This window comes from Alosa alosa, chromosome 9 (genome assembly GCF_017589495.1).
Source record: "Alosa alosa isolate M-15738 ecotype Scorff River chromosome 9, AALO_Geno_1.1, whole genome shotgun sequence".
Taxonomy (NCBI): Eukaryota; Metazoa; Chordata; class Actinopteri; order Clupeiformes; family Clupeidae; genus Alosa; species Alosa alosa.
In genome coordinates, this window is record NC_063197.1 from 5645403 (window position 1) to 5717491 (window position 72089).

At 44.5% G+C, this 72089-nt stretch overlaps 1 protein-coding gene across 7 annotated transcripts; it reads right to left on the reverse strand.

The window, feature by feature from the left end:
* Window positions 1-3219: 3219 nt before the first annotated feature.
* atp11b (ATPase phospholipid transporting 11B (putative)) lies at window positions 3220-41014 on the reverse strand. 7 transcript variants are annotated; one of them, XM_048251825.1, is made up of 32 exons: window positions 40652-41014; window positions 35222-35338; window positions 34986-35075; window positions 34275-34355; window positions 32109-32216; window positions 31555-31683; window positions 30561-30664; window positions 30284-30331; window positions 29736-29800; window positions 29541-29622; window positions 29274-29424; window positions 28658-28855; window positions 28153-28311; window positions 27670-27842; window positions 27485-27553; window positions 27329-27402; window positions 26977-27080; window positions 25620-25801; window positions 22233-22436; window positions 19608-19761; window positions 18951-19053; window positions 18357-18502; window positions 18167-18226; window positions 16922-17049; window positions 16650-16788; window positions 15757-15780; window positions 15220-15285; window positions 14950-15053; window positions 14404-14569; window positions 11125-11255; window positions 8779-8936; window positions 4988-5075 (listed from the first exon to the last, which is right to left on the reverse strand). In XM_048251825.1, the coding sequence occupies exons 1-31, from the start codon at window positions 40676-40678 to the stop codon at window positions 8810-8812; spliced, it is 3513 nt and encodes a 1170-aa protein (XP_048107782.1). In that variant the 5' UTR covers window positions 40679-41014; the 3' UTR covers window positions 4988-5075; window positions 8779-8809. The 7 variants fall into 7 exon arrangements, with proteins under 7 accessions (XP_048107784.1, XP_048107782.1, XP_048107781.1 ...); XM_048251829.1 differs by lacking the exon at window positions 4988-5075 and adding an exon at window positions 12258-12343 and having other exon boundaries at window positions 8850-8936; XM_048251827.1 differs by lacking the exon at window positions 11125-11255 and having other exon boundaries at window positions 3220-5075; window positions 40652-41013.
* Between the last annotated feature and the right edge of the window lie 31075 nt (window positions 41015-72089).

A 72089-nucleotide genomic window follows, 5' to 3' on the forward strand; every position in this document is an offset into this window, starting at 1 on the left:
AGTAGCTGAGTGGAATGCGTTTCAATTGGCATATCATGTGCTTCATGTAAATAAATTATTTAATACTTCAAGACTCACCAGTTCCATTACACAAGGCAAAGACAACTCTTCATAATATTCTTGTCCACTTTCCAAATCACAGTGAGTGCAGCTATGTCATAGTGACCTGGATCTCATAGTTTATAACAGTATAGTAGACTAGTGAGAACCGGATAAATTCACAATCTCCTAATCTCGTATTTGTTGCCTCCACGATTTCTTTTTATATGTTTCTTATATTTAAAAGAAGATATCAATCATCATCAACAATGACAAGCCAGCTGGAACCTATTCGTTTTCTCTCCCTCTCGTGCGTGCTTAGATGCGTTCTCAATTAAATGCAGTAGGCTAGCATAAGTTTAAGTTGGATCTTAATGGAGAGGACTCGAAAAGTATTATCTTTATGTAACATGCTGTTGGTGCTTTTTGACAAACGTTCTCTAACAAGAGTGCAAACCAGTTTGCAGTAAAGCTACTAGTGATTGGCTAAATGTTGGTCCTTCCTCTGTCTCTTGGTGCCCTACACACAGTGCGTAACGCGTGTGGGGGTAGTGGCAGTAGGCTACTGAACTGTGCTCTGGCCGCTTGTCTCCGCTATTTTTAATTTTTTTTAGTCGCGGGAAAGCGTCTCTGGGTTGTCTGGTACACGATCAGGAAATTTAGTTTTTGATTCGAGACATGTCAAGTCATCACAAGTCAAAGAGGCAAAGTCCGAGTCAAGTCTTGAGTGAATAGTATTCAAGTCCAAGTCGAGTCGCAAGTCATGCCGAATTTTATCAAGTCAAGTCTGAAGTCATTAAAATCATGACTCGAGTCTGACTCGAGTCCAAGTCATGTGACTCGAGTCCACATGTCTGGTGATGCAGGACTCTCCCCAGGGCCTGCTGATCCATGTGGCTCCATGAGATTGCTGTTCAGGGTAACCTCTGTGGTGGCTTGCCTAGCTGTGATGCAGGACTCTCCCCAGGGCCTGCTGATCCATGTGGCTCCATGAGATTGCTGTTCAGGGTAACCTCTGTGGTGGCTTGCCTAGCTGTGATGCAGGACTCTCCCCAGGGCCTGCTGATCCATGTGGCTCCATGAGATTGCTGTTCAGGGTAACCTCTGTGGTGGCTTGCCTAGCTGTGATACAGGACTCTCCCCCAGGGCCTGCTGATCCATGTGGCTCCATGAGACGGTGTGCTCAGCTGTCTACACAGGACAACGGTCTCCTCTGTGCCCTCTGGATGCCTTCCAGCCACACTGGGACTGGGACGTCTGCTAGGTTTCAGATCTTCTCTCCTATACTTTTGCACCTGCACCAAAAGGGTGAAGTACCACACTTCCTCTGGTCTGTCTTGAATTATTTTCCACTTGTTACTGAAAACATTTTCTTCTGTGTTGCCTTTGACAGATGGTAATTAGATGGTGGCCTGTTAGGGTTGTCCTGACTGGTGTTCAATGACATTCCTGTCTTATGTGGGATTCTATATTTAGGTTGTTCACCTAATTCACCACTGGTCTGAACTTTTAATGGACATTCTTTTGCCATGTCTTCATCTGCCTCAAGTTTGCTACCTTTTCATTATTTGGCGTTTTGAGGACAGCAACCATCAAATTGGGCTAAAAGCCTTTTCCCATGTATAACAAATTCTTGTATGATATCAGTATAGTAAATCATATAACGTATTTCCATAACCATAAATAAATCTCTTATATTCCACTATACTTAGAGGGCTGTCTAATCAAATAATATGTATGGTATCTTCAGTACTAAAAACAAAGGCACACAGCCTCCCAGAATAGCTTGTTACCTTGGTCACCTGGCATGGTTGAAATTTCGGTTAGTATGAACCAATCACTAATTTGCTCATGCTGATAACTCATGTGTGATGATACTGATCTGATTTTCAATGAGCGTTGACCATGAAATGGAAAATCACCCGGATGCACATATAAAATAGTGGTACCATTTGTTGATGTGTAATTGCTTCTGTTCTGGGCAGGCAGTGACCCACAGGCTCAGTTGGATATGTTCAGCCCAAATGTCGCCGTTCTGTCCTCAATCCTCTCGGCCCTGTGGTGCTGCCCAAAACGCTGTGTGAGTTTGGTCCAGTCTGTTCTGGCAGTCAGTGTGGCCTCATCCACCAACAGGATGTCCCCCGAGTCCAGTTCTGTCTGTCTGTGTCTCGTAAAGAGAGTTCCATGCCTGGCATTTGCGTGGCTGTCAAAGCCAACTCTGGATGTTCTGTCGCAACGCAGCATAAGGCAGACTGTCCCACTGCCCGCAGAACAATGGCAGCGGCCTTGCCTTTCCATTTGAATCACGACCTGCACCACCACCTACCACTGTCCTGGGAGAGATGAAAAACTCATGGACTGGGCAATCGAGAGGTAAAAATGTAGGTTTGTACTGTTGCTCTTAACAGTTTTGCCTTGAGACTTGATAGCAGTATAAATCAATAACCTCAAGAGAAAGGCCATGTTTTATGAAGTGTCAGATTTGAATCAAAACACACAGGTGATTTTTCTTATAGGAAATAAACAATTCTATTTTCATTGCACTCTCTATATTCAGCTGAAGCAATGCTCCATTTTTATTTCCCCAGGGGGAAATAACCTATCCTTGGTTAGAGATCTACTGTTTGTACCTTCTGTGTTACTCTAGGGAACTTGGTCACCATGGAAATGTTTACCGCATTGGTTTAGCCTAGGTCTCCCTGAGGTGGTGTCATGTTCAGCTGCTAGCTCCAAAGTGGGGCCCCCATATCGGTCCCTGGAGTGTGGGTTTGAAATTACAGCAATCACAATTGAAAGCAAAGGTAAACTATTGTTAAATAATAGTCTAATACAGATTAGACTTAACATTTTCAAACTATGGAAAGCTGTTAATTCTAAACAAGTTTTTGATTTGAAAGACTAGTGGACCCATGCCACCAACTCTTTGTTGTCAATGCTTTTGTGGACATCTTATTAGAAGGCACCTGTGAACAATACAGATAATACAGATAATCAGTCAAGAGAGATCAGGCATACAACTGCTTAACATTTACCATGTTTCTGTGCAGTGAATACCGCAAAACTACTGCAATATAGTGCAGCAGTGCTGGGTCACTGCCAGGAACACAAGGTTTTGGGGATATTACAAAATAACTGAGACAGTAGAGATAGTTCTGACAAAAAAACTTTGAGAGAGTTGAGTATATTAAAAAAGACATATTTATTCCGTAAATAGAACTGTTTTCATAAACATCAGCAATTCATCACTTTCATTGCCAGGAGCGTACAATAACAGCAACTGATCTTATATCTTTTTTCCTCGACATGGTTGAAACAAACAAGGAAAGTGGCCAGTTGACATTGCAGCTAGACCCAAAGTATTCCCATGTATCAATAGATGATTTTTTTTTTTTATTGCTAATAAGTCATTTAGGGCAAGACCAGATATGTTGCTACATAACAGGTGTACAATAAATATATTAATCATGTAGCACACATGGCCCGACAATGTGACCAAACTGATGACGTTTATGTAAAGTGACAATCTGTGATTGGAGAAAATGATTTGATGCCCTGGACATCACACCTGCAATGCATGTGCAGAATTTTTTTTATGTACCAATTAATGTAAAACAACAAAAGCGTACCTCAGTAGAAAATTATGCTGTCTGTATATAGCACAATACTTATCAGATATGCAAGTCCTTCAGCAGTGGCACTTCAGCTACCTCTCTGAGTGCTCGTGGTCATGCTTAGAACATTGTCAAGGTACTGTTAAGGTGCCACAAAATTCAAGTGTCTTCTGAAGAGAGATTCAGTACAGCTCCCAGGTGTCAGTCATGACTGACTATATCATAATGATCGAGTTCACAAAACCCACCCGAGGATGAGGTTTTTTTCCCCCTCTTAAGAACAGCCAGTACTCGTATACCTCGAGTTTGGCTCATCAAGGGTATTTCCGCATGCATACTGATATCAAAAGAGACGTTACTGTGACGATAGCAAGTTTAAAACGGTTGTCTCAATGACCATCTACTAATCGCCTGGTGCACCAAGATGAAGGATGTGATTGGACCTCAAGGCCTCCACGGCTGATGAGGGAGAAGGCAGGTTAAAATCGAGCTCAGCTAGTTGCTGCCTTCTTGCAATGGGATTAACAGTACACACAAACGCCACAGTCAACATGTGGTTAGTAACCCAAGAGAAACACCAGAACAGAAGCACACAGAAACAGCATGTTAATAGAATGATGACAGATGATGATTAGATGAGAAGAAAATGCATTTGCACAATAGACTGCAAAACAACAAAGAAAACAAAAATCATAAACATAAATGTGCAGGCCACATCATTTCAGGTCCATAGTCAGGTTTGATATGTAGAGTATCGTAGGAAGCTATGAGGGACATTCTTCCATCGGCGTACCAAAGCCATATTTGGGGCACAGTTTCAGGTGGGCTTCTCGTGGGCTGACTCCAAGGAAACTGCCCAACTAGAGTGCTAAATGCGCTCACATTTCATACCTTGAAAAATCAGGTATTTCAAAAACACAGAAGATATGGCTTTTTTAAAAAAAAGAACAGGCTGTCTACAGTACTTTCCTCAGGAAAGATTACAGCCCATCAGTCACTTTGTGGAAGCAGCAGTAACCTAGAGTAGCAACACAAACAATCTCCAGTGACTCTTTCCCTCACACACACACTCTCTCTCTTCTCTAGTTGAGACAAAATCCTTTGGTCTTCTGTGCCATTATGATTCCCTTGCTTTATTTACACAAATCGGTTAGTGAGAGGTGTGTTAATAGTTTTTTGTTTGTTTGTTTTTTTCCCTAGTGGAGGGCCTCACATTCTTCAGGTGTGAGTGAGGCTGGTGAGATAGCTGAAGGGGCCAGCCCTGGTCCGGGCACACTGGGCAGCGCAGCACAGCGCCCGCTGCAGGCTGGCATGGGCAAGCTTACAGGCCTCCCTCCGGGGCACTAGTAATGACTGGCCTCCATGGGCGAGAGGGTCAAGATGCTCCTGTCGTTGGAGAAGTATGGATCCGAGTTGTTCCACGATCTGGAAGCATCAAGGACAAGTGAGGACAGGTGAGGCTCAGGCAGGGGCAGTTGGGATAGGTCTGTGTGTGTGTGTGTGTGTTTTACCTAAAGCTTTGCACAGAACACTGGAAACGCTAAAGTGCTAAAGTGCACCTGCTGCTCAATCCCTGTTGTGTGTGTGTGTGTGTGTGTGAACCAAATACTGACATTGCTGACTGACTGACTTTCCTATCCGGCCTGGACAGACAGAGTGGCATCAAGGCTAACTGGCTGGCATGTCTGGTAAGGGGGTTGGGGTTTCGCACCTGCCTGCAGCCTGAGCCACAGTGATAGCAGCAGTAGCCTGACCTAGTCTCTCTCTACCTCGCTGCCCTACCCATAAGCCATTGCAGCACTGACTGGTTCTCGACCCTAACGATTAGACCTGTGAGAGACCACAAGCATGCAGCGCTCCAGACAAACCAAAAGCAGGTGGTGAATGAGGAGAGATGTTAGTACAGAATGGGGCAACATGAGGAAAGATGTTAGTACAGAATTGGGCAACATGAGTGAGCTGAACACACAGTAGCAAAAGCTTCCTTTGTCACAACATACATGCTACATTCCTGAAGACCACTTCAGTACAATACAGATATAGTATTTCTACAAGTAGTAGTATATGAAATAGAATACATCTGATATACTGTATATTAACTTTTTCTCATAGATTAGATCTAATAACTAACAAAAATAGCTAATGCATTTGAAATATAAGGGGATATACATCTGTAGTATTATAGTATAAAACCTGCATCCAAATATACGTCCTATGTGACAGGCTTTGAGTACATGGGAAGATGTACATAAGTAGAAGGCACATAGCCCGTCGCATACTCTACTGAGAGTGTACATTACTACATGGACCTCCAGGGGGCGTGTGTGAGTGTGAGACTCGCTCGAGCTTCTCTGCAGAGTGATGTCATGCATTCTCTGGCAATGAAAAGACTGTGGAGTGGACGTGGGGATTAGGATGCTCGTCTTTGGGCTTTGCCTCGTGCGTGGCCATATGCACCCGCCTGCCACAGCGACGGGGCAAAATAACGACCATTCAACAACAGCAGCATGCAACAACTCTGTCATCTGTCATGTTTGCCACTACAGACAACCGTTTTAAGAGCTTGGTGCAAAGGGCTAGACTGCAGTGTAGAGAGAGAAAGAGCCAGGGGAAAAAGACAGGAAAAGAAAAGAAAGATCAAACTTTGTATGAGGTGTTTTTTCGTACCAGGAAACCGCAATGATGATTTTACCAAATAGAACATCACCCGAACAGCCAGGACATAGAAGCAAGAGCAAACAACGCAAGCAGTGCAATAAATTTGATTCAAACAACAGATGCAGACTGATCCCATCTGTCCAGCATAGAGCTCGGTGACACAAAGTGCAGTGGTGTGTGAGAGTGCGTGTGTGTGTGTGTGTGTGTGTGTGGTGTCAGTCAGCGGTCGTGGCCCACTCATACATTGGATCCTGGCTCCTCTACCAGTATAGGGAAAGACATACGAGGGGGGGGGGGTTAGAGTGACCAGGAGAATTTTGATGGAAAACACCCACACACAGTCTCTCTCTCTCTCTCTCTCTCTCTCTCTCTCTCTCTCTCTCTCTCTCTCTCTCTCTCTCTCTCTCTCTCTCTCTCTCTCTCTCTCTCTCTCTCTCTCTCTCTCTCTCTCTCTCTCTCTCTCTCTCTCTCTCTCTCTCTCTCTCTCTCTCTCTCTCTCTCTCTCTCTCTCTCTCTCTCTCTCACACACACACACACACACACACACACACAGATTAAACCGCATACAAAACGCCCAAGGCATTTCTCATGCAGAAGGTCAGGCATATTTGTTCATCTTCTTGGTAAGGCTTCAAGTTGCGGGTAAAAAACAAAATAAACAAGCAAAATGTATATAACGGTCATTTCAAAAGAAATCTACAGTTTCCCATGTGTCTAAAAATAGCTCCTCCTCCGGTGCTCTCTGATAATGTGCTCCCCTGGTGGACGCTAGGATTTTGGGGAGCTGAGGGAAATGAATCCCTACAGAACATCATCTTCCAGATTAGGCATCTTTGCTTGGCTGCTGTTGCTACGGGCAACATGCTTCCTCGCCTGTACAGTGGCAGTGCTCTAGCAGTAAGGCTGGAACCGCGTTGTTATGGTTTTGTTCAGTGAGAGTCGTGGCAAGCTCCAGTGAGGGCCTCGTCTCATCTTGTGTAACAGCTAGAGGAGCGCAAACCGTCAGCGGCCATTGGCATTCCAGCAGAGTGGACGGTGCAATCGTAAGAAAAGCAACATTGAAGCCAGAGAGACCGAAGGTGGAAATCAAATGTGCATGCCGTCATCGAGACACAACACTGTGGAAATCAAATGTGCATGCCGTCATCGAGACACAACACTGTGGAAATCAAATGTGCATGCCGTCATCGAGACGCAACACTGTGGAAATCAAATGTGCATGCCGTCATCGAGACGCAACACTGTGGAAATCAAATGTGCATGCCGTCATCGAGACGCAACACTGTGGAAATCAAATGTGCATGCCGTCATCGAGACGCAACACTATGGAACTTTGGCAAAAGACTGGGAAATGCATCCCTACCCGACAAATACACACACATAGAAATACATACAAAACAAACACACAAAGTGGCACACTTGGGAAGGTTGGGCAGACAGGGTGGGGTGGTGGGGTGGGGTGGGGGGGGGGTCATGGTTCCCATCCGAGCGCTGTGCATTTCACCACAATTACATTTGCATGGCTGACACCACACAAGCCTGGTCATTCATAGTGGCCAGTCTGACCAACGTGGGACCATAACATTCTGTGGCACAGAGACCCATTTAGCATCTAACAAAGGCGCAAGACCTGCAGAACAGGACTCTGAGCACAGGACAAAGTGGCTATTAACGATAAAACTCAACAGGCTGAAATACACCAGGCACACAAGAAAGGCAGCAGTAAAAAAGACCTCAGGCTTCGCGAGAAGGTGCAGGGCAGGCAAAGACACATTTGGCAGGACTACAGACAGAGGATTACAGAAACTTTTAAAAGATACTAGTGGTGCATGCATGGCCCCAGCTGGATCCCAGTATGGATGTGGCCGAGCAGACAATATTTTAAAAGCTATTGAGGACATACAAAACCAACACAAGGGACACCACTCAGAAGGCAAGTTAGTAGCACACTGCATCCCCATTCAGCACGGCTCTCCAGCTTTTTAGCCAAACTCCTCAGAGGTTAATTTTATAAAAAAAATAAGGGCTGTGAAATAAGGGCTCCGAAACGGGCCCCGCTTTCTGCTACAGGGTACGCGTGGTGCTGACGGGGGGCTGGGTCCCCGCTCTTAAGGAATGTGTGTGTGGCGTGCGGAGGCGTGCTGAGGGGGAACCCAGTCAACAAACCCAATGTGTGTGAGTGCTGCTCTTTGAGGTTGGGCTGAGAAGTCCTTGACCAAGCAAGTTTTCACCAGAAACTGTGTGTGTGTGTGTGTGTGTGTGTGTGTGTGTGGGGGGGGGGTAGGAGCTTGTAGAGCATATTGGCACAAAAGTAGCTCTGAAACAGCCTCTACTTTATACTACATGTCTATATATCTGCATGTGTGTGTGGACTGGGAGAGGAGCTCAGTCTCCGAGCGTGGGTGCCTCGTCGTGCTCCAGCTTGTAGCCGATGCGGTTGCAGCAGAGGCTAGAGAGAGAGAGGTCGCACCTGCCGGCCCTGGGGGGCGCACAGCGGCCCATCAGCCGCTCCACCAGCCTGCCCAGCCGGACACGGATGCCCGGCCCCTCCTGCCCCTCCGACCCGATGCAGCACAAGGAGTCCAGGCAGCTGACTGAGCCCTGCTGACTCTGCTGGGCCTCAACAAGCTGCAGAGAGAGAGAGAGAGAGAGAGAGAGAGAGAGAGAGAGAGAGAGAGAGAGAGAGAGAGAGAGAGAAAGAGAGAGAGAGAGAGAGAAAGAGAGCGAGAGAGAGGAAGAGATAGAAATGGAAAGAAAGAAAGATGAAGAAAGAGATGGAGAAAGAAAGAGAGAGAGAAAGTTGGAGAAAAAGAAAGGGGGTAAAGAAAGCAATACAAAGGTCAGACGTGTAAATATGGTGGTTACAGATCACATCAAACACCACAAATAGGACATGAACAGAAACTAATCCCACCCAAAGGACCCCACAGGCTTCAAGCTTAAGCCCACTAGTGGAGGTGCTGGTGCTGTTGTACAGCTCATGATGTCAGGACACACAGATGAATAACCGAGGACAGAGCGACATGGAGCGGAGGGGTAAACAATAAATAAAAAAAGAAATAAACCATAACATCAATAAAGGAGGGTTGATGAATGAGGGAGTCTTCTTCAAGGCAAGGTCATCCTTGGCCTTGGTGCAACCGCGCCCCGTAATCAAATTACAGCCATTTATCCCAATGCATGTAGAGTGCTGTCAAAACAGCACTCTCTGGCAGCGGATCTAAAGTCAGATCAGAGCTGCAGCGGAACACCAGCCGCATCCTTCAGACGAGCGCACAACTTGCCCAAAGAATACAAGCAAATATAATCGTCCATTACGCTGAACGGGAAACAAACCCCGATTCTTCGACCTAATCTCTGAGCGCCAAACTCTGTAGTTTTTTCCCCCTGACTGAGCCATTTCTGATGACTGGTGTCGATACTTGCAGTCCCTGAGATATCTTGCAGAGCTAATCAAATCTTCCAACAACTGTGATAGAACTTTGAATAATGCATTAAGGGGGGGGGATCTGGCAGGGGAGGTGCACCCTTGTGCTGGCTAGTTTGGAGTGCAGGGGATGACAAGCCCATGGATGGGCCAGAATCCCCTATGGATCCTCCAATGTAGCTGTATGAATGGACATTCTACATCACACTGGTGATCAGTAAACAACATAATCAAAGCTGGCAGAGAGAAGACACAGCTCTGCAGATTGGATTTTTTTACAGCAGGCAGAGGTCAATGGGCTACATGAAAAATGACAAGCAATTCTCCCACTTGGGCCGGGGAGAAATATTGGGCCAGCAGTGCGATGGGTCGTTAATATATTTCAAAGCAGGTTTCATATATATATACCCTGTCCCTGAAAATCAATAATTCTGAGATGCAGGTGATATAGGTTAAAAGGTAAGACATGATGATGTTTGGATATATGAGAAAAGATGACCGACTAGTTGAGTAAATGGACCCATGTGAGCGGTGTAATTTATATACAAGTCAGCCTTAGCACTCAGCCCAACACAGTCTGCCTACAGACCTCACCAGGAAACAGTGTGCCTAAGCTACAGGAAACCTCAAGACATTTCACACTGATTAGCATGAAAACGCGTGAGACGGACAAAAAACATGATCTTCACAATGGATATTAATGAGTTATTTCTAGCTATAGAGATACAAACTTAACATCAAAGAAATGTCCAATGATCTTATCTTGCATCAGCAACAAAGAGCAGTTTGACACACAAAGCACAGCATAATGGAAAAACACTATGTGGGGAGCAAAACTAAAAAGGAGTTGATAAAAACATTTATTTTTCATAAACAGGCATTTTGCACAGAAAGATTAAACACATAAAAAGGGACATACAAATATGATATGAATATGAAATGTCAGGAGTGCACTGGTTGCATATGATTCACTGAACAAAATAAAATAATGAACAAAATTAATACATGAACAATAATGGTAAATAATGAAAAAATGTAAACACTCTCTGAAGCAGAGGGCCTAGAACATGCAGATTACCGATCTTGAGGACTGAGATTGAGGACAAAGACATCATGAGTGATCATCACGTAAAGCACATGGAGATATGTGTGTACGACAAAAGATATGTGTAACAACAAAGACACAGAACTAAAAGACAAAAAACAAATAAACAAAAATCAATAAACAAACTCCAAAGAAAGTCCATGCCAGCATTCCCACCCACCCACGGTTGGCCCTGCCCCCCACCCCTGCCCGCCAGGTGAAGAGTTCACCCACGTGCCTGGGCACCGCGGGGTCTGGCGAGGAGGGGGCACACCCCACAGACACACACACAGGGCCGGTACTACCTAGGGGAGGATAGGGCGGCACCGAGGGCGGGGGGAGGAGAAGCAGCTAGCAGTTGCCAATTGTCCTCCCCTCTGTTCCTGCTTTGAGCAGAGTCATATTCTGAGCTGACTGAAACCTTATCCTCTTCCATCTGGAAGGACAAAACAATGTGTTAAGTCTCCCAAACGGAACAAAAATTACAGGAGGAGAAAAAAAAACAGAATCGTGTGACGAGCATGAAAACGCCTCCATGTCCAAAATGGAAATATTGAGCGGAAACCATGAAGATGCCATGACATGGCCTCGGAATAAGATCCAGAAAAACCTAATCAGTTTCCGAAAGTGGATTTGTCCAACTTTGTTAGTCTGACAGACTAGACAAGCAAATACAGAACTGACAAATCCAATCATATCTTCGTATTTTGAAGCTGATTGAATGACATGTCACCATTCATATTAGAGAGAAATTTGAAGGAATCATAATATGTAATGGAAGTTCAGACTGCTCCTTCTGTCAATAGCTGGACTCGGGAACGTTTTCTCTGCTCATTGCAAAAAAAATCAACAAGTTTGGTTAAGAGCATGCGGTCCAGACCAGAAACATGATGCACAACAGCACACATGCACAATAGCCTCCATCTGTACAGTGTCCACTGAAAGCCACTCATTCAGAACAATGACCAAAACAAAACACATTACCAGCCTCAAGGAGCTGCCGCATGCCTTACAGTGCCTTTGAATACACTTTCACCTGCAGGCATTAAAACTGGCACAGTCTGTGGTCAAACACCAGAGCACAGCCCAAGTGCCACCCCAATGGGCCATGCAGCAGTCAACGCATCACATGACACTCCCCAGTGGTTATAGCTGACCACCCCACTCAGAGTTTGCATGCAGGGTCAGAGAGGGATCGGGGACCAGAGCTTCCACAGCTTGCATGCAATGTGCAACGAGCATCCAACCACATCACCTCTCTCTTTCTCTCTACCTCTCCCTACATAGTCACACTCACTCCTTCTTTCCCTCTCTCTCTCTCTCTCTCTCTCTCTAGTCGTCTTCTCAGCCTATGGCTTGTTAGTTGGTCCACCACAGCATGCAGACGACACTGGGGCAGTAAGGGTTGAGGGGGTGGGGGCAGGTTCTCCTACTCTACCTAATCTTGCCCAGCTGATTCTTGGCCCTGGAAAGAGGCTGCAGGGCGATGAAGTCGTCACCTATGGCAACGCGGTTGGAGTACATCTAGCAGAGGAGAGGAAGGTGGAACACACAGACAACATCAGTAGAAAGGGAGACAGACACAGGGAGAGAGACACACACACAGAAATACAAACAACACAGAGATTGTGTATGTGGTGCCTGGGCGTGTGTTTGTGTGTGCGCAGTTTGACACAACTATAGAGCTGAGCAATGGAAGCAGAACACAAGAGTGTTGGCAGAGAATGTGAGCAACACAAAGACAAAAGAAAGACCTATAGAGCGAGAAAATGTCTGTGTGTGTGTGTTGTGTGTGTTTGTGTGTGCGCATGAGTCCATAATTAACATCTGTCAAATTTGGTACATCATCTACAGGTGTCTAAGAGTATATTTATCATTTGACATGAGAGCTAGCTGGCTAGCGGCTCTGGTCTTTGTGTGGGTGGTGTTGCATGGCCAGCGTGCCTGAAAGCGCCAGTCTCACACATGGGAGATAACAAACCTCCTCTGGTCAAAACAAAGAAGGAACATCTTTATGACAGGTGGCATTTTCACTATGATGCTCTGGCACCAAGTGACGTGTCACAATGCAACACATGAACTAACAAAGTGACTGCCACTGTGTTCTGTTGCCATGTGGTTCCGTATTTAAAGAACCTATGTGTAGCCAAGTCATGCAAGTAAAATAACATTAACTGTACTAACGTCTAATTCTGATTAATTTCAAACTGAAGTTGTAGATATGACCTTTCCATAACTGCCTGTTTAACGTAAGACTGATACTGAGAATGCATGCTTAAATTCTTAAAAATGCAGGTAAAAAGTTTTTTTGGTCAGTAAATTATCACTACATAGCTCGAAAAATATAATTCTGGCCTCTGTATACATGTGAGAGAGAAAGAAACCAAGCAGCGAGAGTGTAAAAGAGTCTGTGTGATGAAGAGAGACAATACACAATGGGAACAAACACAAAAACAGTATATGCGGCGCCTCACACACACAAAGAGCCACGCAAACCCCCACGGACACTCACAGACAGCCTGTGACCTGCTTGAGTAAGAGGAGCTCACAGAAGGAGCTGACAGAAAACAAAGTGCAGCGCACAACAAAGAAAGAGAGAGAGAGAGAGAGAAAGAGAGAGAGAGAGAGAGAGAGAGAGAGAGAGAGAGAGAGAGAGGAGAGAGTGCGAGTGAGACACGGTGAGAGAGAAAGAAAACGAGTGAGTGCGTTTTCAAGTATCGAGTGTCATCTGCAGTGCCGAGGCTTGCAGGTTCGCTGACACGGCAGCATTTGGCTGTAAAGATCTCCTCCTCGGGAGCGCGGGAGACAGAGGGGCTGAGCCCACTGCTGACCGGTGCAGGGGAACAAACCCAGGCAGTGTGGGCCCAGCCGGCCACTGAAAGCGGACCTGAAAGTGCCCGGTTGGACTTCAGCCCTGAGTCAATGGAACAGACTCACCCACATCCTCGACAAACATACTTATATTAACAACAGTAGGAGGGAGAAAAAACAAGCTGCAAGAAAATAAAAATATATATATGTATCCGTTGGACCACTTAGTGTTTGTGAGGTGGGAAATCATGACTCATTGTGAAACTACTCTGTGTGCGGTGAGTAATTCATCCTGTAGTCGATCTTGAACAGCTCTTTCACTGGCAGCAGTGCTGTATGAATCAATCTGCATCTCCAAACTGCATCTGCTGCAATCTAGCAATCACAGTCTAGCATCTCACTGTTCTGCTATGTGTCCACTTCAGCTCTGACTGTGTAAGGGTCATGTGGAAGGCCTGACTAGTGAGAAGCCATGCAGTTGTTGGCATGAGTGAGTGTGGAGTGTGGTCGCCTGCGTGTTGCATGCATTTCATGTTTCCATGTGCTCTGCCAAAGCGTTTTTTCACACAGTGGTCCCTTCAAGTGGTCATGTTTATCTGCACCAAACATCAAAAATGTGACGTCGTGCATATTATTAGGGCACAGCGGTCTGTGGTCTTCACTTGACCCAGCTGAAGCCAGCGCAGGTGCGCTGAGGGGTTAGGGGGGTTAAGCAGCTGGGCTGTGCCTGTGTGTGTGTGTGTGTGTGTGTGGGGGACTGTGTCCAATCCTACCTGAGACTTCTGGGTGCTGGTGGGCTGTAGGTGCCGATAGAGAACCTTCTTGATGACGTCAGGGAACAAGCAACCAGTCACGATGATGATGATGGCGAACCAGGCGGAGCCACTGGACAGCAGCTGGACAAAGACAAAGTACATGTCCTGCGTGTGGAGGAAGGGCCTGTGGGGAGAAGAGACACGCATACGGCCACACAGCCATGCAAACAAATGCACACGCACGCACACGCGCACACACACACACAATCTGGGTTATGTCTGATCAAAAAGTCTGTGTTCCTCTTGAGTACACTGATTACTCACTTACTCCAGGCCTTCAGGTCAAACCTTTACAATTACACTATGTGTATTTGGATCAGTTCTTTATTGTGCATACGAGGACATCCACATGGGAGTGTAAACCTTGCCTTAAGGCAAGGAGGCTATGCTGTGACATAACATGACATCACATCACTGTAAGACACAGTGGCAATGGAGTTCTTGAGGAGAGACCACCATCATCATAATCATCACTGTGTTTGTGTGCGGAGAGGGCGGCCATACCAGATGATGCCCCCATAAAACAAGGAGAAGATGAAATAGAACGCGATGGAGCCCCAGGTGACAAAGTGGTTCATCCATGTCCAAAAGTGGGTCTCTAGGGCCAGCTGAGGAGAAAAGGGATGAGAGCAACCTTCAGTACGTAACCCTCACGCCAACACATGGAGACGCAATGGGAATAAAAATGCCACAAAATATCTCAGGAATATTCATTCCATTCAAACAACTCAGCAGAATTTGAAGTGCACGGAGTTGAAGTATACGGATTTGAACCTTCAGTGTGACGGTGATGACCATGACTGTAAACACCAATGTTCCAAACGTCCAGTTTCCAAACATCTGAAAAGAGTTAGAGAAAAACTAAATATTTCAGATACTTAACATAGTTTTAACAGCTTCGTCCATCTCGGTCCACACACACACACACACACACCACTATTCAGACTTTCGGCTCTCTATAATGGCCCACCAGATGCTGGCATGTCAGAGGACAGCTGCACACTCACACACGGCCTCCAGGCACTCTGAACAATATCGGGAGGTTGCCAAGCCATTTAGAGCGAGGGCAACACTTCTGTCAGCGCTGGAATCCATTTGCAGTCATGCAAGGCAACGGGGCGCTCCTTGAACTCCCCTGCCACCCGGAAACACTCGGCCTGACAAATGTGTGTGGCATGGCATCAAAAGAATACTGATGGCGCACACTTATGCAGCAGTGGTGAAGCTCAGAACTGAGACAGCTGTGAAACTGGTTAAAGGAAAGAGAAAGAGAGGCATGCAAACAACTATAGGAAACCAATCAACGCTTACCAGTTGTCTGTTAGCTCTCAAAATCTGAAGACATGCACGGCGTGAAAAAGAGAAGGAGGAGAGAAAAACAAAGAAAGGAATAAAAAGGACAGGCAGAAAAAAGACTTCCCAAATTACCAATCCCCCCAAGAAACAATGAAATGGTCCCGCCATCAACAGCACCACCATCACAGCAACAGGCTGGTACAAGAATAGCAGAGACTGAAGGGCCGTGCCTCTGTTGCTCCTCCACATCATTGAAGGTATTTCACTAAAATTGCAACTGGGGGGGATCAATATTGCGCTGTACCCGCTATGTGGTCTCTAAGCAACGCTCAATCAATATTTGCCTTGTTGGGTGAAGGAAGCAAGGGCTGGCGTTGCCAAGGTTTCATGGCCGAGAGTGACCGGGTGCTCACACAGACACGGCCACCCTCGTCCAGCAACGAGCTGATGGGCTCACCTTCGCACACAGCCAATTCTCTCATCTCGTCTCGTCTGCCTTTCATTCAACTTCAGCACCAGCCGTTTTCCTTCTACTAACACCGGTCTCCCATCAAGGCAATTTCTATAAGGGCAAGAGGAAGGCCCACGTCTACATATTAAATCCCAACCCATGTAATATCTGAATGTCCAAGTCTACAAGTAATCGGCAACATGCAGGCACCACAGTATTTGCGCCCTGTCCCTTTAAAGTTAGAGATGTACAGAAAGCCACTTACAGTGGTAGAAGCAGACATGCACAGAGTGAAGAAAAACAGAGCTGGCCCTGAGTGGGACCCATCTCCAACCTGACCTCTAGACTCTTAAACACTTCTCATTGAAGAGGATTAGAGTGCAGGCAAGCAGACACGGAGCTTCAGCACAGCGCTGACCGACGACCGACCCCCGACCCCCTGACGCCCCTGCCTCACCTGGCCGTTGCCCAGGAGCGTGGTGTCCTCGCCCATCAGGATGTAGGAGCCGAAGAAGAAGACGAAGGCGTGGCAGAAGCCTAGCAGCGTCCAGTACAGGAACGTCTTGAAGGAGAGCATGGAGTTCTTGCTGATGTCCCTGCAGGATGAGTGAGTGATGTTAATGATGACGGGCAGTGTTAGGGGCTCTCGCCGCCGCAGCTTTTATTAGGAGCCATAGGTGGCCAGGACGGCAGGTCACACTGGTCAGTGTGCTGCGCTGTGCACCGTACCTGTACAATGCCGGTTTGCTCTGCAGCACGTGCGGATGCACCAGCTGCTCAAACAGACTGTAGACCAGGATGGGCAACGAGGTGAAGCAGATGTTGTAGAGTGTCAGATAGACACTGTCATAAAGAGTCTGCCAGACAGGGGACAGACAGACACACACACAGACCGAGTCAGAGTGGGGACAGGAAACCTGCTACCAAAGACATGGTAGACATGTTTTGTATGCCAGACATGGATTAGATTAGATTAGATTCCTATAGATCAGGATATATCAGGATGTTAAAGCTGCAGTTGGCAAGATTTTTTTGATCATATTCACTGAAACCGACACTATGCTCCGATAGAACAACATAAATCAGCCGGTTTTAGAAAAAAAAAAAACGCACTTCTACCTCCACCTAGAGCCTGTTATTTGTTTTGCAAAAATCCACAGCTCCCGGTTCTTCTGGTCCAATCAAGCATAAATATAAGTATACACTCTTTTGATCCTGTGAGGGAAATTTGGTCTCTGCATTTATCCCAATCCGTGAATTAGTGAAACACACTCAGCACACAGTGAACACACAGTGAGGTGAAGCACACACTAATCCGGCGCAGTGAGCTGCCTGCAACAACAGCAGCGCTCGGGGAGCAGTGAGGAGAGGTGCTTTGCTCAAGGGCACTTCAGCCATGCCTACTGGTAGGGGTTCCAACCGGCAACCCTCCGGTTACAAGTCCGAAGCGCTAACCAGTAGACTACGGCTGCTCCTAATCAGAGCAGGGCTGTGTGAGATCTGACAAGATCTGACTGTCAGTCACAGTCTGGTGCAGTCTAGTGCGCACTGACGAGCACATTTTCAATGAGGGTGCTCGGTGGTAGTGGAAGAGGGGCATGAGAGTTGTAAACATGTAACATTTTGGCTAAGTCCCCTCGATCTGTCAGACTTGCCAACTGCAGCTTTAAATAAAGATCATGACAGTTTAGCCACAATAGGTAATTTCAGCAAAAACATCACCAACATGAGATGTCCTTTTTTAGTAAGTTTAATTACAATATCAAACATCATCACTACAGCGGAAGGAAAGAGGATTCATGGCACTTTCTTTTCACAAGATGTTCAGCTGAAAAGCACAAAGGGCATCATCTTACTGTGTGTGTGTTGACAGTCTAACAAGTGATCACGTCACAAACAAAATGACAGCAAGTGACAAGACGGTGGCACAGTGGCACAGTCACCAGTGATGACACAGATACCAAACACACTTACTTGTTGTGAAAACAGACAGAAGAACTGGTATAAAAACTGGGGCGTGATAAAACACACATTCTAAAAAGAAACACAAAAAAGACATGTAAATGTTTCCATCAAGTATCCAAACCACCAAATACACACACACACAGATAAACAACAATACACACTTTACACTGTACACCACACAGACAGACTAGACGCTCACCTTGTAGAAAAAATACTGCACCAGGGTAGCTATTCTTATGTAATAGAAGTGTCCGTGCACAAGCAGCAATTTGGAAAGGAACTTGAATCTTGCGATTGCATAGTCACTGTTTCTGACCGCCTGCCTGCCTTCCTTCCCCATGATACCTGCGGAGAGTCAGAATCCCAATTAATCATGTGCTACTTACATGAGCTCACAGAGTAAAATGCTTCCCCGAGATGCTCGACACACTCATGAGTCTATCAGCCCAGGCTATCAGTGGCTTCTTCAAAAGACAACTTGAGAACTAATGCTGATAGCCAAAAGAGCCTTGACAGACTCACAATTGACCATTCATCATTGGCTTTTAAATGAAGTGTTCTTTAAAAGATTGCCTTAATGGGCTTGATGTGCACTCATGCTGCAAGTCTCTTATAGCAGTAAGTAAGAATAATACAACCTGTCAGTCCTCACTACTGATGCCAGAGTAGCAGTGAGCCTGCGTTTACTGACAAGCTGCCCATTCTCCTGTGACTGTGTGTGTCAAGCCGACAGTGAATAGGGGCTAAGCATCTGAGCATCCCACACAGCTGCGAGACGTGGAGTGTAGGTCACCTATGCCAACATGGGCCTCCTGAATCATGCTGACGTCATTGGCCCCGTCGCCGATGGCCAGAGTGATGGGCTTCTCCGGCGAAGTCTTCAGCAGACGCACCACCTATCAATCACAGCAGAGCCATTAGCACCGCCACTAGGGAAACCGAGCGCTTGTGTCAGGCAATTAGGCAGCTGGTGGGAACAATAGTGGTGGGGTGTGTGTGTGTGCCTGTCTGTGTCTCCATGTGTGTGTGTGTGTGTGTGTGTGTGTGTGGGGTCTTGAGAGCAGCATGTGAGTCACTGATGAAAGGGTGTATTTGAGAGGAAGTGAAAAGAGAAGAGAGGAAGACCTCTGAATCATGTGAACTAGCTAACAGAGTGTGTGGGGGTCAGATAAAGACACATCTGTGTCTGTGTGTGTGTGTGTGTGTGTGTGTGTGTGTGTGTGTGTGTGCGCGTGCGTGTGGCTCAACAGGCATTTTTATCAAGTGACTGCAAGCATTAGAGCATGTGAGAGAGAATGAGAATGAATGTGAGTGTGTATATGTGTGCGTGTGTGTGTGTGTATGTATGTATATGTGTGTGTATGTATGTATATGTGTGTGTGTATATATATATATATATATGTGTGTGTGTGTGTGTGTGTGTGTGTGTGTGTGTGTGTGTGTTACTTGCCTTGGCTTTCTGGAGGGGGGCCATCCTGCAGCAGAGCACAGCGGAGCAGTTTTTACACACCTCCATGAAGAGTTTCTCGTGCCCCCGCAGAGCCAGAGACAGACTCGCCCCGTCCACCACCAGCCCGTGCTGGATCACATGGTCCTCTTTGATCCTTTGTGTGTGTGTGTGTGTGTGTAAGAGGGGGAGAAATGGATAGAGTGTATGTGTCAGTAAATGAGATTGTGACATGTGTATGAGAAGGAGATTGAGAAACAGAGAGAGAAAGAAAATGGACAATGAACAAACTTCTCACTTACTGAGCAAAACCTTTCATTTAATCTCATAAATTCATGACAAAATCTAATTCAACAAGGATATGTTCCTGCCCTGCAAGAAGACAATGTGTGGAATGGTTTGATTTGTGGTAGGCCAGTGACATAACAGCCATACATCTCTGTGCTGTGAACACCCAGGACAAGCCTTGATTCATGGCTACCCAGCCAGGGCCATCAGCCATCATGCATCTTCATGTATGCGCTGCTTATCCATCATGAACCCCATCCCCATCCCCAGCCTATCGAGCGTGATGGCAGCACTCACTCAGGCAGTCTTCTGTGTGTGCGCACATATGTGTCAGCACAGGACATAATCATGCCAGTTTCTCCATTGTGTGTGTGGGCATGTGTGTAGCTGGGGGTGTTTACAGAGAGGAACAGAGCAATAAGCCACATGGTTGTGTGTGTGTGTTGTGTAAATATGTGTGTCATCTCTTGTGTGTGACAGTGTGTCATCTCCTCTGTGTGACTGTGTGCTTAATAGCAGATTTAAATTATATTAAGTGACACTCTACTTAGGGTTGGGCGATGTCGCCTAAATTGGCATTTGACGATGTGTACAGTAAAACATTGTGATGGGCGATGATATATATCGTGGGGTTAGTGTGGTAAACACTAATTAATTAGCCTATAGCCTAGGTATGTCTGTATAGAAATACATTTATAATGTTCTAGCCTACATAAAAAAATAAAAAATATATTATATAGGCTATACGGCCTGATGAAAGTGGACAGCTAAGAGAGACATACTGAACAGGCTAACGAAGTTGTGTAGACAATCAATCTGAACACTTGCGTGTGCACCAACCAGCGGAATATTACACATTGCCAGCCTTCGCTGGGCCCAGCAAAAAAGCTACTTAAGACTAAAATCTTAGTACTATGCAGCATCCCACGTTATCAGGCTACCGTCTATGCTGACTATGAGGGCGGCGGGAAGTGAAAGTAAAGGGCTGCGATCGGGCAGTCCAGGCTATATATAGGAGGGCGAAGTAAAAACACTTTTACAAATAACGAATCCCGACATTCATGTCACAGTCAGGAATTATTTGAATAAGAGGGTAGACTAATAAGTCTTTTATTTTACAAGACGGTAGACTAATACGTGATAACTGTTTGGTTGACAGCCTTTAAAGTAGGCTCAATTTCATTTTCAGGGAAAGGTTTTTTTTATGTTTTAGCCTGTTACAGCAGGAATTAGTGACTGGCATGTGGGAGCGTGCCATTACGATGGTTGCTTTCCATCATGATGCCTGTCAACCATCATGATGGACGATGATATCGTCCATCGGCACAACCCTAACTCTACTCCTTACGTGGGTAAGTGACCAGTCCACTGTGTGCATTAGTAGGGATATAACAATGCAGCGATACGTATCGACGCATCGATCTAAGCAAACGATGCGGTTGCATCACTCTTGGGTTGAGCTGATGCTGGGCATCTGACTGATCATTCAGAACCGTACAATAATACAATTTTAGCCTAAAGAAAGCTTGACCAGCCCACTGTTACAGTGTTCTCATTGTCGTGGTTTAAAAGGAACAAAGGCCTACGGAACAGGGTAGTTTCCTCTAACAATGAAAAATGTCACCTCTATTGCAACAAGTTTAAACCATGTTAAAGGTAAAGTCTAATGCAGCTAGCTAGTGACAGGACATATTAGGGGGGAAAAGAACAAACTCTGTGTAGCCTACCTCATTTCAAAGTCTATATTCAGTATTTGGCCTATAATCTATAACATTTGCCATTTTTGAATACATGAAAATGAACCAAAATCTATAATTTCCTATCGACAACAGACCACAGTATTGAATCGCATTGTATCGCTGCAAATTTTGAAGCGTCCACACAAAATTGATATTGTATTGAATCGTGATGAAACGTGATTTACACCCCTAAGCATTAGTGTTTCTGTGTATGTGGGTGCCTGAGCTGTGGTGTGTGCACTGTGTGTGTACATTTGTGTGACTTATGCTTTGGTCAAGTGACTTATGCTTTGGTCAAGAAGTGTCTGCTAAATGTAATGTAATGTAATGTTTACGTGTGTGTGACTGAGTGGTGGATCAGCAGATGTGGATCATGTCAAAACACACTCCACCCCTCAAGACACGGATGAGGGCTCCACCCTCTCCATTACTAAGTCACAATCAATCCCACAACCAGGCGGTGAGTGTGTGGGTCTGTCAGTGTACCGCTGGCTAACACGCCTGCAATCACACCCACAGAGGGAAGGCACCACAGGGAGCAGACAGAGACTCTCTCTCTGTGTGTGTGTGTGTGTGTGTGTGTGTGTGTCCAGGCAGGCACCTGCGGGCTAGTCTGCGGAGTTGCTCGGCACACTCATTGTCGGACTTCTGCTGGACGAGCTCCAGGATGTTCATGGTGCGGTGGAAGTGACCGCAGGACAGGCTGACGCTGACTGCTGTCTCGTGCTTGTCGCCGGTCAGCACCCACACCTTGATGCCAGCCAGACGCAGCGCCTCGATGGTCTCCTGCACCTTCTCCTGCAGCCTGCGCACACACACACACGGTATGTCACTCACAATCTCACTAACAAATAGTCATGGATATACATAAACAACAAATATACAAGTAGGCAAATATAGTGGCCTATCTCTATATACTGTACATTATTTAATGAGATAACATTAAGCTCAGTATCCAAAAATGCCTTTTTTCTAACTCACTCACAGTCTCTCTCTCTCTCTCTCTCTCTCTCTCTCTCTCACACACACACACACGCACGCACGCACGCACGCACGTAGTTGGGTCACTTTTCCTAATCCACCACCCTATTAAAACTGCCAGGATTACACTGAATGAGATCATGTTCCTCATCAGAGAAAAGGTGATTACTCAGCTCAGCATGCTTCTAAGAATGCCACTAAACAAAGCAAGAGTCACTTTAGACACTCTCCCCAAGGCACCTGGCCTTTACACACACACACACACACACACTACAACAGCACTTCACCAAACAATCACTGCTCTGTACACCTGCACATAGCACATGCAAGGGGTCCAAGTACTGCGTGGATCTGGCTCCAAAGACATGAACATAGACAGAAATAAACATTGATGCATCAAGTTTGCCAGTCTCTAAGCCATATGCAGATGTAGCAGGACATTGCATGTTTGACTTCTACGGTCAACTATGGACCATCTGCTGCTGGTCCCCACCCCTTTCTGCAGGCCTTCCTTTCACCTGATTTGACTTGGTTGTGTTGTCAACAGAGTTAGATGCACAGTAGGGAGTGTGAATGCAATGCGTATGTGAAGGCGTGACAAGTCTAGTGCCAACTCCAGCATCCGCTTCGAAGGCTTATCAAAAGCACGCACTGCACCACTGCTTGCTTCACATATTTGTTGTGGTCCCTTGATTGTATCAACATTCCTCTGATCCATTTCCCTTGAAAGTTGTAGAGCATGACTGTCAGACGCTTGCATCATCCACCGCCTAACCACTAAATGGATTCATCCATCACACTCGATAATGAGACAAGTCGAGTATTGACGTCCCTCCTCCACCTCCCCCCCCTGCAAGAGCAACACAGCTAATACCAAAAACATCGGCAATTACTGACACCGCTACGGCTGGCGAGCGCCAGACGCCTCGGGCGAGCATTTAACACGCAGCTCAACACGCCGACTTCACAGGAAACAGCCAGCGCACTCTGGGCCCCTCTCTCGGAGCTTCCAGCTTAAAGATTAGCAGCAGATAAAAACATCACATTAACTTATGAGCAGGGGCGCAAACAGTTCAGCTTAGGGACGGGGGAGGAAGGGGAGAACTGATGGTGTGTGTGGGAGATTAATGATGTCCTCAATTATACACAGGGCTCTTTGAAGATGGCCAACATTTCTGGGGGACATGGAGGGGGCATGGGAAGGATCCTTCGTGTCAGCCCAAGAGGTGTGTGTATGTGTGTGTGTCTGGAGGGAGGGCTGCATTAATTAAACACGGACAGCTAGCGCAAGCAGATGGTGTGGGTCTGTCTGCCCGCACTGCTCTGCTAAGAGCGTGCCCCCCGAGCACTCTCACAGACACATGCACATGCACACACACACACACACACACACACACACAGAATGATGAACACATTCACACAAACCTCGAACATAAACACACACCTACGACTAGCACAGGCCGTGCGACACACACAGTCAGATCTCCATGAGCACACCCACAAGCAAAGAAGCAAAACCCCTCCTGAAAGCACAGAGACGTGCACACAGACACGGCGCTGTTCTGTGCTGCTGCTCCGGTCCTGCTCCCTCCTCTTCCCCTTTCAGAGCCGGACTTGTCTTACACCTGGGGGGATGGGGGGCTCGCACAGAGCTGGACCTGCAAGCTTTTAACTCAGACTTTACCGTCTATGTCTAAATGCCCCTTTCTACTCTCTGTCCAGGCAGGCCACATTGCCCAAGTCAGCTAGTTTACCACAGCAGATCGGAATTGCTTCTTGCTTGGTAAGGATGAATCGAGTCAACACAATGGAGTTGTTACTTCGGTCTGAACTCTCTGATAGATACTGTAAATACACAAAGTCCTCTCCTCCCCCAGGACCTCCACAAGTCACACAACAGCCTGTTGGAGCTGTTTTAGCTAGCAAAATCTAAATCACAAAAAAGTCTGTGAGTTGCCAATAAGGATGGTAAATAGCCATAGTTAGGATCAGACATTCCAGCCATGTGAAGCAACTGGCGAGTTGGCGTTGCATTGCATAATTATTCTAATAGAGCATGAATGCGTAGCGTTCCGAATCAAAGTGACAGGCCGTTCAGTGCGATTAGTAAAAGCTTCTCTCATGTGTTGGAGAATGTTCTGGTGGCTCGCGGCGTACTAAATGAAGCGGTCACGATTCCCAGTTTCCCTTTTAATCTCATCCTCCCTTTCAACTTAACAGAGCTAATTAATAGCAGTATCTCTCACCCTTTCTATCTCTCTTTCTCTGTGTGTGACTGATCAATGGATGCCACGCTCTACAAGCTTGTGCACAGATGCGGGCGCATGAACCACCCCCACCCCCCCCCCACACACACACACATAAGTGAGTCATGGCAGAGAGGGAAACTGCAGGAATGGCGAGTGGATTAATGCAGCTGCCGATGCTGCCGCTGAGGTTGGGGCCAGAGCCATGACTCAGTCGCTCCTGTCCAGGCAGCGGTGGCTCACAGAAGCGGCACAACAACAACGGCCCTGAAGTCCACTGGAGCAACATACTAAACACATTACACTGCCCAAAGCCCCAGAGCACACGAGGACAGCACAACACAACTATAAAATACCCCTACTGACACTACACCAGCCCTACACCCACAGCTTGGCAGGCAACATATAAACATGAAATAATAACGTTCAGATATCTAGGCTCAAAATGATATGAATTTGAATTAAATGAAAATAAATTATATTATTTTATTTTTTTTAAACTATCAATAAAGTTATGAGCCATGCTTCAGTGCTTAGATAATCTTCATTATATATTCAAGTAATACATAAGTAAACTTGAGGACTCCATTGTGCAAAGACAAATGCATCTGACTAGTAAAGTGCAGCAATATGTGCAGTGTCTCTTGACAAACAGAACGGGCGGGGGACACAGATCACTTTCCACACGACAACAGTCAGTTAAGGTCATGCTATTGTATGCGTGGTGAGTGACCTGTCTGTGGAGAGGCAGATTGACTCACTTGTCCTCGACGCCAGTGGCTCCCAGCAGCTCCAGGTCCTGCTCGATGAAGCTGAAGACGTCGGCTAGGCGCTCCTCGCGCTGCTGCAGGGCCGTGCGCGCCTCGTGCAGACGCCGGTCCACATCCTTGTACTCCTCTGCACTGAAGTGCCGGCACGCCACCACCAGCGTCCGCAGACCCTTCTGCTCATCACAACACACACACACACACAGAATGCATCTGCATAATTATGACAATTAATGTCATTTTAACATTCTCACAGTGCCAACTCAGCCATTCCTGTGACGGCTCTGTATTCCAAGAGTTAGTGGTGTGACCTACAGCCAAAGCCATATCCATTAATCAAGTAAAGCGATTTTGATTTACACTGGCCACTAACATAATACATAATCAGTTGCCAGAAGCTTTTATCAGTAATAAGATAAAGTGCATGAAGCTTTTGCAATGTTCTCACAAAGCCATTGAAACCTGTGATATTCATGTGGCTAGTACTACTGTGTCAACAGCAATATCAGCCATGTTACAAAGAGAGTCTAGCCCAAACCAGATATAACAGCAATTACCTATATGCCAGGCACTTTCTGGAAGGCTTTTCAGCGAGCACAAACATTTCCGATGGACCATCACCTGTGTTGTAGCTGCTAGTGTTTTAGCGTACCTGTTTACACAGCCCCGGTTGGGTGTTACACCTAGTGAATGAGCATGTTAAAATGCTGAGGATATGTGTGTGTGTCAAAGTTGAATAGAGTTGCCCTGTTTGGCATAAACAAAATATTTTGTGTCAGTGTCAACATGAAAGAAGCAGTATATAATAGAAGATGCCATTACTGACGCGCGCCGCCTGAAATAAATGCTGGCTGGCTGAAGAGCCCTCCGTGGCATGTAGTCCATTGTATACTTTTCAAGAAAGGACACAAAATGGTTTGTTTTGAGTGAGTTTGTTTTACAGATGGATAGGTATCAGTGCACCCTGTCACATCTATGCAACAGTCCTCCAAAATTCTGCTCATTTGCAGTGGAGATGGGAGGCCATTAGGAACAATGATCATCACTTGTCTGCCTACTGAGTGCGGGACACTGACAAGCGAGCAGAGACACAGCCACAACAGCATCTCTCAGTCTGTGTGAGTGTAAGGTCTAGGTCTTATCAGTTGTGCTATTGTTTTTAAATGAACACTGCTTCTTTGTGAGTCTAGGTGTCTGTGTACTGTGAGAGCTTCAGAAAATGTGATGCATCACAGTGTAGATCATTCAGTTTGGATACTCAAATAGCTCTAGATAGTTGTGTTGTTCACACAAACTACTAAATAAGACCTCATCCTACGTAACGGAATAGCCGGATGTTATGATGTCCTACCAACGCAAACTCATCCACGTGGACTCGGGTCTTCTCCAGCTCCCCACTCTTGATGTAGGGAAGAATTGCCGACTCCGCTCCTTTGGTAAACAGCACTTTCTCCCCTGACAAGGGAAGACATGAGTGACACATCATTAGACGCTGTAGCAGATGAGGATTTGAAATATACTCAATGGGCTACTGGCAACAGACTGCATGTGCAGTCAAGAGGAAGAAACACAGAAATCCAGAAATAAGCTAAGAGGATCTTGTCTGCCACACAATCCCAAAATGGGGATAGATTAGACATCCTACAATTGTGGTCAGACGGTTGGTAAGTGGCTGAAGGTGTGGTCTCCATTAGCATACATACCTGAGGGTGTCTGCAATATCACACTCATTCTTCTTCTGTTTGCGTCAAACTCTAAAACATGGAGCAGTTTATATCTGTGGAGAAGTTACCAAAAGTTACAAAAATACCAAAATGAGTCAGTCAGTCAATCATCTCTTATGTGAAGGCCATCTTTACCGTTCAGCTTTTCCAAATGTCTTAATCTCCATGTATTCTCCATTGCTCCCTATAAATGTCACCCCCATCCTAGGAGGGAAAACACATTAGTCATGTGAAGAAGTGTAGAGACGGAGGGAATTCAATCTACAGTGGCAGCAGCTGAAAGCCAACCGTTTTTAATATACGGGAAAGGGAGTTTATACCTTTTGGTGGCCTCCACCAGCGCCTTCTCATCAGGTGAGGAGGCGTAGTACTCCATCTGGGAGAAGCCGTTAGTGTGGGAGAACGGCTCGCCAAAACCATCCGCCTGGTCATAGCTGATCTGCACCGTGTGGCACAGCGAGACTGCTTTCAGGAACAGCTCCTCCTCACGGATCTGGGTGCGTAAACAAACAAGAATTTAACAAACACAATAGACAAAGCAACCATCTGGAAAAATGGTGCTTTTCCTCATACATGGAACTCCTCTAAGAGACACTCCTAGTGCCAGATGTAATGCCATACTTTTTATTCAGCACCAATGTCAATATGTGAGCAGAAGTGCCTTCAAACAACATCAACTATCAACTAATAATGTAACTATTATACAGGCAAATACTGGGTCTGGAAATTAAATCTCTTTCTACAGGGAGAGTGCTATCCACTGGTATGGGTAACAATGTCTGTGTCCGTGTGTGTGTGTTTACCAGATGAGGGATGGAGCCGTCTGGTGAGTCGTCAGTCACTCCCTCTGGGATGAGCTTGCCGTTGATCTCCTGGTATTTGATCCCATTAATGGAACATTCTCGGAACTGCATCTCGTTTTCAGTAAGCGTTCCAGTTTTGTCCGTGAACACGTATTCCACCTGGGGCACAATGTGGGGATCCCACCTTTAGAGTTACGCACTCACAAGGACATCTGATGCTTACAAAAACACAGCAATCAATAGCAGCCTGACCAAGAAAGGGACTTTAAGCAAGGGGGGGTGAGAGCTTTACACAGCCAATTGATTTCAGGGAATGCTGCCTAGATTGCTATTAGAAGGTGATCATATTAGAAGCCATTTGCTTGACTAGCAAAGCCACATTGTCTTGACCACTTTGTCATTGTGCCTTTTTTTGTGTGATGCATAATATTCAGACTTGCATGCTCTAAACAAACACACACACACACACACACACACACACACACACACACACACACACACACACCTGTCCAAGCTCCTCGTTGAGATCTGAGGTATTGACTTGCGCCTTCTCGTCACTCTCCTCATGGTACAAATCCAAATCCCAGCCAATGAAAAATGAGCCCAGGAACTTCTGCATCTCCACAGTGACATACAGTGATATTGGGATGATGAAATTGTACAACACAAGGAACGCCAGGAAATCCGAAATGAACTTCAGAATCTGAAAGGTTAAAACAATAAAATTTATTTATAAACAAGCAAACAAACAAACAAACAAACAAACAAGACCATCACCCGTGCAACCATTGCAAACAGGAGTGGAAGTGTGAGGGCAGCAGTTTTCTTTCTGAGTGATGGGAGATGTCAGGCTACCAAGCAATACTCTGAGTGAGGGAGGCATTTTCTCTTATGGCCTGTCACAATATTTAGAGTCATATGCGCAACACTCTCTTGAGGATGTGCAATACACAGCCAGAGGGGCTTGGAGATTCTCCACAGGGAAAAAAAATGGCTCCTCCCCAACATCCCCGACCAGGAAGAAGAGAAATGGCTTTATTCAAAACAGAAGAGGAAGTGGTTGATGACGTGACCGTTTAACACTGAGGGAATCAAAACAGACTTGAACTAAATGAAGAGACCTGGCTGCTGTTTCTCTCCAGGTCAGTCTTCTGGTTGTAGAAGGGCTCGTTCCACTTGTCCTCAGCTTGCCAGGCATACTTGAGGATGGTGCTGAGGATGGCCTCGAACAGTAGGATTCCCAAATAGATGATGAGAAATGTGTTCATGGATCTGTGACCACACGCAACAGAGACATGGAAGGAAAGGGGACAAAAAACATGCTGATTAGAATCGACTTAGACATTAATATCACTTTAGGGCCAATGGTCGAGGAGTGCGATTCATACTTTTCCACTGCTGACCGCTTCTGTGATTTGCACTTGTAATTAAGCGCCATCTTGGACTCCATGCCCGTGTACACGGCAACACCTAGCAGACACAAGAAAGACAAGACTTATGTCAATGACCATTCATGATTCGCCAGCCAAACTGGAGTTAGTTGTGGTAGTTGTCAGATGTTGACCACAGTGTAATGACCGTACCAAATATTTCTTTGGTATTTTTCAGCCGAGCTCCTCTTAGCAGTAAGTTTTCTGGTCCTAATGGTCTGAAACAGCAAACATACAATTGGAATTCAGACAGTAGTTGAAATGATCGGAACATCAGGTGAATTTTGGCCCCATTTAATAGCTGCACTGGACGGAATGGCCGCCAGCCCCGAGAGACCTTCGTTTCACACCGAATCTGGGTTTGGAATTCCAGCCACAAGAGTCACTGGTGAATCATTAATGAGAGCCATTATGTTTGAGTCATGGAGTGGAATATTTCACTGGATGGGAAATGAAATGCTGGCGAACACGATAGGGAAAGATTAGTGCCCCAGTCTCTCTCTCTTTGTCCAGTCTCCGTACCAGTCTTTTTCTAGTAATGTCCATTGGGCTGGCACAAGGCCTTGTTCCAAAAGGAACTTAAATTATTGGGAAAAAAATATCTGTGCGGCATTACTTTGACCTTTTGATTGTAATTGATTACTTTCACATGAACTGAGAAACAACGACAAGAGCCACATTGCTGAAGTCAGCGGTCTTACCTTACAATCTCCTCTCCTTGCTGTGTTACCGTTATTCTGCCCACAAACCTGGAGGAGGAAGAGAGGAAGAGAGGCACATTGTGCTGAGCTGGAGTTGAGTGAGTAATAGAGAAACTGCCACAGCAGGCGACAGTCACTCCCCTCGGCTAAAAATACGACATTCTGACACACAGAAATGTGAGTCTGTGTGAAGGAGAGCTCCCTCGGCAGCGTGCGCCACTGAAAGGAGTTGTCAGGATAACGGATGTCCCTGTGTGGAGCCTGTGGCTTGCCGTACCTGTACAGGTCAGCCTCGGGCTGCTGGCACTCCACCACCGCTTGCAGGGCCTCCAGTCTGGACACCGACTGGGATACGGCTGTCTCTGGCACCGCAAAGTGGGTCTGGGGAAAACACACACACGCACACACAAACCCACATATTAAGGGTGACACCAAGTTAGCCCAATGTAGCCCTGTGTTGTCTCTATAAAGTAATTCATAATTCAAGAGAGCACGATTGCAACAGGCATTGTCAGTTTAAAAAAAAAAAAAACTTTATTAAATGCAGACCACCTAAAACAATGTTGTCAGTGAGAGGATGAGTGATAGGGTCTTTAAACTCAATTTCAAAACAAAGTCAATGCACTAGGAGTCTGATACCTATTACTATCCTGGATTTGGACCAATGAAATGCTTCACTGAAGATATGAAACAAGGTTTAAACAAAGAAGCAAACAAATACACATCTTGTAAATAAATGCAAGCCTTGGAAACAACTGCCTTTAGACAATCTTACACGGCTTATTTAGCGATATATTGACTAGCTAAACAGAGGACACTCTAAAGATCTGTTAGGTGGGGCAAAAGCTACGAAGACATAAACCATCCATGTATATAGTGGGCTATTTTAAGTTCATTCAGACCCCCTATCTACTCAATAAACAACAAGTGCTCTATATGTGGAAATGCGCTTAAGAGAATCTGCTCATCCATTAAAGATCTTGAAACTGCTCCAAAAACCAACTCAAAACCAAAACCACCCTGTCTGACTCCAAGCCTCAAAACAACACCATAAATATATAATTAAACGTCTCTCATGACTTGATTAGAAACAGATAATTAGATATATCCAGCCCTGGGCGAGAAGCAATCCCTTGACGCCGCGTGTAGTGAGACGTAACAGATCCAGCAGCTTGGAGACGGCCCATTACGGCTCCGCTCACATCCCCAGCGGAGCCTCAGAGCTGCTCAGCCCAGCGGAGGGACTGAAGGAGATTAAGAGGGAGCCCCACCTTCAGATTGGTCTCCCCATCCAAGCTGGCCGTGGTGATGTGGCAGGTGCCCTCCGCTCGGTCCGACGACAACAACACCAGGTCTGCCGGGAACGTCTCATCTTTGGCTACTCTCACTATGTCCCCAACCTGCAGGACAGAAATAAGGCATCATCTCTACTCTACACTTTGCAAAGTTCAGTTGATAATTATCAAACCCTCCCATATTTGGGGACTTAAAGGGGCTAAAATTATTTTCAAATATTATAAACTATCAAATATTATAACATGTATTATAAAATATTGTAAAAAGGACTGAAATGTTTGGTCTAAACTTTCAAAAAAAAAACAAAAAAGGTTCAAAACAGCCCTGGAAAATGATGACAGTTGATGGATTCTCAAAGAATCGAGGTGACAGACCAAGCAGTGTCTCGATTTAGTTCTGCTTGACTTGTCACTTCACAGCCACCAGGACCACAGGCAGAGCAACATCACAGCTGTGTGTGCCTTGCTCTGATGCGTCCTCCCAATAACACACACAACCGATACTCGTACAGATGGTGGGAGTGTCTTACTCGGATGTTTTTGGAGCGCGTCTGCACGAGGCTGCCGCTGCGGACCACAAACACCGGAGCCCCGTTGACCTCGTTGTCCGCTTTATGCCGCAGCCAGTCCTCATACCCCTGCAGGTGCAGCCAAGAGTTAGTGTGCAGTGAGTGTCTCAGAGCGCAGGAGTGTTCAGCAGGGAGTGGCAGAACCAGCATCCTACTGAACCACCCTCTCGGTCCTCATGGTCTCTGCTGTGCCTATGGGTCCACACCATTGTGCTCTTACATTCCAAGGTCCATGGCACAAATGCCATTGTACACAGCTAGAATCTTGACTAACTGGCTATGCAATCAGTGTTTCCTCTAGATTTATTTTTAGCAGTGGGGGCAGCCAGGCCACCTGCACCCCTAACCCCCGCCCACCAGTCACACTAAATATCAGGTTACATAAGACTACAATATGAAAAAACTGGCATTTCATTAGAATATAATATCTTTCTTAACCTCTATTTACACACAACTCTTTGACTAATTAGTCTTTTTTTTCTATGGCTTAGACTCATAGGATCTATAGCCTATAGCTTAATTTGCTCATAGGACTCATAGGATCTATAGCCTATAGCTTAATTTGCTCATAGGACTCATAGGATCTATAGCCTACAGCTTAATTTGCTTTTAGGACTCATAGGATCTATAACCTACAGCTTAATTTGCTCATAGGACTCATAGGATCTATAGCCTACAGCTTAATTTGAACCTATACCATAACAATAATAACACAGGGATTTGTTTTAATTCTAGTTGCTAATCACACCATTTAACGTGACTTGAGAGGAACAGGATTCAGGAACTAAAGACATCTTCTGTCTGACTCATGTCACGTTAACCCATGCATTAAACCACAAGTCAGAACGTTTTGTGCATGTTGTAGAAACACAACCCACAACAAAGCTTTTATTTGGTGCAAATCAAATTTGGTTTCTTTGGTTATAGTCCACTATTCACATTACCAGGCCATCACCGCAAGTGCATACAAAATGTTTATGAATGTTTAAGCCAAGTTTTGTGCCATCCCCACATTTGCAAAATTGCTTACCTTCGTTACTACAAGACGTTTTTTTCCCTGCATCAAACCGCGATTGAGTGCGCATCTAATAACAGCGGAGTCTCCGCGGGGAGAGATCCACTCTTCATGTTTCATTTTCGCTGTTGTTGCGAGCTAATAGGCTACGATATTGGAAATCCTTTGAATACGATCAGCTCCAGAAAAGAATGGGTTTTCCTTAGCCTGTGCTACACCTTTCCACCAAGTTGTTTTTGTGATGTTGACAAACAGCACATGGAAGCTCTTGATAGTGCATGCCACTAATGTCTATAAAAACAATATATTTATGGAATAAAACTAGACAGGTACCTCAGATTAGCATTGCTGTTTATTGTTAAACTGCAACTTTCTACAGCCAGGGGAGCGCATTTAACTATGTGTCCGGAAAATAATGTGTGTTTGCCCTATTCTAAAGCAGTGGTACCACTACAAAATGAAGAGGAAACACTGGGAAGACAGTTAATGTTTTAAATAGGCAACATCAATACAATATGTAATATGTGAAGTGAAACTGGACTGGCCATAATAACCTCTGACTAGTTTTACTTATTGTCAGATTGCAATGTGAGCAGCAGCCAGCGGGGGAAATACTCACTGGATTATTTAAAAGGCAATCGCAACTACATTGGGAGTCTGCCCTGCTTCTGATACCATGGCGGCATTCATTTTACCGTGGCGGGCCACCATGCTAAAATCAACATAGAGGAAACACTGGCAATAATTTCTTAAATCAAATCTCTTCTGACTGACTAGTCACTTACTTTATTGAAATGATCCAACTTAGCCCAGTGGATTTGTTTTCACTGGGTCACACACACGTTTGAATACTGCACATTTGAATACAATCCCCACACCATAGCAGTGTCTGTGCCTTTTTAACATTCAGAACAACCAGATCTCTAATCCTGGTTTAATGTCGACTTTGCCGAGAGGCAGCCTTGCAAATAATGTGCTGGAGACTGAGCTGTGCTGAAGTAACTTCAATAAATAAGTTACTTCACTATTACACTTTCTTTTGGGAATCACTGAGCATTCACGGAGTTCCCGCCATAGCTGGAAATCGGAGCAGCTCACTGAGAGCACCTCACCTGCTTGATGGCTGTTACTGTGATGACAAAGAATAGAGGAAGTCCACTTGTTACTGGAGAAGTGGGTGTATCAATCATTAGCTGAGAAACAAGAAAGAAAATGTACTTAGCTTGCCAAGATTTAGAAACGGGTGTAACCAAATTATTAATGAATCCATATTGCATAACTGCACCAACCACTCACACAGAGTGATGCCCCCCCACACACACACACACACACACACATTTGCATAGTGGAACACAAAGCTCAGAGGAGACTGCAGTATGCGGCCATGGTGACACTGGAGAGGTGGAGGAGGAGGAGAGGAGGAAGAGGAGGAAGATGGGGGTTAGAAAGAGCTTAATGCTTTGTGAGCACAGAGATGAGCGTGCTCAGTGGGCTCCCTGACGCATCACTCAAGCAGAGCAGCTCCATTGGACTCCCCGAGGGCTCGGCGTGCTCAAGAAAAACAACGGCAACCCTGGCTGCCATCGCCTCGCCACACACACACACACACACACACACACACAAACATGAAGTCACGCGCTGCATCAAGCAACAGTTAGCCCAGAGAGAGACAGCCAGAGAGAGAGAGGGAGAGGGTGAGAAAGGGAAACAGAGAAAATGTGGGAGGACACAAGCGAGAACAAGGGATATAGTATGTGGAAGACGGAAGAAGATGAGCGCGCAGAGATAGGAGGATGGAGGTAGAAGACAAACAGGCCTCTCACCTGCACGAGGAAGATGATGAGAAAGTAAAAGTTGGCTATCCTTCTGAACTGCTCAAACAGGTTCTTGGGCACAAAGTTCCAGATGGTGTACTGTAGGGACCCCAGGGTGAGAGAAAGACCGGCATTAGTCCCGCCCAACATTAGACACACCAGTCCAGGCTATGGTCAACTACTGTGCGAGTGCTGATGGGAGGGAGGCCGTGGCTCAGTGAGATGCTGCAGCTCCCCAACCTTACCTTGGAGGATATGATGCGGTTGTCAGCGAAGCGCTGAGGGATATAATGGCCATGTTGGGGAAAGCGGTTGGCGATGTACACCGTCCTGGTGTCGCTCTGATGGGGAGGGTCAAAGCCCTGCAGAAGGGGGGGGGGGAGAGAGAGAGAGAGAGAGAGAGAGAGAAAGAAAAGAAAGAAAGAAAGAGAGAGAGAGAGAGAGAGAGAGAGAGAGAGAGAGAGAGAGAGAGAGAGAGAGAGAGAGAGAGAGCACAGGGTAAATACTAAAGACATTTGAATGATACTGCATACAGCAACAGAATAGAAGGAGACAGAACCAGAGAGAAAGGAAAAGAAGAAAGTGAGATCAGAGTGGAAGTCAATCCAACCCAGGAAAGGACCGGTGGCGCTAACCATTTATTTGTCCACAAACAGAAGGATTTGTGGTTTTCTAAACAATATGGCAAGGCTACTGTATGCTCGCTGGATCGTGTGTTGTTGTCTTATTAGGGGGAGAGGGCTATTTCTATCTGCAGTGGCCATGCAAATTTCAAGCGTCTGTGAAATTACCAATGCGACACACGGCGCCTGGCACGAGACAACTCAATGAGAGCTCTCAAAGGAGCTCTCGGCTTACTATCAGTGTTTAATGGGAGGAGGATGTGTGAGGACGGAGACCGATCCTGACCAAATCACACGCTACAGAGGCGCCGAGAGACATCAGCGCAAATGACCGTCAGCAGCGCCAGCTGGGGAAGCGCACACCGCTGTTCTACACAGGAGCAAATGTTGTGATCTGGGGGTGCCAACTTCACAAAGCACTGAGGTAGAAACCCAGCGCAGGAATCCGGCCTGACACCTGCCTGACAAATCCAACAGGACAGAGCTCACTGCCATCCCCATGAAGCCGCAAAGACTGCAGACGGGGGACAAACCCCAGAACAAAGGAGCTATGCACTGCAGTGTACATGTCTATTTTACCATTACAACATTTGGATAAAGCCAGGCACTTCCATGTACTTGCATAATGCCCTGAAGATGAGATAGCTTCATTGAGATATGATCACTTAATGGGAAACAGGAAGTGCTGAAATAAACTGAGAACTACACCACCAGAGTGGCAACTGATGCTGTCGTTTTTTTTTTATATTATCAAATAAAAACATTTTCAAAGGTTACAATTGTTTTCCTCATTAAAAAGCTAAACTAGATAAAGTATCTTTCATTATGTACTTGGTATAATATATCATTCTAAATGTAAACCAAGCCCTTCTGAATCTAACACACTTACAGTATGTCCAGCTGACATTTTGTGACATGGTAGATGAGAATAAAATAAATGCAACCTGAACTGTAAGCCAGTCTGACCAGCGTCATGTGCCTGAGCCTAATCAGATGAAGTCCCAATACCACTTCTCTCCACTTATCTTAAATTACATCTTGTAGCCGTTTCAGCCTCTGTAATGTATAGATGACTGTACAACAGCCCTTAGGTTAACCACATTATGCTAAAGAAAAGGAAGAGGAGCAGGAGCTGAGTGTATTGGCTGTTGTGGGACTCAGCGGTGACAGAGCGGCCTCCTCCACGGCTATGGAGAAAAAAAAGTGGAGAGTGGAAAGTCGGCCACGTCATCTAGACCCAATGGCAACACATGCATTCAATTACAGTCAGGCCTCGCTAGACATTTCTGTTTGCACTGTACACACGACGGTGCTGCTGCATACAAGCCGTGGTGTATGCTTCAAACAAACAAAAACGCACACAGAGCTGCTCAGCCACATACCTTTCCTTTCATACTCACTCCAAAATGAGCAAAATGCCCTTTTGGCACCACAGTGCAAATGAGAGAGAACCGAAGAAATGTGAGAAGTGTGTCCTGTGTCTCACAAGAAACAGTCAGGATATAACTGCTCTTTTTTTCTCAGGACATGATTACACTCTTACTGGCAGACCTTGCGAAATGAATGTAGCGCAAGAGGAAATGCATGGCCCGGCCGTGAGTAAAATTATGGTCACCACCTTTTGTGTGCTGTGACTGTGACTTTGCTTTTTAACCACATCACTTTTGGGTTTTTTGGTTTTCCTTTTCAAACTTTTGCAGGCAGCTCAGCTCCTATTGAAAAGTTGCTCTGGTAGCCTTTCTTTAATTCATGATGCATGTAAACCAGGTCTCGCCACTGTCTCTTTGTTTTACATTAAAAAAGCCACTCACTCGCTAGCCTACACGGCTGGCTGATCTGGTTCTCCCTCACAGACAAACACACAGGTACACACACGCACACACCCTGCAAAGCCTGAAATGCACATCCATTTCTGCTCCATTAAGGCCCGGAGAGCAGCTTGAGGGGATGAACTGGTCCGGGAGCATCAACTAGATAATGAATTAAAATGGGATGTAATAAATCAGGCCAACAAAGAGAGACAGGAAGGGCTAATTAAAAACAGCCAATTAATGAGAGGTCCACTGGTGCAGACAGAGTCACTTTCCATTCCTCAGGGCTGGACGTCTGAAGCAAATCACCATGTGCTTAGTGGACAGCCACTCATAGACCACTTTCAAAACACACACACACACACACACACAACAACAACAACAATGATGATGAGTGGTATTTCACAGAAACCAAATTCATCAAAAAGTTGAATTTCCCCCATGTATGTGTTTGTAATACTGTGTTTGCCTATCTTTCAGAAGTTTATTGTTTTAGAGCCTTTGGCCTCACTCTGGAAAGATAAATTGGGCCACATAAAAGATCCCATTTTCAATACTGGTAAAGGATCATCACTAAGTGCCTCATGTCAACCATACAGTAACTGCACTCTGTTAGGAGGGGTTAACAACATGGTGCATGAGCCTTAATCAGTTTCTGTCTTTCCTTTGACCACACTCACAATTCAATATCTGAGCCATGAATATGGCATCCATTTTCCCTTCGGCTCAATAAATCCCTGACTGCGGGTTTGTTTTGGTGTACTTGGTACTGACTGCATACAGTGTGTATATCAGAGTGCTTCAAGGAGTGTGGAACAAGTTTTAAAGTATGCGTATGTGTTGTGTGATGGTATGTTTGTGTGTTGGTAGGAACCCTGAATGTGTATAATGCTTGGCTCTCTGGAGACAGCGATCATTATGATGGATGGTATCGGTCTCCTACTTGGGCAGAGCATCCCTTATTAAACCTTTTAATAATAAGATCATTTCCCAGACGCAGTGTCTGTCTGAAAGCCTTCGCCGCCAGTGGCTCATCATCTGTGGGGAGCTAATGAAGTGGGGATGATAAACCAGGCAGGTACCAGCAGCCAACTGATGGAATAACCACCATCAAATCTCTAAAGGCCATGCGCTTGGTTTAAACAAGTTCAGCATTCTAGCCTGTGGATGGAGGACCTGGGTCAGTGTAGGTGAGAAGCACCTGTCAATCACTCATCTCATGGGCAGTTATCACTGCAACTCTACGGTTCAAGATTACTCTGACATCAAGCAAGGCCTCTTGTTTATGAATGAAACCATTTCAACAAGGCTGCTGCTGACCGGCGATGACCCTTCATAACATCAAATGAGAGGGGTCTTTTCGGGTCAGGCTGATTCTATATGCGAGGAAGATGTGGGCTAAGAAAGCTGGCTGCACTCCATGTACTGCTGGTGAAGAACACTGGGGTAGCGTGCAATAACAAATTCTATACGTAGAGAGAGATTATTCCCAGCTTTATCAGAGTACACTTGAGCTAAATTGCTATATGATGAATAAAGGATGTTACAGGGACAACCACAGAAGAACAGAGAGAGCACAACTGAGTAGTTCTCTCTCTCTCTCTCTCTCTTGCACGCTGAAAAACAGTGCACTTATTATCAGCCCGATTGACAGGATATATCACAGCATACTGACGGCAATACAACAGAATGCAGCACGTATTCCATGTCCCTCCAAAGTTCATGTGGAAAACGACCATGTGTGGGACCTCTTGGTGCAACCCAAACATCCAAAGGGGAGATTGTTTCAGATCACTTTTTTGCCAGACTGCCTGTGTGCTTGGCTTGGCTAGGCTTCGTAATGGGATGCTTCCTCCTGTAGGGCTTCTCATAATTGCATACAATCTTTAAGGAATAGAGGAAGGCTGCACTAGACTTTGACATTGTAAGGAATAATCAATCACGCTGTTGTTTGACATTCAATTGTTATAGTGAGTTGCTTCTGTAAAAACATAACACACTGCTGATCTCTACAATATTTAACTGACTATCTTTAGAATGTTGGCATGCTGATACACATAGGTTCACAAAATACTACTCGTGATGATATTACCCTGACATGCAAGATATTTATTGGATTTCCCGTTCCAATACCTCAAAACAATGATGTTAGATGCATGTATGCAGAGAATGTAACAGCAGCAAACATGGCCTTCCAGCTAGTGACTCCAGTAATGAGCACATGAGGCTGTGAATGAATGAAACATCCAGACCGACAAACTAGTTTTCTAAATCCAAATATTTAAGAATAATGTAAAACAAGCTTCGGATATGAAATACAGAGCATGTTTTTAGAACAAACTGACACCTGATCAGAGGCATAGGTTATCGTTAACGTTATTGTTGGCGTTACAAACTGGCCATCTCACTGTATAGTTATATAGAACTAGCATTCTAGTCTATGATCTCAACGGCTATGTTAACGTTAGCATCTTACCTTTCAACGTTAATGACAGCAAATGTTCGTCTAAGTTAACTGCGTATCACTGCCCATGTATTATTAGCTAGAGAGTTAAGTTAACAGTGCTAGGTTACACCTCAGTTTGCTCGACGAGGGCAAGCCATTGAACTCTGAAATCTGCTTAAAACTAACGTTAGTGGGAAAATTCCCCCTAACATTATGGGCCTGACTGAGCTTCAACTTCTTTAAAGTAACTTACCAACTTTCAAAAAAGCATATAGGCTAAGTTCTACTATTTGCCTAAATAGTTGTTCAACTTCACAAGAGGAACATTTTGGAGTTAAGAGAAGACACATTAACTTAGCTGCTAACGTTGACGTTAATGTTCAACTTACCGATGGCTAACGTTACCAAACGTTAAGTTACACTCACATAGGATCAGTGTTAGCGCATGTCAATTAACTTACTCTGCCTTTCAAGCTTTAGCTGCTACCAAAGCCATACGACGAGCTAAGCACAAACGTTATTATACATTTTATTCTCCCGAGCGAAGTAAAAAAATAAACAATATTTATTTGCATCATCTCTGTGCAGGCTCGAAGCTACGTTACTTCTAGTTCATATCTGACCACTCAAGGTAACACGTAAACGTTATCGTTAACTGAGCTGACTTGTCACGAATCGATGCATTTAACATAGTGACATACATTACAAGTGTCATTACACTCCTCAGGAAAACAACCAGCATACGGTCTCTGCCAACGTGAATAGCGCACTATCGTCATGCCAAGACCATCTTACCAGCTGTTGCCGTATCCAACGTAGCATCCTCGCAGAATTTCCTCAAACGCAGGTAGCTAGCGGCTAGCTAGCTAAGCGTGCTAGCAAAGTTAGCTAGCTTCTCCGACAAAATCTCTCGAACCATTAATATTCCTCCCCATCGACAAATATTTCGATGTATTACACAACGCATCCGTTTCGCATGTATGCGTCATACAAACAGAAATCTCTCTCCATCACACAACAATTGTCCCATCAGTTTGTGTATATTCTGCCTGATGTTTTAATTATTAAACCAACAGTAGCTCCACGGCCACTGGCCCCGTCAACATTCTCTGTTGGTTTTGGTCTCTACCGAGCGGCTTCATCTACTGCCACCCTTCAACATCCAGGAAGTGACGACGAACATTTGTTTGATTGTGGAAAGGCAGGCTCGAAGTCGTATGTCACAAGTTATGGAATTTGCCTGATTTTTTTTTTTACACATTTGAAAGAGTGACATTGTAAGTTGTGTTTGTGCGCAGCGCTTCACGCAGCTCCTGTCACCTACAAACACTGTTAGAAAAAGTTTTTACAGTAGGCTTGGCCTTCAGGAATACATTTTCGCTCTATCCTTTCTTATAGGCTATTCATTCAACATCATTTCCAAATACTCCAATGGAAAGAGTAGAGGCCTACTCTAAAAGTCTAGCTTGCACTCCTGACCTGTCTTCTGTGGACATTAAGCAGCTGAAACCATTCAATGCCACACTGCTTAGAAGGTCCTCATGCATTCTGTCACCAGTTTAAGGTGTTTTGTTTCTGTAACAGAAATGAGTAGGCCTAATCAGTTCTAAACCTCAGAACCTAGGCTACTTTTGAGTTAGCCTATATTCTAATTTCCTTGTTATTTTCATGGAGGCATATATCATAACTTTGATTTAACAGCTGAGAAGATAAGATTGCTTAAAGTTGTATGCAAAGCTGTGCAAACAGGAGAATAGACATCAATTTTAACAGAGCCTTGATGATGGGCTACCTCTCTGATGGATCATAATTCTGTGAGCTGTCTTCAATGTTACTTTGGCTGAAGTAAAAAATCTGATTGGATTCCAATAGCCTATAAGTTGATATGACAAACAATTGCTGCTAAAAATATAAATTCGCTCTTGTTGGTGTTTAGTGACATCATGTGACCAAAGACATTTAGTGAAGTATCACCATGGATGTTTTCATATCATCCTTACCATTATATTAGATAATAGGCTTATATTATATATAGGCTGTCTTATATACAGTATATATATATATATATATATATATATATATATATATATATATATATATATATAAAACACCACGTGCTTAACAAGGTAATCCCATGAATATCTTAATATTTGTCCAACTAGATTTGTAGTGGTGCTATTTCACAGACCCTGGGCCCTTTCCACCACTGAAATCTGCATTTAGTTCAGAACTGTGTAGCATACTGTATTTGGTATACTACCAAAACAAAACATTTGTCCATAGAAAGAGGAGGACAAATAAAATGCAGTCCTGTGTGTGTGTGTGTGTGTGTCTGTGTGTGTGAGTGTGTGTGTGCACGCGGTTCTCCAGATTAAGTGTGGATGAGTGGAATGGTGGGATTGGAACGAGATATTTGTTTCTCAGGCATGCTGGCCGTATTACATCAGGATTAGAATGGCACTTCTGCATTATCGGCAGGAAAGACTTTAGATTAGTAACAGTGAGCCACAGCTGTTGTACTTGGATGCTTACACTTGCTGAGTGTCTCTCCATGGGTTATCGGCTGTAAAGAAACATACAGATAAGATGAATGCTATACCCACAGTCATTTGCTAATAGACATTTTGTGCTTGATATTTATTGCCTAAGGGTACACATTGCAGGCTTGGGTGATGTGTAATCCATTGTGCTAAAAGGCATGGCAACTAGTTTGAATTGTTTTGTGTTTCTTTTTGATGCTGAAGTTTGTTAGCTCTGGCAGCAAATGTAATTCGCTGCCGCTAGGGGCGCGTCTAGATTTCTAGGCTAGAAGTTTGTATTTCTGTGAAAGACATTTGCTATGATTTGCTGACTTGCAGCTCATCAGGTTCATCACAGATGGAAATTCTCTATACATATAACAAAAAGTAATGATTTAACTCTGAGTAAACTCTTGAATTATGAGCTTTATTGTGGGCGTGGACGATGCCATCACTTATCTTCTACACAGGACACATTCCCACCTGGACAAGGGGAAAAGTGTTGTGAGAATCATGTTCTTTGATTTCTCAAGTGCTTTTAACACCATCCAGCCCCTCAAATTGGGAGACAAGCTCTTGCAGATGGGTGTGGACGCTCACCTGGTAACCTGGATTACAGATTACCTGACCCGGCGACCACAGTTAAGTCAGACTGAAGAACTGTCTCTCTGACACTGTGATCTGCAGCACTGGAGCGCCACAGGGAACTGTGCTCTCTCCAGTCCTGTTCACCCTGTACACATCTGACTTCTGCTACAACACCGAGTCATGCCACATGCAGAAGTTTTCTGATGATACTGCAATTGTGGGGTGTATCAGGAACGGGCAGGAGGAGGAGTACAGGAGCCTGGTGGAGGACTTTGTGCAATGGTGCAAACTCAATCATCTTCAACTTAACACTTCAAAGACCAAGGAGATGGTGGTGGATTTCCGCAGGTCTAAGCCCACTCTGCTACCAGTCCACATTGATGGGGTCAATGTCGAGGTGGTTAGCACCTACAAGTATCTGGGTCTCCACCTGGACAATAAACTGGACTGGTCAGCCAACACTGACGCACTCTACAAGAAAGGGCAGAGCAGGCTGTACTTCCTGAGGAGGCTGCGGTCCTTCAATGTGTGCAGTAAGCTCCTCAGGATGTTCTACCAGTCTGTTGTTGCCAGCGTCCTCTTCTATGCAGTAGTATGCTGGGGGGAGGAAGCACAAGGAAGGAAGGAAGAAGGATGTGGGGCGGGAATTGACAGGCTGGTAAGGAAAGCTGGCTCTGTAGTTGGAGCTGAACTGGAGTGCATCACTTCACTATCTGACAAAAGGACCCTGAACAAACTGATCAACATCTTGGACAATGAGTGTCACCCACTCCACAGCACTATTGTTAAGCAGAAGAGCCTGATCAGCTGGAGACTTCGCTCACTGCCTTGCACAACTGACAGACTGAGAAAGTCATTTGTCCCCAGGGCCATTGAACTGTTCGATGCCTCACTTAAGGGAAGAGGAGAGATAGACTTCTCTGCATAGTCTGTCTGCCTCTTCACCCCTCCATGTTTGGTACTGTCTGTCCACTAGCCACTTGTACCACTGTCTTTATGCCTCACTGTTTTGCGTGCTATATTAGCACATTAGCACATATGCATAACCCCCCCCATGCCACAGCCGAACTGTTTCTTAAATAGTTAAATATATAGATATATAGACTTTACTTTACTTTATTTCTGCATTGTTGCACTGTTGACTTACTCATTTGCACCATGACCACTATCACCATTGCACTACCACCATGACACTCATTCACACAGAGCACCTTAGAGCACCTTACCATACCTTACTATGCACAGAGAATCACAGGCTCAGTCCCTGCCTCAGTCATTGCAAGCGCCTCTGATTTATTAATCACCACTATGTGGATACTGTTTTTAGAATTGATTTAGATTAAGTGTTGGTATAATTTGTATTTTTATCATTTGTATTTTAGTATATTTAGCATATTCTTTATCTTCTACTGTCCTTACTGCTTAGTTGTGTTTTTATATTATATACTTTAATTACTCTTTCTGCTGTTAAAGAATGTGTTTGTGTTGTATGTATGCTGCTGCTGAGACCTTGAATTTCCCCTGGGGATCAATAAAGTATCTATCTATCTATCTATCTATCTATCTATCTAGCTGCGAGTTCACAACACATGATTGGCACGATGTCTTCACAACACACCATATGATTGGCTCAATGTATTCACATCACACCACATGATTGGCTCAATGTATTCACATGTTGACGTTTTGCCGAGGAAGGGGTGTGATATGTGTAGACAGCGGCCATATTGGAATATACAAACTAACCCCATGCATTTTTATGGAGGATTTTTTGAGTGCTGTGTCTCCTCATTAGAAAGTCTCTGGCTTTAGTCTCCAGTGCTAAGAGTTTTGCTCAATTATTTTACATCAGCAGATCCTTGTTTGAATCCCACCACTCATAGATTAGATAAGCCAATGAGTTACTGGTGTTACCTCTGAGTACAGTCCAAAGGGTAAAGAATAGCCTAGAGAAAGAAATAGAAGAAAATAATTGAGATAAATATTCATCCTGCTAAAACCTGTATATATTTTATTGTTATTGTATAATAAAATGTAGGGACCAGGCACAAGGTTTAGGACCATATGTTGGTTGAGTCTAGTGTGGAAAGGGATATGCTTAACACATGCGATGGTAATGAATATCTCTGAAGGGGATTTGAGTTATACATTTCAATCATTACAGGAAATGTTGCATTAACATTCATTGTAATTCATCATTAACTGTTCTTCTATCAGGCTGCCGGGGAGTAAGATATTTATTAACTAGATCTCAATACTTATGTTGGCTTAAGCCTACTCTGAGTAGTTTTCTTGCTGAATGTACCTAGGCATATGAATAAGAGTCTAACTGTCGTGACATTTCTGTTTAGCAACACACATATGCGCATGCATTGATGTTTGTCTACACTATGAAACAGAGTGTTTTGAGTGTTTCAAAAGATTTGTTTTAATCTTTGCTTACGCTCATGCAGCTCAGTAGTGTGTGTTGGCCAAGACTCTAGGCTGAGGGATATTTTCTACCTAAACTGTTTCCTGGAGCCACTGCTTTCTTTTACACGTCTGGAGTGTTTGTTGTTAAAATACGACATATTTAATAGTGGTGTTCATGTAAATACAGCATATTGCTGAATTAAACCTTATGTGAAAGAAATAGTGGTTCCAATTCCCAGCACCTCGCCAAGCTGTTTCATCGTGCAATGATCGCCACCTACTGGAGATAAAGACAAAGTAGCTTCAGAGGATCCTGACTGTTGATGGGATGGGAAACTAGTAAGTATAAAGAATTTTAACTGTTTTAACGGCACATATAAAACAAAAACAGCAATGAGATGTTTGCAACAGAAATATTACCAGCCTATGTTACATTTTTACAGTAAATGTTACTGTAAACACGTTGAGAGACACACTGATTTGGCCTTCTAGGCCTAATCTAATGTTATGTAGCTCTGGCTAATAAATCTGGCTAAATAGATCTGGCTTTCTTGATCATTTCAGAAGGCCTACTCAGGCCTATCGTCCTGACTAGCAACAAAGGTTACAGTAAGTGGTCGACGAGAGAGTGTATTTTTTATTGTTATCATATCAATGTAGCCTATGCATTAAGCATCAAGCAGCAGTAGTATTTTGTTATATAGCCTAACATGGTATAGCCTATAGCTGCTGCCTATGCAAAACTAAAACATGTTAATAAGACGGTTGTGACTGGTTTAACACAACAGTTCCTCAGGAAAGTAGTTTAACTGCCTGTTTAGCACTCCACCAAGTCACTACCAAACATCCTTGAGCCTATGTCATGAGGAATACATGTAATTGCCCACTTAGGATCCTTAGCCAGGTTTCCTGTTGGTCATGCTTGGTTTCACTTGGCAGAGCTACTCTACCTGAGAGTGTATCAGATTGGGTTTCCAGAAGAACTAATCCTTCCTCCTGCAAATCTCTCAGCCACTGACCCAGAGAGGGAAGTGAGGTGGCCCCCAGTACACCCGTGTGTTTCTTCATGGCTGACCGAACCATGTTTCTCTGTGTGTGTGTGTTTGTCTTTTTGCGCCTGTGTGTGTGTGTGTGTGTGTGTGTGTAGTTGGTACTTGGGGCACTGAGAGAGACTTCCATGTGCATTAGTCATGGATGTGCAGACTGTGTGACCCTTTCATGAATAATACCCCTACAGACAGGTGAAGCAATTATAAAACCTCATTCTCTTTTCCCCACTTTTATAATCCTGTCCTCACCAAGATATAGTCAAGGTGCTACAATGGCTGGTAAGAGCACAGGCACAGAAGGGATTTCAGGAAACCTCTGCTCTTCTGACATACTTATGCTTTGACCTCGGGTAACCGCTGTCTGGATTGTGCAGGGCTTTGTCAAGACATTTTTGTGAGTGATTTGTGTGAAGAATCCTGGCAAACCAGTTGACCATCAGTCAGATATATGGGGATGGGAGGTGGGTGGGCAGTGGCATTCTATAATGGAGTACTGAAGAATTGTTTTTCTTTGTGTGTGTGTGTGTGTGTGTGTGTGTGTGTGTGTGTGTGTGTGTGTGTGTGTATGTGCGTGTGTCCTCCAGCCAGGACTCTCCTGCGGATCTTCGCTGTGCCTCATTTCCAGGAGAACCTGTCGCGGCTTGAGGGGGGAATCTCTGTTGACAGCTCCCCCAAATCCTGTGCAGCTAAGACAACACGCTAATGGTGGAGGGAGAGGGCAGAAGAATGATTACAGGGTTTGGCAGGCAAGTCTGTGACACATGCTCTCACGTTATGAGATGAGGGTGAGTGGGGTCTGTCATAGGCAGTGTCTCGGTGTCTTCTGCTCTTTCATATGGACAGTTTGATAGCAGCCCCGGCTCAAACGGAGGATCTACTGTTTATATAGCACACCGTTTTATAGTGGTCCTTTATCATATCAAGGAGATCAAATCAAGGCCTAGTTGATGGAATCATGATATGTGTTCATGGACCATAGACATCTGCCAAAACTTAGAGAGCGAGAGGGATGTCTCCTTCTGTTCCAGAGAGAGAGAGAGAGAGAGAGAGTAAGGATGCAGAAAAAATAAAACAGTTAGAGACAGCATAGATAAGAAGTTGTGACTAAAAAAGGATCATTATTTATTGAAAAGAATATTCATTAAAGTAGTGAATTCATGCCTCCAACGTGGTCTTAAGTCTGCAAAATGCATAACAACTCTACAGTACTGCAGTCTACTGTACGTAGGCCATACACACCCATATCTCCATCCAGACTAGTGCCGTTAAACATTCTTGCGCACTCCCATGCTGCAGAAGCTTGTTTGGATAAAGATAGGTGTCCGGGTTGACAGGAACGCTCCTACCAGTCTCAGCATTTAATTACATAACTATTTGAACTTGCTCTTGGTCTGCAGATTGGCCCGAAGAACAAACCACAATTTTCTTAAGTGATCAGCGTGTAGGTATCTGACACCTCGAACAGCCCAGGTGTTTCCAGCAATCTTATCAAAGGGACTCGACCTGTACTCCATGCTTGCTCTGACAGCCTGTCCACACCAAGCAGCCTTGAGTCCTTTGTGGCCTACTCCTCTTAAATAAACCTCACTGGGCTTAAAGCAATAAATCATCTGTGCTGAAGACATGCCTTTCACAGGTGTCAGATAAGATATTGGTTTTCAGCACCATTTAGATTGTTGAAAGGGCTGGAAATGCAAAAATCCTCCCCCTCTTCGTTGGTGTTTCTCTCAGTGCCATTTAGACTACTTAGTCATTCATTGGTTTAAAACAGGAGCTGAAAGCTGAAATTAAATGACATGGAGACGACACTCTGTGACACAAAGCAAAAATGATTTCTTTCATGACATAAGATGCAGGAGTTACCAGTATGAATGCCACTGATGAATGTTATTCAGCCTTTCAGCTTGAAGCTCAGTGGTGATTCAGTCTTCACATCCTCAGAGCAAAGTGGCTCTAGGCACATGGCTTTAATCTTGTTGTGGTCTAGGCACAGTGAAATCAAATCAAACATGTTCAAGACAGTAAATAGAAAATAAATTGTTTACAAGATATTTTTACCAAATCATGTTCACAGACTCCGTCTAATCAATGTTCACAATCAAATAAGTTTGGAATGAATTGCTGTGTATTAATGAAGCAAATGTTTCAGCCTGCTTAAGATAGTGATGTTTTAGTAAAGAGCTTTTAGTAAAGAGCTTTGTATTGGTTATGTTATTTTGTCAGAACATGTCTTGGTAATTGGCATGACATCATGACGCTGCTCCCGTCTCGGTGGAGGCTGGAGTAGCCTGTCAGTTGCCTTCTTGGGGCTGTTAGTACCTGCATATGTCTTAATCCACTCCATTTGTGTTGTTTTTGCTCCGGTTAAGCGGTCGAGAAGAATGCCCAGGGAATGTCAGAGCACACCTGCAGACCCACACACCACCCCCTCCTTGCTCTGCTCTACCTCAGGGCCCAAAAAACACCACCGCAATCTGAGCATGATGTTAGCAGCTCCGAAACAAACGCTGGAACAGCACAGTTGCTGACTAGAGTAACACTTTGCACTCCATCCTACTGTACACATTGCAGTATGTAGCCTTAACCTTCTCAAGTAGCTCTATCTCATATCACCCCCCCACTTTCCCCCTCTCTCCCACTTCATTTAGCAGGATCTTTCTCCCTTCAGTCTCTCCTGTCTCTCTTTCGCTCCCTTGTGTCTACTTCTTTCTCAGCCCTCACTCTGTCTCTATCTCCCTTTCTCTCACTCTCATTCTCTCTCACTAGTTTCTCCTGTCTCTCTCTTTTGGCTCGGGGCCAGGATAGATAACAAGCCAGTGTGGTGAAGAGCAGAGCAGAGCGCTGCACCCAGCTGTTTTCACAGCCCACCCCTGATGAAAGGCCCATTTGAGGCGGCTCTCCTCGACAAGCACTCTCGGTTGCTCACCTTAAACCAATAATGAGTTGAGATTTTTTGCACAGAGCCAAAGCCACTGAAATTGCCATCTCAAGCCTAGCTAAGACACAGATCTGTGTTGGGGCCCCTCCTCTAATGCACCTGTAAAATGCTTTGGCCTGAGACCACATCACACACGGTGACACATGCCCATCAGTCATCAGCCAGTCATGCAGGCTTGTTTGCCTTTCAGACGCTCTGAATAATTTCCAGTACCAGCACTGACAAATCAGCGACAGTCAGACCACCATGGTAGTCCGCAAAGTCTCTTGAAAGGGTTTCTGGTGTGTGCGTGCGTGAGTTTGTTATAGTAAGGTACGTTTCATCTGGGGATGGTAGGTTAACGGATTCATGAATGGATAAAACAAAAAGGCGCGTCATGTTTTCGTTTCACATTTTACTGTTAACTGAGATCTGTGTACAGGAGGACACAGGTGAACACTGAATCATTTGGAATCCCCAGAGGGTTATTTGAGTCGTTTGAAGCTCCTACACGTGTGTTTTCCTTGGGCTCTGACTGGGTGCTGGCGGCTGGCTGGCGTGCAGCGCAGCAGGAGAGGCCTCTGCAGGACCCTCATTAGCGGGTGTGTTTTGAAGCCAGACGTATCTGACTGAAGCCAGCCTGCCCCGGCTCCTGCTCCTGCCTGCTTGTGCTCACCTGGGAAAAAAAAAAAAAAAAAAAAAAATGTGATCACACACAGATCAAAATCTCTCACTTCACCCCTATCACACACACGCTCCAACCATCTTCTCCTGTCTTCCTCCAGATGGAGCAGCCACCAGCCTCCTTTTCCAAACAACCTGAATCAAAGCAGGGGACGAGAGGAAGGGGGCACACGCTGATCCTCAGACTGCACTGGGGGCAGCCGCCCCTCCGCAACAATGGAAGGTAAATATTTTTGTCTGGCAGAGGGAGTGTTGATGTGGTACAGGAAACACGCAAGTGTATTTGGATTGGAGAACCTATTCACAGTGGGGAAAAAGATTTTGGATGGTTTAATGTAGAAACTTATCATCTAATTCTCTAACTCTTTGCTAGGATGATTGATTCATTAGGCTTAATGTAACCAAATAAGTTTTAGATTTATAATTCCACATCCATGTTTAAAAAACAAATCAAATCATTTGTACATGCTGTAAATATGGATGTTTTTTTAATTTAAATGCAAAGATAATAAGACATATTTACTTAGATATTATCAATCTGGATCTACATTAGCAAGAACTGATAAAGAAAAATCGAGAGAACCATTCAGAAAGGAAGCATCTCCACATGCACTTCTGTTGGTGACCAGTGGATGGCACTGTGTACCTGTCAAAAGCACTGACCAGCGTGCCATGGGTTACACCATGTAGCTCTCAACTTAACTGTTAAATCATGCCTTCTGTCCTTGTGTGATTTGAAGTTTCTGTCCAACTTAGTTTGCCATAAAATGTAACTGAGATCTCAGTGAAGCTAGAAAATGCATTATATGTGTTGCCCGTGTATTTCTTTGGATAAATGGTTAATATTTTTTTGTTTAATAGAGGGAGTTGATACAGACACTACTTCTACTGTGAGGTAAAACATTTTTTTGTTCAGGGGAGTCAAAGATATCGCTTGCGGGCTAGATATGACCTACCAGATAGGAAAATTAAAAAATGAAAATGTAGATATTCACGTCCAGTTGTCATCGATAGTAAGCAATATCTCTATGATATGATACATTAATTAAACCTAGCACTTCAAAGCATCCTCAGGAAGGAAGAGGCAGAAAAGTCAAAATATAGTTTGCTGCACCAACAATCACATTATGTTGGCATAGCCATATACCCTCTATGCTGGTGACAAAGAGACAGACTGATGTGGAAGGTAGGCTATTTCAAGAAAAGAAAAGAGCAGTATATGACAGTAGTAAATGATAAGGCTATATGCCTTGTTTGCTCATAAGTGGGTGTTGTATATCATCAAACAACAATCTGATACCCATGCAGAAAATTGATAATGACCATGAGAATGGCCATGACAATGACCATGACAATGACATCCCCCACGAGGTCTCATTTCAACTAATCCAGCCCACTGCCTAATATGAGTCTGACGCCTCTTATGTAGTTGATAATGCAGATAGTGTTTCATGATTTGAGATGTCTCAGCGTTCCCCTTTAACACCCTGATAACTCTGATATTTTGACCTTTCATGGAGTGGGTTAGTGCACAAAACTTTAAATATCATATTGAGTAAAATATCAGGTCTTTTTTCTTTTCTTTTACTCCTTTTATTTCTTTGTCACATCCAACCATTATGTGCATCATATTCAGTGAAATACCAGGTCTTTTAAAAGTCCTTGTCATTGACCTCAGCAATGTAGGCCTACTTATTCCATTCTAATATTTCTTTTTAAAAAATACTGTTAGAGTATAATTTCTGGAAAGCATGATTCAATAAGATTGTCTTTGAAATTATTCAAACATTCACTACTACTGTGCATTTAAGTGTGGATAGTAATTAAGGTTCTGGTTTGATTTTTAATTTGTTAACTACTAGAGCCTGTGCTACTGTAATGTTATGTGTAATCTTGAAACTCAAGCTCCCTACAAGTCTGGCAGCCAATCCAATTGCAAATCAGGCCTGGGTTTAGGGCAAAGCATAGTACTAAGACTGCCCCGGTTGAGGCCGTAAATGACCTACTCCCAGCTACCGACACAGGCCATGCCAGCATCCTTATCCTCTCCCATCTTACAGCTGCCTTCGATACTATCTGTCAAAGCTACTTCTTCTCGTCTGGTAAAATGACTTGGCATCACTGGCACACCACTTTCCATATTTAAATCTTAAATCGGCCCTCTCACTCTCTACCACCCTCAGGCCTGGTTGACTGTCTGCTGTCCTAGCTGGATGACACAGAACCTTCTTAAACTCAACCAAAACAAGACAGAGGCCATTCTTATTCCTACCCTTGATATCCTGCAAAAACTGGCACATATACAGTTGCCCATTCTTCACCATCACCTCTGCTGAAAACCTAGGTGTCATAGTCAACTCTACCCTCACCTTTGACTCACACATCAAAAACATCAGCAAGACAGCTTTCTTTCACCTTAAATATATTTCCAAACTCCATCCCTCTCTCACCTCATATGCAGCTGAGATACTCATTCGTGCATTTATCACCTCGAGGTTAGATTACTGTAACACCTTGCTCTTTGGACTTTCAACAAATGCCCAGCTGTGCTCAGCTTTGGGAGCATATCACCCCTATCCAGGGATGGGCAGTATTCATGATACATGCATTTAAAATATGTATTTTCAAATTCAAACTAGTATTTTGTCATTTTTATTTTATTGGGTTGTATTAAAATACAACCCAATAAAATACAACTAGGTGTTTATTTATGTAGTTAATATATATAACTGTTAATATATATAACTGTTACTATTTATGTAGTTACACCATAACATGTTACTATTTATGTAGTAACACCATTCAGTGGTTACATTTAGTGGTTTAAATTAAACAACTAAAATCCTTCCTGATCAACAGCGTTCCACAGTGCCATATCAAGCAACATGGGCATGCATTGACAATGGCAGAGACTTGTCTTCATTTGTACCACATTACAAGTTCAGTTGTGACTTTTTGAGTGCATCTCTGGTACAGTATTTAGGCTATAAGATGTAACAGGCAGGTCAGCATAGTTTGTCTGTTGACTGTAGATTTATGGCATGTCTCGTAGTCAGGTAAAAGCTGTTCCTCTCAAACATAGTCCACTTAATCAACAGAGTCAGTGTACTGATGCTCCTTTTAGAGAGTATTTTTAGTATTTTCAAAATGCAAAAATACAAATACATTTTATTTTGATACATAGTGTGGCTACTTGTTTTGTAGTTTATTTTGATACACTTAAAATTAGGGTATTTGATATTTTATTTTAAAATACATTTTGATGTATTTTTGCCCATCCTCCAGTGACTACACTGGCTCCCAGTTCAATACCACATCCAATACAAAATCATTCTGCTCATACACAAATCTGCCCATAATCAGGCCCCTTCCGATCTTTCAAATCTCCTAAACACGCCGTCCGGCAACCTATGCTTTACAGATGCCCATCTACTATACATCCCCCCTTCTCGGCTTTAATCCATAGGTGACAGGACGTTCAGCGTGTCTGGCCCTAAACTCTGGAATACCCTGCTACTAGCACTGTGCAAATGCACAATACCTTCAAAAACATGCTGAAAATACATCTCTTTAGAATGGCTTTCCCCCCTGCATCTTAACTGGTTCCCACTGCCTCATATCTGCATTTAGTCCTGTTATCTTTTATTTCACTCCTTTTATTTCTTTGTCACCTCCAACCATTATGTGCGGCCACTCCTTATGTAGTGGTCTTCTAGTGCATTTATTATCATGTATGTTTTGTCTCTGTGTATATCTGCTCTCTTGAGTGTACAGTTCCCTCTGTGTGTATCTCTGTTCTTATGGAGTATACAATGTCTCTGGATTTTGTACAATATCCTTGAGTATCTTAAAAGGCTCTTATGAATAAAGTTAATTATTATTATCATTATTATTATTATTATTATTTATATTTTCATTGACATGGCATAAATAGACAAGTTACTGTAACTATAGGGAAGAGATTACATGTTCAGTTAAAGTGACTTGTCTGTTTCCCCACTGAAATCTTGGCTACAGAGTTGCTGTGGCTGTTCCCACTGCTCTGGCCACGTCTCAGACTGCACGTTCATTCAGATGTCTTATCCGGCTCGCCAAGCACTGGACTTTCACTTATCTTTTACATGCACACACTCATCCATACACACTCTTACACACACTCTTTCCCCATATTCTTTCATTTCCACTCACACACACACACACATACTGTATACACATGCACACACAGACATCAGCTCCCCCACATGAGAGCAGTCCTAATGTATCTGTAAGCTCAGGTCTTTCCCATGGTGTTGGGGAGTTAGTGGTGCTTTTCTGGGCAGGGCTGAGATCAGAGGTAACATACAGGTGTACTGTAACAATCGGGCGTGTGGATTGATGTGGCCTACAGAAGGGGCTTGTGGTTTGGGAACCTGCGTGACTACGGGAGCGGACACAGGAAAGGCGGGCCGGCGAGGCAGCTGTGTGTATGGAAATTCTTTTCTTGTTTGTTTGCTTTGCGACAGCGAGAGGACTAACGCGCTCTTTAAGGAGTCTAATCCCTCTCGAGCGTAAGCGGAAATTCTGATAGTTTCAACAGAAAGAAAGCCCCGTAACAAAGTCTTTCGCTTCGGTGTAACTCAATTAAATCAGGGGATGACGGAAGGTTTGTTGTGTTCTTCCCTGTAAGGCTTAGATCCAAGGAAGGACACCTTTTGAAAAAAAAAAACAACTTTGTATTGAACTTGTTACCTTCATCTCAGGTAAATATTAGCCCCCGTAGCCTTCAGAGGCTTTCACATAATACATATCCGTTGTGTCAACAAGTGGTCTGAGATAGTCAAACTTTGCTTCCCTCCTGTTTTTTTTAAATATTTTTTATTTGTGTGTGTGTGTGTGGGGGCGGGGGGCGTTGTTGGGTAGAAACAACAAAAAGGGCGCAGGGATTTCGGCTTGTCAGATTCATCAATCAATTCTGTAGTGGTTATTTTGTGTGTGTGTGTGTGTGTGTGTGTCTCCTGCCCTTGCCCCCTGTTTGTAAGATTTTCTCTTTTGGAGGCCTCTCTTGTCTTTGGCCCAGACTTAGTGCTTTTAGCATCAGTCTGGCTGTTGTGTGGCAAGCTGACAGGCTCAGCACAAGAGTGTCGGAAAAAAAAACCCCGAGCGCATGAATAGGCTCCCAGCTGGAGAGGGGTGCATGTGGTAATGACAAAGCGGAGTGGGGTGGTGGTGGTGGGGGTGGGGGTGCTGAAACAAAAGGTCCCGTACATGTGAGAAATCTGAAACGTCAGGAAAAGGATGGGACACAAACAAGCCCAGTTAAAACAAGGTGGATTAGAACTCGACTCCATTTACCTGGCCCAGATCAACTGTGGCGACCAGATTGATCACAACCCCAGAGATTTGTTCTATCAAGACATCATGAAATGTCTTGAACAAGATGAAAGGACTAATGATAATAATTGAAAGTGTTAGCTGTATATTCACAGTAATTGGCAAAATGACCAGTGGATGAACATTTTCATTAATTGTCTTAAACCAGAAATAAATATTAGAATAAATGATAATATACATTCTTGGATATTTAGATGAGTTGCTGAAGCCCCCCCCCCCCACCCCTTATACATAGCCTACTGTATAATATGCCTTTGGTTTCATTGTGATTGTCTTTCGATTCATCTCACTCTGTTAGTGCGCTAAGATCTGTATGAAATAAATAATGTAGTGGCTAAGTGAGTGGAGTAAAACAGTGTAACAGTGTAAGGCTAACGACATTATGGGCCAGCGATGGGAGAGCACAGCCTTTAGCCGTTATCTGTGGCATTCATCTTCTTCAATGAGCTGTCAGCAGTACACACACACACACACACACACACACACACACACACACACACACACACACACACACCCACCCTTGGCCAAAATATCTGCACTCGCACCGGGCTGGGCTTGGCCTAAACTCAAGGTTCATCTCTTTATGTTCCAGGCCAGGGCCCATGAAGCGTGACCCCCAGGGAGGCCTCCGCATTAATCATGAGCTGGAGGGAGGGCCCCAGACAAGCCTGGGACATTCCTGCAACGGCCAGCCACTGGGCAGGTGAGGCAGCCAGGCCGCAGAGAGAAGGTACGGCCCCTGAGGGGGTTGCTAAGGGGCCCGCGCTTGCCCATGGAGAGCGCACCCACCGCACTCCTGACAGGCTAAATAGGATGAGTAATTAGATATTATAATTAAAGATTAATGGCGTCAAATTGATCGTGATCGTCCAGTCGTGTCCGGGCAGTCAGCGCAGTGGCATGGCCTCATCCTGAGTCCCTCTCTCTCTCTTGTACGGGCTGTTGCGTGGTCATTCTCCCTGGATGGTCGCTTGCGCTGGGTTTGCATTGTAAATATGAGTGTGCATATGTCTGGCTGGGCATATAGACCCAAACCAACGCACTATTGTTCCCAGAGGACTTGGAGGCTTTCCAGTATGTAAAACCTAGCAACAGGATTCGCCTCAGTCCTTGAAGAGCCCAGAGGGATGGTGCTGGCACTGAAACCAAGGACATATGGGTCCTTGTTTGGTTTCTTTTGAGGGCATTTTTCCAACCGTAAACAAAGCACATGTTTACTGTAAGAATGTTGAGGAGCTGATTGCAGAAATGACAAGGTTTTTCCGTTTTTTTTTTATGTCTGTTTTTTTCTTTTAATCTTTTCTTATCTGTTGTTAAAGAAAGCAATTTGATCTAAAACATAATAAAGCTTGCACCTTCAGTAAGATCATGTGGAAACAAACAAAGGGTGATCAGATGTGTGCTTGTTGAACAAAATAGAATTGTACATATGCTGCTCAACTACAATGCCATGAATTTGCCATGGAGCAATTAATGAATGAGGCTAAGCAGAAAGATACGTAGACAAACTAATTGAAGTCCTTGCCGTATTGTATTTTTCCCTGTAAATAACAGTTTGTCTGATATTGTTGTTGACACCAACACTGTGCTCTGCTGTTGTTTTTGCCTCCAGAGAAGAGAATGTAAATCCCAACTTTTCTAGGTGGACCGATGAGCACTTGGAATGGCCTCAAATTGTGTTGCGCCACATTCTTTGTTAATTGATGATGACATACGCAATTACTAACGATGGCTGTCTAACTGGAGCTGACACGCGCTTTTTTGTGGACACCTCCACTAGGAAATTAGGGTTTGGTGACCTCAGCGACCCCTCTGGAGGACTTCCACACTAGAGGGCTACCAAACATGGAGCCTCAAAAACATGGCACCATGTATGCATGGTGGTCTTAATGAGCGGTTCCTGTCAGGCTAGCCATTTTGTGTAGTCGTGGTAGATTCATCTTAGCCTTTCTCATCCTCCTCTCAGTCTGCTTCTACAGAATAGAACACATGATGTTTTAGTGAGACTTCATGCTTCGCTGTTGTAAACCAGATGAACTGACTGTTTTTATTCTGTGTGGTTTATTCAGTTGAGGCTTTGTATAGTTCTGTATATTTCTCTTACAATAGCCATTACCTTGAGATCCTGCCTACAAAAAATCGAAGAGTCGGAAAACAGTTAATGTAAGATTTGAAGACACAGTTTGAAAAATGCAACCGTACAAATATCTGGTCTGGTTGAAAAATGTTTTGGTTCCTTAAATTTGAACAAATTTAAGTGTTAATCTACAATTCACTTTCAGTGAAGAGTGATATTTTGTCATTCATTCGCAGAACACTGAGTTCATAGAACATCAGTTTTGTGTCCTCAGCTGAATCCTGAAAAAAAATAGATGGGATTGAATTTTGTTGCTCATAAAAATCCTCTCTAAAGAAACCCCAGTATGGTATTAAGTTTGCGTAATGGCTTGTCAAACAATTCCACAGAGTGATTAGAAAATGTACATGGTTAAATTAGCTTGAATAAATTGCTCTATTCATGTCTCACTACTCTGAAATGGAAGTAGTCACAAATCTTAATATTTTTGCCATGTTATAATAGGCTGTAAAATATTTTGATTGTAATCATTATAATCATTACACTTAATTCTAAGCATATTTGAATTATGGACATCAGTAACTTCTTGATGAAGCTCTGAGCATTTCCTAGTATATATCTCCACAGGGCCAAGCTTGTGTTGTATGTCAAGGCTGATTTTTCTACAGGAAATTAATTTACTTAATTCACAGTCTTGGACTCCATCATTGCCCTTTGTTGTGGCCCTCCTATCTGACTCTGGGGGGGTTCATGCTGACGCAGGTTTTGCTGATGAGCACATGAACAGACATCTAATGGGCCAATGAAAGCCCTTGATAGCCCTTTGTACATTTTTACTTGAGAGTACATGAAAACCATTTTAGATGTGCATCTTATTGATCTTTTTTGTCCATTTAATCTGACTCTTAATTTGTGTGCTGTGGCCAAGCATCCTGTATGTAACTACCCAACCTCTGGACACGAGAAGGCTAAATGGAATAGGCTTTCTCTTGGTTAAACCAGAGTTCCACTCTTTGAAGCCCTTGGTGAGGGTACAGGTAGATTATGTGGCCTCAAAGGGAGACCGTGGTGGGATGAGCTTTGACACACGCTGCAGCCCTTTGGTGGACAGAGCATGCAAGTCTGACTTGTTGTAAATGTTTTATGGATTTTAATGGGCTGTCGGATCTGATGAACAAGATGCAGGTGCATTTGAGACAGACTGTCTTGATTGCCATATTGGAGTGTGTGTGTGTGTGTGTGTGTGTGTGTTATGCAGTAACATTTCTGAGTCTCTTAGTACTAGATTGTGTGTCTGAGTGAGAAATGCCTTTATTTGTCTGTGGGTGCCCGTGTACATGTGTTTGTCTATGTGTCTGTGTATATGCTGGTGTCTGTGTACGTGTGTGTGTGTGTGTGTGTGCTTGCATGTGCATGTGTGTTTTGAAATGCTGCCTCGCCCCGGAGCGTAGCCAGGCGAGAGATGAAAGAGCGAGTGGGTGCACACACCCTTCCTCAGCACGCCCTCTCTGGCTTTCAGAGACGCCGAGCGGCGCGCTCAACGTTTGCTCACCTGGACCGCCAGTCAGATCAGCTGCATTAGTAAACAAAGGGCGGCTTTGCCCCGCACACCCGTGTGCAACAGCTGTGTGTAGCCACACTGAGCAGCAGCTGCCGCTCGCTCAGGCTGGAAAAGCCGAAGACACGGTTTGCTCAGCCCTGGAGCCATGGCAGAGCAAGCCCTAGTGACAGCCAGCTTATATAACAGAATAACCTCAAGACTGCACTCATGTCATGCCTGTTGTGTTGTGTATTAGGATGTGTAGAGAGTGAGAGTGTTTAAATTATCACAAAGAAATTTGACTCTTGCGATTATTGCTTTAGCAATTTTAAGTGCAATGTAGTATACGTACAAAGTATGTTTGTTTATTGTTTGTGTTACCTTGACACACATCTGATGGACATATTTGTGTTGTGTTGTGCTGTTCTCCCAGCAACATCGGCAAAGAACTTGAACATACATATGTATCCTGAGTGCTCTGTCTAAATGGAAATTCAGAGAAAGAAGCTGTTGCTTGTTGCCTGACCATGCTGTCAACAGAGTTCAGATGGAGTACGAGGAGAGGCAGTGAGTGGGGAAGGGAATGGGGGGGGATGATGCTGTCAGGGGGATGGGGGTGTTGTTGCTGCTGAGAGGTTGAAATTATATTTGTTTTCCTGACAGAGACCCACTAGTCAGTAGGAGCTTGTACAAACACGGCTTACTGATATCAGAACTCAACATGGTCATTTTGGAACGAGCTGACACACACACACACACACACACACACACACACACACACATCCACAGCATGAAATCCTCCCTCAGGCTCCCACTCGAGATTCATTATGAGGAAAGGTGGGGAGGCGTAGATCAGCCATACATGTCACTTTACACACCAGCTTGTAAAAGTGCACAAAGGGGGGGAAGACATAAAACAACACCCTGGAGATCCAGCATTATCCGACAGCACTACAAGGGGAGAATGTCTCGGGCAATATCCGTGACGAGGTGTACAGACAGACAGCCTCTTGAGTGGCAGAACTCCGATGTCGGTTAAGTCTCGTAAGATTTACTGCCTGAGCGGAGTCAGTGTCAGGCTCTTCTGGGTGGTCAGGACTGGTGGGGAGTGGGGGGAAGGGCATGTTTCTACACCTCATTACCCATGGTGCCGTGCACCTTGTGAATAGGTTTGGAGTGTTTTGATGATTTCGATGATGGAGATTGACAGGCAGTGCTGTTTGTCAGAGTTTATCAGCTGCTCTGTGGAGAGGAGATGATTGCAACTTGAGAGTGTATGACTCTGTTTCCTCGCTGTCTCAAAATACAACCATCTCATGAAGACAGCCTACTTTATCCCTTAAACATCCGCAGTTTGCTATATAGTTGTATTTTGCTTCGATAGGGCCAAACACCTGATACTTGAATAATGGCAATATAGCCAGGGTCTTGTAATTGCCGCCGCTAGACATCCAGATAACGCTGATAAATTACTCTGCTAATTGAAATAATAGTATTTGCCAAAGCTTGTAATTAGCCACAAACAATTGACCATGTGTGATTGAAGTGCCTTGATAGCCATTAAACTGCACTAATCAGCCGCACATAGATTAGGCCGTGGCGAGCGTCTTCAAGCGCAGACGAATTACCCCCCTGTCACCACTGTAGACATCGTGCGCCCCTTTAGCCTTCTACAGTTGATTCCCTCCGTGTTAACGTGTGAAGAGGCTCCTCATGTTAGCACATGACAACTGTTTCTGTTATTTTTTTTCTTCTCCATGGATGAACACATCCCATTTGGAAGAAATCAGTGTCATTAGCGATGGGGCCAGGGAGAGGAGGAGGAGAGGGCTGCCTCTTCTACACTTCACTTGCTCTACTTGCCGCTAATAACACTCGGCTAACGCTAACATCAGCATATCAAACAGCCACCTTTGGTTAACCCTGTTTTTTTACTGTACTGGATGTTTATGTGAATGGCACTGGAGCTAAAGCCAGGAGCGCAAGGCTATATAGGGCTCCCTGCGGTGCCCTGACATTACGTTTCAGTGCGGGGGCCCATAAAGCATCTTGGTGAGGAGAGGTGTGAGGCAGTAAGCAGGCCTCTTAATTGGGTGTGAAGAGAAACATGGGCCCTAACAAGGTTATTCACATAGCTATCCACAAATGACCCCTCGAAGGACAGGGCTCAGCTTATGTGCCACTCATAAAGGCCAATCACGTGAAGAATTTCCTGTCCCGGCCGGCTTTAACAGCTGGGAAGAAAGGCCAGGCACTTGTGAAAGGAGAGTCCCAGTGGGGGAAAGGGTTTATTATTTTTAAGCCGATCTAAACACCTGTGTCTCCCTCCTTGTTCTCTGGTGGACACCATTACCCATGTGAATGCATTGCAATTTGTCGACAAACTTTTTAATTAGTTCACCGGCGTTAGTGGCTAATCTTATTAGTTGGTCTCTATTATTTTGGTGACATCACTGGAGGAAGTGTGTGTGAGCAAAGTGATAGGATGTTCTGTGTGTGTGTTGATGCGAGGTGTGTGATTGTGGTGTGGCAGGGTGGAGTTGGGGGTATGATGGAGAAGAGGTAGGCCTACCCCAGTCCCTCCACATTGTGTGCCCTCCACGTGCAACTTTAAAAGCAGATTGGTAAACACCTTGAGGTTGAAAAACTAAAATATGAGCATATCTTCTCAGCAGGCTAATACACCATCTCCCTTTGAAACTCTTGTCTCTGAAACCTCCCCAACACACACACACACACACACAGACGTTTACACACTTTCTTATACTCTACTTCTTTCCATTTTCTTTCTTGTTCCTCCAATTTTTTGTTGAAAGAATGGCATGAAAAAAGGCTGAAAACCTCCTTGTTTCAGATGGTGAGGTGAAAATGGTGTGGTAACGAGCAGGTGCATAGGCCTTGCAGCAGCTGTTTTTGGTACTCAAGACAAGGTGTTCCAGCTCTCTTAAGCACTTCATGTAATCCTCTCATGCAATTCACACTGTAATTGCTGAGATGCAAGCTGCCAGGGCTAGTTTCACTCTCTCTCTCTCTCCCTCCTTCTCGCTCTCTCTCTCTCTCTCTCTCTCTCTCCCTCTCTCGCTCTGTCCCTCCAATGACGGTGGCCCTTAGCAAACTAGCACTGCTGCATTAATTAGTCGCATGAAACTAGATGGGGCCGCATCAGCGGGGCTATTGTTCCATCTCTCGCTCTCGTGTGTGTGTATGTGTGTCCCAGTGTGTGTGCATGTTTCCAGAGCACACACGTGTCCGTGAGATTGTGCAAGAGATTGGGCTTGTGTGTGTGTGTGTGTGTGTGTGTGTGTGTGTGTGTGTGTGTTTGTGTGTTTATGTGTGTGTGTGTGTGTGTTTGTGTGTGTGTGCGCGTGCGTTCGTGCATGTGTGTATGCTTGCACGTCTCTTGCTACATGTTTATCACTGCAACTGTGTGAGTGCGTCTGTGTCTGTGTGTCTGTGCTTGTGTGTGTCTGGGCCTGTGTGTGTGTGCCTGTGCGGGCATGTGTGTATGTGTTCTTTTCTAATCCAAGGACGCCGGTCTGCTCGAGTGGAATCTCGCTCCATTCTCTGACTTCCTTGCAGTGGTAGTGGCATGGTCAATAACTGGAGATGAAGTCTGGTGCGTAGGTAGCTGGCTATGAGGGTTGTTGTGGACAATGGTGCTCTCCCCTTCCAAGGCCATACCTGATAATGTGACAATGAAGTGAGGATGTCTGCCTCTCTTGACATTCAACAATTTATCAGCCTGCCAAGCTTATGTTGGCTAGGCGGGGGGCATCGTGCAGGGCATACAGTGAAAGGAGAAACCACTGTCAGCTCAAATCAAAACCTCATTCTAATCAGTTGGTTAGTGTGCTGAATAGTCTGGCCTGTAGATGTTTTCACTGATTTCTTGTATGCCACTACATTGTATTAGGGGTGAATTGTTGATTGTTGCACATCAGAGAGTTCTCAATGGCTCTTTGGTGCAGGTCATGTAGACGTAATGATAAAAAAGCCAAAGATTCGTAGCCCATATGCCCTTTTGAGTTGGCTTGCTGAAGATGTCTTTTGATTTCAGGCTGTAGGGCAGGGGGGTGTAGCCTCATAATCCCCAAAGTCTCCTCGAGTCCCTCTCAGGGTTTAGGGTTCAGAGGGACTCGTATGATGCACGGTGCAGCTCTGCGTGATGGGCACATAGTTTACTTATCCCAGGGGCTCTACTCTCCAGACCCCCCCCCCACACTGTGGTGCAGCACTTGTTTTAAGTTGTTTTTTTCCAACTCCTTGAATACTTTTAGGATTTAGCCCCCCCAAGGCCCTCCCTTCACACACACACACACACACGCATGCACACACACACACTCTCTCCCCAAACACCCCTCCCAAAATTGTTGGAATACGCTTGGGTGCAAAGGAGCTCCGGATTTAAGGTCCCAACAAGTAAACTGAATTCTTTGCCCCCCCCCTCAGCTGCCCCAGAAGCCCCCAGGGATGACACAGCTCATTGATGCATCTCTCATTAGCATGTTACCAGCTCGCCTCCCTCGTCTCGGAGGCCAGCCGCCCTGAGAAAACGGAAGAATGTGCTCCATTTGCATGATTCTCTGCCAGAATGCAAGTCTCTCTCTCTCTCTCTCTCTCTCTTTTTGTCTCCCTTTCCCTCTCTCTCTTTCTGTCTGTCACTCTCTCTCTCTATTTCTGTGCCCACTTTCACTTTCCTTCATTACTTGGTGATATTATTGTTTTCAAGCCTAAGACTATACACTTTGTTAAGAAAAGGCTAAAAAAGGCAAATCACAAAAGTTGTCTGGAATTGGTCGCAGTGATAAAGTAAAATAGATTTTATGTAAAATAAAGTATTAAAAGTGTCGCAAGGCCGAACCTGAGAAAACTTGATGACTAGAATGAATATACGAATGAAGGTTATTCATTAAATTATGTTTTTCAGACCAATTGCAGATCTGCCTTGACCCACCTGTTACTTGGTGAAGGATTCTAGCTAGTTCCTCATGCATGAGACATTACAGGGTTTGATGGTCTTAAATTCCCAGTGGGCTAAAAGCTACAGCGGCCTGCACCCCCTACAATCACCTTTGTCATACAAATTACTTTATAACCACGGTCAAAATGAATAGGCTGGAGGAAGGAAATGACCCATAAATAAGATAAATGATCACTTTCTAAAGCGGATAAGATTACATGAATGCATAATACCGCAAGATCGTTTATTCATTTTTGGGTATAGTCATGCAGATTATTTTGGTGAAATTTGCTGATTTAACTTACAATAGAAAGCTGTTCTTTCACCCATCTTCACTTTATTTATTTGTCAGTTTCATTTTCAGAATATTATTCCTATTCGGTGGCTCAGTGGAACTGGAGATGAACAAGTGTCTCTGATTTTTAGGCAGAATTGGGATTCTCAGGAAGTGCTCAGGAAGCTGTTTCATTAATTTTTGGTAATTAATTATACGTTTGTAAGGGTCTGCATTTGTCTGTCTGTACTCCTCCTGCATTGTCTGAATGTCTGTCTGTACTCCTCCTGCATGGTCTAAATATCTGTCTGTTGTTTAACCTCCCTCCCTATCTTTTCATCTCACCTCATGTGGAGGTAAAGGGGAATGGTCATCTTGCTGCATGGGTGTCTTCATCTGAGACCTGTGACACATACAACCATGCACACACACACACACACACACACACACACACACACACACACACACACACACACACACACACACACTACACACACACACACACACACACACACACACACACACACACACACACTCAGTCTTAATACAATGCACCCCCCTTACACACACACACATCTCTCTATCTTACTGCATCTCACAGACACAAACACACGCACACACACACACACACACACGTTATAATAAATTAAAAAAACGCAGGGCTGATTAATGGCCGCTAATTAGCAATGTTAATGACCAGGTGTCCAAAAGCGGGCCAGCTTCACTCAGCATGGAGGGGCTCCTCATTGAGAGGCCCGCAGAACCTCCATTCCCAGTGACCCCTGTCCCCTCAGCTGGCAGCCCCCGGTGCGCCACTCTCTCATTACCCCAGAGAGGAGCGCCAGGGGAGGCCGGGGCCTGAGAGCCGGCCCTGTTCCCATTTCCACCCAGGCTTGTATTAATTAAGGTCAGGATTGGCCAAGACTGTGGGGTACACTCTGGGAGCACAGGGAAGAAGGAGCAGGAGGAGGAGGAGGACGAGGAGGAGGAGGAAGAGGAGGAGGAGGGTGGGTGGGTGGGGATTAGTTAACCCTTGCTGCCGTGTCACTTGCTGTTCCTCCCCCCTCATGTGGGCCCCTAGTCAACAAGTGGGGATGGGTGGATAGAGAGAGAGAGAGAAAGAGAGTGAGAGAGAGAGACAGAGATGGGCCTCCTGTGTTTGTGAAAGGGTTAGTCTTGGTGGGTTATCTTGTATCTGTACTTCATAGCAAGACCAGGTGGAGATTCTTTAGTTGCCTATAGCAGTTCATCTGGGTATTAAGATAAATTCATATAGGCCTACACCTCCATCAGACATGGTAATTGAGGAAATTTCAAGGACAGGTTGGCTATTTCCCAGGGCTTTGAATCACACATCATGAGACTTTGACATATTCTGTCGTGAAAATAAATATTAGCTTATAGTCTAGAAAACGGTTCAAATTCATTACATACATGTAACTTTATCCACACTGAAATACTGTATGTATGCTTGTGGTGTTATTGTAAATTATGCTATTTATGAATATAAATACCGGTACTATTATTTAGAAGCCTTTTATATATCTCCACTTTTTTATATATATACCACTTTTTTAGATGGTGTCTTCTCGTTTGTGTTTTCACATATGTATTTATTTTTATTTCTGTATACATGTTATTTTGCACCAGGTGGGCTTATGGTGCCTCATTAGTTGGGTGTGGAACAAAAGAGGGTTGAGTCTGAGGAAGAGCACCTGCCTCTTCTCCTCCTTCTTGGCAGGGGTAGCAGTGACGATGATTGTGTGACACCCTCAAAAATTATCATTTTAACCCATTGTGAGTTATGGGGAAAAAAAGCATAATTTGCTGAGAAGAGAAGTGCAAAAATGCTATAAGCACATATATCACCAACATCGTACGATCACATCATAAAGCAATTTGACCCTCCCCCATCCTTAGTGATAGTGTGTGTGTGTGTGTGTGTGTGTGTGTGTGTTGTGAGGGGGATGGGTTGGTTGGGATCACACTTTGAGTGACTGAAAAGCAATTAAAAGTGAAATCATGTAATGGGAAATGAAGAGTTTCTGATGGAAGAGAAGAGCTATTGTCCGCCAACATCTGGATGCAGGCAGGGAGACACAATGGCCCCAGCGCACTGGCTCGGCTAATCGGGCTGGCATAATTGCTTGCATTGAGGCTCTGGAGGAGCCTGCAGTACTCGAGACTAGCAAGTAATTAAGGAGGCATTTTCTCGCCAGGCTTTAGCATCCCAGTTATGTTCTATTTCATTACCTTTTATGCGTAAACCTCGATTCACAAGAGGCAGGAAAACCTTGTTGCAATTAGCAATGGGATACGTCTCGGGCACTCGAGGTAGGGAGAAATATGCTGCCGTGGGAGGGCTGACATTGAGGAGAGGCTGTTGATGATTCCTAAGTCCGGGACTGGAGAGAAATGTATTGTCAATTTGAGGTTAAGTGGTTAAGAAGGGAAAAAAGAAGCAGAAGGAGAACATTTTTTGAAAATGAAGTGATTTCAAATATTTGAGTCGATGGAGTTTTTCATTTTCTAACTTTGTGGATTATGTCCGACCTGGCGGCCCAAAATAAATAAATAAATAAATAAGTAAGTCAATAAATAGAAACACAAACTTGAACTATCAAAAGTGTAATGTGGAATTGAATGGGATGCAGAGGGGTGGTGAGCTATGATATGTTAAAAGCTAACCCTACTTAAACACACAGTAGGGCTGGCTCTCCAGAGCCCTGGCTTTTGGCTGCAGGGAGCGGTGGCGACGGGAGGCTGGCTTGCTGTGCCCTGCCACCGTGACGGCAAGGGGGAATAAACAGTGAAACCGCAGCCCTCCACACACACGCAGCTTGGATTTCTTGATAACCAGTGGCAGGCCCGAGACGGTCAGGTTAATTCTCGTCCATTCTCGGGCCAGGGAGTGGGAAAGTAGCATTTATCACACGCAGTGCCACGGAGTTCTGGTTCCCACACACTCTGGTTACATCATTACGGGGGTTCGCGAGGGCCGACGACCAATGGCGTGGCGGGGTGGCAGTCAGCTGACCGGCGTATGAAAACATGGCGGAAACCCAATCCCGGCGATGGGGTTACACCCTGAGCCCACTGATAGCTGCCTCCTCTCTCGCTGCACTGCAATTTTCAGATTCTGTTTCACCTTTGCTTTCATGCTAAGCTGTCGGATCCCAAAGGTTGATGAGTGTGGTGTGTGTATATATGTGTGTGTGTGTGTGTGTGTGTGTGTGTGTGTGTGTGTGTGTGTGTGTGTGTGAGAGAGAGAGAGAGAGAGAGAGAGAGAGAGAGAGAGAGAGAGAGAGAGAGAGAGAGTATACCTGTGTGTATGTGTGTGAGAGGGAGAGAGAGAATGACAGAGAGAGATGGATAGGAGAAAGGGAAAGAAGGAAAGAGAGAGAGCATGAGAGAGAGCGAAAGAGTGCAGGTTTCGAAGTGGGCTTTATATGCAGGTACTGTGGTGAAGCACCACCTAGCTGACATTACCATGGTCTCTACTCAGTCTCCCCTTCTCAATGACACCTTTTTACAATATTGTTTTCCTTTGGGTGCAATCATTCTGCTCCCCCTCCAAACTATTTTCAACCCTGAAGGCTTTCCCCTGGGGAGAACACTAACCGGAAAATCGATTCCTGACCTATATTTCATTCTGTTGACTAGCTGTGTCATGAGGTAGAGCTTGAGACATTTTAGAGGGGTTCTTCTCTAAATCACCGTTATCATGTAATAGATTTGTGAGTTTCATTAGGCATACCTTTTCTTTGTGTAATGTGGACACTAGGGGGCGCCAAAAAGGACTGTCAGTTTTACATTATTGAAAATATTTATGATCTTAAATTTTAAACTTGCAATATACTTTTTGTGAATTCTTCTCCTATTTTAGGCACTTGCATGCAATAACATATAAACAAATAATGTGTTTGCAAGTTTTGGCAGTAAAATTGGATTGTCTTCAGGACTTCAGGGCTTGCTTGTGCTTAGAGTTAGAAATCTGTAAAACATATGCCGCAAAACATATATTTAGCACAATCTAAGATCCACAATGAAGCTCTCAACACATTTAAACATGAGAGATGAAAGAATAGAATAAACATTTTTTAATTTATTTTCATGTGTATTTTAAATTCAGTGCATGTGGGCAGGTGCCGTAAAGACAGAGAGGTCATCTATCTGGCCTCTCCACCATGTCTAATTTGTATCACCCTCAAACCGGAGCCCTTAACAAAGGAAAGTCCAATATTAGCTGGCTCTAATCTTGTCCTAATAATTCTGTGCTCTGGAGACCTGACACTTGGCTTAATCAAAATAGTCTTTATCAAAGGGTAGCCAGGGATTACACAGCATGTTGCTTCAGCAGATATTAGACAAAGGTCCGGTGCGGGATTATTATTAGGACTCCGGCTACTGATGAACTGCCCTCTAAACCTGCCCGCCTCAGGCAAAACTATTCAGTGGGGGGTAGACCAGGGGTATGAAGGGGTAGTGCAGAGCTACTAAAACAAAGTCTGTTTTCTCCTGTCATGGTGCACCATGGCAGGCTTGTTTTAAGGAGGGTGAATAATTGCTTGTTTCTGTATCTGAGCTGAGGGTGCCCATAGTCTTACCTTAGTAGAGGTGTAGTTTGCCATGACATAGCAGTGAGGTCCCCTGTCCCCCCATACCATGTCAGTGCTGCTTCAGTAAGTGAGTGACAAGCCTCCCAGTCATTCGCCGTGAAACTCGAGCCCAGATCTGTACCTTAACCCCTAGGCAGTAAGTTCACCCAAACTTGATTGTTAATTCTCATGGCACTCTGACCCAAAGTGAAACCAGATAAGTCTATGGATGCCGGCACCGCGCCTCCTCATGTGAAATGATTTGAACGGCGGTTCACATCCATTTTCTTATCTATATTGAGGGAGGCAAAGCGTGCTGTTCGTCTTTGATGCGATTTACGGGCCACATTAGCCCACTCTCAGGTCTGATTGGATCAGACGCCGGCGCGATCATCTCTGTATGGCCTGCGCATGCTGCGTACATCGCCCCGCTCGTGATAGTATCTGTACATGCCAAAATGATTTCAATAATTGCATGTCCTTTTTGATAACTCGGTGCGGCCGTATAATTCAAGTAGGCGACCCCACACTCTTACAGGATGCAGAGGAGCTGCGCAGTGCTTGAGAGTGTCTCAGGTGTCCATAATGAGACACCAAATTGAGTCCAAGCAAGCATGACACAAGGGCCTCAGCTATAAACTACTAATGTAATTGCTACTCTGGTTGACTACTACAGCACCTTGGGTAATACGAAGCCCTTTAGGTCGGACTAAACTTCAGCGGACAAGTCTGCATTCCTGAGCGCAAAAACTTTGAAGCGCAGCGTGAGCTGACAGTATATACTTTCACCTTTCACCGGTTGTCGTTATCGAGACGTGGAGTCAGTGAAATAATAAATAAAGAAATAAAGAAATCAATGCAAACCCATCACATTGCTCAGAGTCCAAGGGCAGAGGCTTTTTGTACTTTAGAATTAAATGGCTCGGTGAAGATTCTGTGCATATGAAAGAGGTCCAGAGAGAGCTGCTAATGGAAATATGTGTGCCATGGTTGGCTGTTTGTTGCTCCCCCAGATTAATTGTGTGTTCACCTTCGCCAGATGAACTCTGTTCAAGGCTCTGTGGCATCGTTTGAGGAGGCAGCCTTGTGTCTGCTCTGAAGGGCACATGTCTGAAATGAAAAAGTTTCTCTGATTGTGAAAAAAATGTATTAATTAGTAGCAAATTAGACTTCATATAAATGCAAGACCTTGTGGTGCAGGAACGTTTATCGTCTTATGCCAGTAAATGATGCTCACAAACTCCCCATGTTTTTAATACTTTTTTAAATAGTGGGCTGACACATAGTTTCTGTGAGTTTGACACAACTGATTGTTTTCTTGTTAAAAGATTTACACATTTCATCTTTCTCAAATTTGAGCAAACTTTATATACTACATTTTGTATGGCTGATTTGTTATTACTGAATTCCATATAGTTTGGTCATGTTCAAAAAGTATCATGGAGGTTTTGCTTAAAGCTATCTGTTTAAAAGGTATGCAAACATCACCAATGTCTCAGTTGACAATGATACAATTCGCCAATTGGCATCTTTTGGCAATACTGTTGACAATGTCATGTTATGATGACACAGCCTGGATGGTTAGGGGACAGGCGTGTGTATCTGACCTTCACATCCAAATTCATTTGAAGCTGATGCCAAAAGAACCAACTCATTAAATACAAAAAGTGACAATTTACTGCATAGTTTTGTTTATAACACAGTAATAAAGTGTTTTGTTCTTAGATATAAAGTAATGGCCCCTGCATTGTCTGACACCTGACTATAAACTTATGTCTTTAATATTACACAATGGTTTATTATATTAATGGTTTAAAGGTTGTTCATATTGACCAACACCTGAGCTGATGAAATGAAATGATTTAAAAAAGACTATCATAATGTGTATTACACTAAGTAACACCTCAAATGAAAAGAGATCTAAATTAGGATGCTAACTTATAATAATCATCTGATGGAATGGGTGGACTTCTGTTACAATGGAAACACACACTTCCATTGTCTGCTGACAACCCACTAGCACATCCGACAGCGGCAGTTGTGTCTTGTTCTCTGTGTGGTCGTGGTCGGAGGCAGAGCAAGGCCGTGGCGTGGCTGCTCGTGATATTGACCCCTTGTGAGCCCACGATGCGCCCACATGAATGGCCAGCCCTGTGGTTTGTTGGTGGCCATTCATCCTCCTGCTTGCGGGGGGGCCCGACGTGTTCCCATCCAAGTCTCTGGGGGATGGGCGGCGCGGCAGATCCTCTCCCAGGCGCCCAATGAGACGGAGTGGCCGTTGTCTCCCTCCCCACCCCGGGGCCCTGAGGGGCCAGACAGCCTTCCTGTCCCATTAACCTAACGGAAGGATAAAACTTGATATCAGTACGCAAAGGCTTCTGTTTTTTTCTCTTTCATATTCCACAATTGTTCCCCTGTAACCAATAGGGCACATAAAAGGGTCATGAAAGCAAGAGCCGTGTTAACTCACCAAAGATGAGGCCACCTTGCTTCACAGCCCCCACTGCTTATACAGTCTGGAGGGACACTTACAGGTGGCAAAACCTATTTCTTTCAGCAATTTGTTTATTTATTTGTTTTTGATAAAGATAATTGCTTTGTTATTATATGGTGCTAAAAATATAGTACATTTGGAACAAGATCATTTAGAAATTAAATTGAAATATTGTCTGTGAAACAATGTATGAGTAATTTGATTTATAAGATGTTTATGCCTGGCCTAATTTATCTGCTATTGCACAGATATGTCTATATCAATAATAATTTTTAGTTGATAAAATATAATTAATGTCTATGTCGGAATACTGACATTTAATATCAGAGGTGTGGATTTTGTTCAAAGAAGGAAAGGAACTGTGGAAAGGCAAGTTATTCGTAGCCATGCAAGCTTGGCAAAAGCTTAGCTGTCACAAATTTTAAAGTGAGGTTTGTTTTCACAATCAAATTAGTCATATGTACAGCACATTAATCCTCCCCCTCACAGTAGCAGGACTGCTGTCTGACGAGCTCTTTTTTCAAAAGTTGACACCAACAAGGAATTTTGAATCCTGTCCAGTTGAGATAAGGGCATGTAGACAGCCTGGCACAAATTGGAATTGCTGCACCTGCCAAGGCAAAGGAAACTCACAGGGGTTTGGGGGCGGGGGGGAGAAACATACTTACAAGTATTTGTAAATGAAAGTTTCTCATGTGACGCTAAATCCAATTCATCAAAACAAACGCGAGTGCACTCAAGATCACGGAAC

Coding starts and splice junctions, on each gene's coding strand:
- atp11b (XM_048251825.1), bottom strand. CDS start 40,678: ATGCTACGTTGGATACGGCAACAGCTG. Junction 34,356..34,985: donor TCATCATCTTCCTCGTGCAG/GTGAGAGGCCTG, acceptor CTTGTTTCTCAG/CTAATGATTGATACACCCAC. Junction 15,054..15,219: donor TCATCACCGTCACACTGAAG/GTTCAAATCCGT, acceptor TTTTCTCCTCAG/CTGGCCCTAGAGACCCACTT.